General features: G+C 42.5%; 3 protein-coding genes across 3 annotated transcripts; 1 reads left to right on the top strand and 2 right to left on the bottom strand.

The window, feature by feature from the left end:
• Positions 1–23,358: 23,358 nt before the first annotated feature.
• On the bottom strand, positions 23,359–42,211 carry LOC139474826 (uncharacterized). Its single transcript, XM_071257969.1, has 6 exons — positions 41,870–42,211; positions 37,462–37,743; positions 33,041–33,430; positions 29,719–29,841; positions 24,580–24,663; positions 23,359–24,402 (listed from the first exon to the last, which is right to left on the bottom strand). Exons 1-5 carry the CDS (start codon positions 41,928–41,930, stop codon positions 24,593–24,595), a joined length of 927 nt encoding a protein of 308 aa, XP_071114070.1. The 5' UTR covers positions 41,931–42,211; the 3' UTR covers positions 23,359–24,402; positions 24,580–24,592.
• Positions 42,212–45,783: 3,572 nt separating this feature from the next.
• Positions 45,784–47,751, bottom strand: LOC139475701 (hornerin-like). Its single transcript, XM_071258889.1, has one exon. The coding sequence runs from the start codon at positions 47,749–47,751 to the stop codon at positions 45,784–45,786; it is 1,968 nt and encodes a 655-aa protein (XP_071114990.1).
• Positions 47,752–61,450: 13,699 nt separating this feature from the next.
• Positions 61,451–62,644, top strand: LOC139475700 (uncharacterized). The gene is made up of 2 exons (XM_071258888.1): positions 61,451–61,624; positions 61,658–62,644. The coding sequence occupies exons 1-2, from the start codon at positions 61,451–61,453 to the stop codon at positions 62,642–62,644; spliced, it is 1,161 nt and encodes a 386-aa protein (XP_071114989.1).
• Positions 62,645–65,728: the final 3,084 nt, after the last annotated feature.

The following is a 65,728-nucleotide window of genomic DNA, read 5'->3' as shown; positions in this document are numbered from 1 at the left end:
AATCACGCTTGTGTCTGGTTCTACTCCATACATAATGTTGGTGATTAGCTTGTCTCTCCAATGCCAGTCTTTTTCTGTCTAGGTAACGTGCATCCTTCCCACACCTCTATGCATCAACTTTGTCCAAAATCGTCTATAATGCCCCTTCCTTAGAAATGAATTTTGGACATGTACCTGCATTGTGCCATCCTCCCACATTTTGATAGTAGTGTAATACTGTTTGTTGGATATAGTAGAGACACACGTAACAATCTATACATGTTTTTAATCTGGATAATCTGACTACTGAAGGATGGTTGTAAGTAAATTATAGTAAGTAACATAATAAAAAAAACATCCTACTCTTTCAGTCTTTGTATCCTGGATGTATTCATGGGAAATAAACTTGGACACGACTGCTGCATAGCTTTGAAAGCAGGGTATGTGCTGTGTTCAGGCTTTGGCCAAGAAACAGGCAGATGCCTTGGTGAGTTTATCAGGACCTTCTTCATTTGGTATGAACTTTGAAAACGGAATGGCGTTGATGTCATCCTATGTTGATGTGTCATCCAGGTTATTACCTGATATCCTGGTTTTGTTTGCACACATCTGAAACGTGCTGGCTCTGATTGGCCTCAAAGAGTTGTACTGGGGTATAAAAGTCGACATTGTCACCAACAAGACAGTATCCATTGTGCATTTCCTCTCTGTGAGCATCAAGAGATTCTTGTTCAGAAGCAAGATGGAGGATTCTATCAGGAGTCACGCCATATTCAAGCATGTTCCCACTTGTGTGAGCTTCACTTTCCTGTAGCTCATGTCTTCCATCAAGCTCAACATTTATAGTCTCACATCAGCCTGAAGCTAATCTTTCAACCTTGTTGATTGTTGCATTGTAGCTTACTTTCACGTCTGGCATATCATGTTGAACAAGGACATCCTGGCCCACCTTGCAGGAGGAGGAGGAGGAGGATGATATGCAGGTGTTGCATGAGGCTCAGCTGCAGGTGATACAGGGAGATAAGCTTAGACCAGCTGTTACGAGGCCAGGAATGAGGAACTTAGCATCCTTAAATTTGTTTTTCTGGAGTTCTGGATTTGAGATAAGAACCTCCAAAAAAGACAAATTGGCCTCTCCAATTTCCATTCACTTTCTATTGTATACCATGTAAGATTAGGCATGGTAGACTTGTCATTCTTCCTTAAAATGGAATCTTCATTCTTGCCTTACGGAACAGCAATTTTAAAAAAGTATACATTGTCTTTGATGTCAAGTTCCACTGTCAATGTGTAGCAGATGTCAGATGTTTTGAGAGCCGACAGCAGTGGAAAAGCAGGACTATCTGATGAGTCTTTTACTGACACCAGCAGTGGACAAGCAGGACTATCTGATGAGTCTTTTACTGATACCAGTAGTGGACAAGCAGGACCATCAGATTGGAGGCATCACACCGTTCACCGTTACGGCTCAACTGTTGATCCCAACAGCTTCCCATATCTGGGTTGGGTAACCTCTGATGACTTACCGTCATTTCCAACTTATAAGAAGGTTCTCTCTTGTCGTCACGGCAAACCAACCCTTCTTTGCACAAGTGCAAGTTGGAGCGAGGCTACCCATTAGTTATGACAAAGTCATTACTAATATGAAGTTTAACTGCCACGACAGTGTCTTTCCCATATTGAGAGTCCATATGGTATAACAATAGTGAGATAGAGGTCTTACTAGGGGACGACATCCCTCGTTTGATGTCAATGAGTGAATACTCTGTACATCCCGCGATGTCAGATTACCGTAACAGGCATAATGTTATTGACTAGCTGTGATCTGGAACCTGCTCCATTGGTATGAAAGACAAAATGCAAATGATTATTTACTATTTATTGAGGTTAATTACCGTTACTAACTGAACACAAACTGTTTTTGTAATTATATCTTAATTAAAATTACATGTATGTATTGTCTTGTTAGTACTGTTGTACTTCGGATGAACCCAAACCTCTTAAATTACTGGTTATATGACTTTAGATCTTAAGTTGTTATGAATTGTAGCTAAAACACCATCACCGATACCATCACCATACATTCTATACATAATAGTAGTTATGGTCTTACAACCACATATTCAGAGTATATTACAAAGTCATTACTAATATGAAGTTAACTGCCACGACAGTATGTTTCCCATATTGAGACGACGTATGGTATAACATTTATAAAAATAGAGGTCCTACTAAGAGACGACATCCCTCGTGTGATGTCAATGAGTGAATACTCTGAGCATCGCCTGGTGTCAGATTACCATAACAGGCATAATGTTATTGACTAGCTGTGATCTGGAACCTGCTACATTGGTATGAATGACAAAACACAAAATAATTATTAACTATTTAATGCAGTTAAATACCTTTATCAATTAACACAATCTGTTTTTGTAATTATCTCTAACTAAAATACATGTATGTCTTGTCTTGTTAGTACTGTCGTACTCCGGATAACCCATACCTCTTAAATTAATGGTTATGACTTAAAATTATATTGTTATGACTCGTAGTAGTTAAAAACACCATCACCAATACCAACACCCAACTTTATATACATAGTAGTAATAATAGTTTTACGACTACCTGTTTGGAGTATATTACAACGGATTTAATCATTGCATGAATGATCCATACATATATATATGAAAACACATGGAACACAGCACATTCAGGAGTAAATTACTCGAAGCATGAAATATTAAAACTTTTGATTATATTAAAATTGGTGCATATATGAAATTATATGCGAAAAGAAAAAGACCTGCGTGAGGTAAATTCCCAGAAAATGAAAGAAAAATTGAAAAAATTTGTGGTATATATTGTTATATCCACCGAGTGGTGTACCGCCGTATACCACTCCGTTCCTGTTACAGGAACCAAATATGGGAAGTATTATAGTATTAGTATGCTTGATACCAATCTATTTATGTTGTACCGATATTATCTGAGATTATATATCATCATGCTCATTGTGCTCTTGTGTCTTCCTCTCGTATGCATCCGATCTGTTCGTGCTCCGGCAGTCTTTCTTCATCCCACTCGCCAAGATGCAGGTGTATTGGTTCTTCATATACATATCTCGCCTTATGTACATAGAGGTGTTGTGGTACGCAGTACCTTATCTACTCGCCGTTAGACAATCGGCACCAAATCTTTAGCAGTCATAACCATATTGTACACATGTACATGAAATGGTATAACGCAATATACCTATAGCTTATTCACTCGCCGTAAGATAAGCCGGGCTATGCCCTATGCCATGCAGAACTTAGTAATGCGGCTAATTATACCTACATATATATAGGTTTGCGTTGACCGGACGCTACGCTTCGAATCGGCTTATACTCATGGTATATTCCGATGTACCCAAGTGACAACAGCTGTATGAGAGATATTGTTATACAAAACGGAAATTATACGGCCGCCGTGTCAACCAATTACATGAACAGTAAGTGATATTTACAGAGTAATATATACATATTCACACACTTGTAATATCCAACGATATCAAGCACCATGATCACAATCTGTCTCATCAAGCCGTTAGCACTCATGTGTCCCTGTTCAGTGCCGAGTAGGATTCCATAGTGATTATGCGACGTTCACTTGGTTCAATCCGAGATTACCGTTTTCAATCCTCTTTACTGGTCCATGAATAGTCGCAGCAGTCTTATGGTATTGCACAGAGCCAGGAGACAAAAGTACTGTACTTCGGGATGCCAAGGACCTCGAGTACCTTGTAGCATCGGGGCAACCAGCTACCCCTCGCTCCGAGAGGGAGGCCATAGACCTCGCACTGTGACGCCCCTGTTCTTTCCAGAACCGAAGGTACGAGTGGTCTGTATTTTCTCTCCTTTTCCTTGGCCGCCGCTACCAAGGCCCCTTTGTTCGGGTCCCATACGACCGTCACATCAACTACTACAGTCTTCCCGTCTTTCACGCAGACTAGGTCGGGCTTGAAATAGGCATCCCCCAGACGTATTCTGGGTTCACACAATACTGCCCAACCTCGGAGCTTGGCAGCAGTTGATATGGCGGTGCATATTTTGTTGTGTCTTTTGATTCGGCACCGTTTGACAAAACCACAGTGTCCGCTGATGTGACCCAATGTTTCCGTATGAAATCCACACCGCCTGCACTTCACATCACCTGTCGCTCGTCCCCGATGCAGCGCCTCCCTAGTGGGGTAGGTGTTGGTGCGCAGCTTTACCGCCAGTGAGTACTCGGACTCTGAGAGGGTCTCACCTCGTAGCCATCAGTTGGCCGCTTTGTTGTCCCATAACAATCTTGCTCCCAGCCCTTGGGCCGCATGGGTGTACCAGGCCATCCTTTGCGTGTTACGACACCAGTTTCGGGCCTTTCGGCCCTTGAGGTTTGTAGCGCACTCCGGAAGCCCCCATTTGTCTACCAGCCGTTTAAGGTGCCCCTTGGCATTAATCTCTTCACTGATTGTACGCAACATCAGGACCCAGAGTTTATTAACCGACTTTTCGACCGCACAATGTTACAGTGAACCATGTACCGCAGACATGGTAGGCCCAAACCTCCGTCTCTACTACTGGTGTAGAGAAAAGCAGTTGCAACCGATGGGTGGAGATGGAGCCACTCTTTGACTTTCCCTCTCACTATGTTCTCCAAGTGATTGAGCGTCCCGCAAGCGGGCCCCACTGTCGCGAGAGAGTATTGGAGACGGGGAACCGCGTACTTGGTGAGGAGGCACACTTTTTGGCGGGGTTTTAACGGCGCGCCGGATATACCTTTGCACCATTCAATCAGCAAATGAGACCAGGTCTTCCCTGTAGTCCCTACCCACGGATCGATAAGAGCGCCGAGGTACTTGACTGATGTACCTGGATCAATCCATGGGATTTCGCCTTCATCAAGTACCGCCGCTACTTCCGTGTTCACCGTGTACGTCTGTTTCCCGTCTTTGGGTGTGATAGTAAAGCAGTATGACTTCCGCACGTTTAGCTTTAGACCAGTATCCCGGCAAAACATCTCTACCAGGCCCAGGTTGGTTTGAAGTCCTCTCATGTCACCACTTGCTAGACCCGTATCATCGGCGTACCCCATTGCCGTGATCGCCATCCCCGAATCAAGATGGTGTCCAGTTCCTCGCTCCTCTAGGAGACTGAATAGAGGGTCAATTGCCAGATTGAACAACAAAGGAGAGAGGGGATCTCCCTGCTTGACACCTCTTTTGATCTGAATCAGGGATGTTTGACCGTTGGGTGTCGTAAACTGAGTACTAGCGCTGGTGTAGAGTCTTTGACTATACTTTGCAGATGATTGTGCGCTCCATGTCGCACAAGCCCGTTCCTCACGTGTGAATGCGTCACAGTATCAAACACTTTAGACAGATCTAGAAGGGCCACGGACAATGCTTTCTTTTTCGCTTGTTCAATCATGGATAACAGTAATTGGATGTTCTCTACACAACCAGCTGCTTTAGTGAAACCGCGCTGTCTAGGATGCAGTGTGACTTTTTTCTGCAACCTGCTAGCGAGGACCTTTGTGTATAGCCTTACTACGACTGACGCAATGATGAGTGGATGCCAGTTGCCTATGTTATTCGGCTCACCCCCTTTCGGTAGTGGTATGCTCCTATTCCACTTGTGTTCGTTGGGGATGGTTCAGGACAACAAAAAGCAGTTGCATAATGTCGCCATTACCCCTTCCCCCCGTTCATTTGAGCTTCTTCAGAGCATCCAGACGTATACTGTCCGGTCCTGCTGCAGTATCAGCTTTCATCTTCCACATTGCGGAGAGCATTTCCCTCGGCTCCATCGGCTTCAATATGTCAAAGTTGTCAATCAACTTTCTGGGAACAGGGTAATCAGTAATGTCTACCTCGATGGAGCTACCCTTGAATCTCTCTTTGTAAGCAGCTTCTATCTCCCCAATGGTTACCAGACATGCAGTATCCAGCTTCCCATCGAGGATTTCCGCTACCAACCTTGATCGATCAAACACCCAGAGCTGTACCCTTCTATACTCCTTCTACTATATATACCTAAGAAAGGCTAAAAGTTAAAATTAAAAAAAAAACATGAACAATACTAAAAACAAAATAGCCTGAGAGCAGTTGAGGCAGAATGGCTGCTCCCATGACTATAACAGAACCAGTTTAATGTGCGACACAAGTGCTGGCAAGGAACACTTTAATATGAGAATGAGAATGCAAATACAAGAACCCGATGTAAGATACAAACTGAGTTTAAAACTTGATATGAAAACCTTGGTTACCTTAATATATGCCGAAGCAAAGAGTGTATGACATCTCAAGGGTCAGTGAGTTTAAGGTTTATGAGTGAGTGTAGACTAAACCATTCAAAACAATGCCGATACATTGAGCATGGACCCAATGAAGAGCAGATGCCTTGGGAGACAGTAGTGAGTAATGTCTGAGAAATGGAGGTACCTTTTGGTAGGCACCTGAACAGCTGTATGGTGAGGTGAAATGGGGTTTAACGTCGCGTAGAATATTATTGCACTTGTATAGCGACGTGTGTGTGTGTGTGTGTATGTGAATGTGTGCGTGCGTGCGTGCGTGCGTGTGGCTGCTTGTACTAGTCCTGACTGATGCTGATTAAATAGTGCTAGCACACCGAGATACCATGCTGCAGTTTAACATGAATACCCCACTCAGACACAGTATACTGACTCTGAGCCGACCAGTCCTTGTTTTAGCCCTTTAATGCCGAGCGCCAGACAGGGTAAGAACAAGTACCATCTTTTAACGTCTTTTGGTATGACGCGGCGAGGGATCGAACCCCGGACCTTCCGCTTTCCGGGCGGACGCTCTACCATTAGACCACGGAGGCGGTCCAACAGCTGTATGACTTCACCTCAGTTTGAATATGTGCAAAACAAATAATTACTTTAATAGAGGAGTATGATGAGAACATTCTTCTTTTCAAAAATATTAATGTAACAAAACTATAGACATGATTCCTGCAGAAGTTGAAATTATTGAACAACCTCAGAAATTTTCAGCTCTTTCTTTTCATTGATTAGCTTTCCACTTGACAATCTCAATCCTGATTTTGTGAGACTGAATCTGGATTTTAGAGATGCTTAGGTTGAGTAGAATGTGATAAATGACATCATGCTCATCTTGTGCGTCCCATCTACGGGTTATTGTCATGGTCCGCCTATATCAAATTCCGACACCTGTTTATGAGCCTCAGTCTGTCTGCATCCATTCAGAACAAGGACAGAGACCTCGCTGAATCTTCATTCTCCAAACAAATTACCGTATTCGACGTAATAAGCGCCCACGGCGATACTTCCTGATATATTGGCCGTTGAACAATCCCAATTAGCACCCCTTCCGATTGATCAATGTACACAAGACTTATCTATTTGCGCATAATATGCACTCATGTGTTATATGCACCCTTAATTATGGGCAATTAAATCCTGGGGAAAAATATGTCGTACATATATATTTTAGGCTGTCAGCATAAACCACGAAATTTATCTTTCCACTCCACTTTCCAATGATAATCCGATTCCTAATTTTGAGAGCGTCCTGGGCGCTTATTACGTCAAATACGGTAACCAAAATATAAATCACCTCAACCTTTGTTTTTGGCTACTCAAATTTTACACCGTAACAAGGACGGAAATGACATCACTGTTTACCCGCCCAGTATGTGATCTAGGTGCGACGGCAGGTGCAATCTTAGTGACTGCGTGTCCAGTGTCTGCATGTCCAGTGTCTGCGTGTCCAGTGGCTGCGTGTCCAGTGACTGCATGTCAGTGGCTGCATGTCAGTGACTGCATGTCCAGTGTCAGGAGTCGTTGTGTGAAACCAGGAGACAAAGCCTCAGCAATAAAATTATGAATAATAAATAAATCTGTCTTCAAATTAAAAAAACTCTTACCACCTGTAGTTATGTAACTCAGCAACACAATGCATTTTGATGTCAGGGATGTGCATGTCTGACTTCCAGGTGTTGTTCACATTGATTGGTTGATAGCTATTCTTATTAAGGGCATCCATTGAATTTACCTGATTGTGTTACCATCTGTTGATGTTACCTGATTGTGTTACCATCTGTTGATGTTACCTGATTGTGTTACCAGCTGTTGATGTTACCTGATTGTGTTACCAGCTGTTGATGTAACCTGATTGTGTTAACAGCTGTTGATGTTACCAGCTGTCAATGTTACCTGATTGTGTAACCAGCTGTTCATATTACCTGATTGTTAACAGCTGTTGATGTTACCAGCTGTTGATGTAACTTGATTGTGTTAGAAGCTGTTGATGTAACCTGATTGTGTTAGCAGCTGTTGATGTAACCTGATTGTGTTACCAGCTGTTGATGTTACCAGCTGTCAATGTTACCTGATTGTGTTACCAGCTGTTCATATTACCTGATTGTTAACAGCTGTTGATGTTACCAGATTGTGTTACCAGCTGTTGATGTTACCTGATTGTGTTACCAGCTGTTGATGTTACCCGATTGTGTTAACAGCTGTTGATGTTACCTGATTGTGTTACCAACTGTTGATGTTACCTGATTGTGTTACCAACTAGTGATGTTACCTGATTGTGTTACCAACTGTTGATGTTACCTGATTGTGTTGACAGCTGTTGATGTTACCTGATTGTGTTGACAGCTGTTTGATGTTACCTGATTGTGTAACTGGCTGTTGATGTTACCTGATTGTGTTAACAGCAGTTGATGTTACCTGATTGTGTTAACAGCTGTTGATGTTACCTGATTGTGTAACTGGCTGTTGATGTTACCTGATTGTGTAACTGGCTGTTGATGTTACCTGATTGTGTTAACAGCAGTTGATGTTACCTGATTCTGTTACCAGCTGTTGATGTTACCTTGAGCAATTGTAGTTATGCTTGATTGTTATTTTATATACCATTGAACTGCCGCATCATTGTGCTACTGGAAATACTGTATTTACCTTTCATTGTTTGCGATGTAACTTGGGTACGAATCCTGGTTCGCCCCAATTATGTTTCTAGGTTTGTCAGCACCATACCCATGCTTGTGGGTTCCACCGAACGTTTTGAGACTTGCACATCTTCGGGGTTTCCTCCCATATTAAGCTGAAACACTGTGATATAACTGTACTGATGAAAGCGGCATTGAACCCAACTCACCCACTATGTAACTCCTGAATGTACATGCTTTTCCTGAGTGCCAGTGAACATGTTCTCATTCTGTATGGGTTGGCAATGTTGCCAGTCCACCCTGTATTGTATAAATGCCGGGAAATAAGTTTGTAGTGGACCAACAATCACCATGTTAATAAAACCAATTAAGATCATTCATCTTGTGTTTTTGTTGGGAGGGGGAGAGTGGAGTGGAGGGGGGGGGGGGAGAGTGGAGGGCTACTCCTGGGAGTACAAAGGTTCACAGGTGCCGACACCGTATCTCTCGTTCATGCCAAACATCTGGATCAATGTACGATGGAATTACCATAGTGCTGGCTGAAGGAACCTCCTGAAGGAGAATGCAGAGAACAAACATGTTTCTTTTGTAACCATTGGATAGTCCCTGATTTTTGGATTCCAGGTGAGAATTGGGCCCAAGCCACCAATGCTGGTTGTAAGAATCAACTGAATGGATCGGGAGGTCAGGCTCTGTGGGGGGTGGTCAGTTAGCCGAGTGGTAAAGCGTTCGTTCATGATGCCGAAGACCTGGGTTCGATTCCTGATGGGTACAATTTGTGAAGCCCATATCTGGTGTCCCCCGTCGTGATATTGCTGTAATATTGCTAAAAACGGCGTAAAGCCATACTCGCTCACTCATTCAGGCTCTGTGACTAAGATGATTGTGTGTCATCGTACCCTGATTGTCAGGGATATTTCTCATAATAGCAATCACTGGGTCATCTGGTCCAGACTCAATTATTACAGACTACCATGGTGTGGCTGGAATATTGTGGAGTGATGCTTTGAACAACACACAAACCAACCCACAAACCACATCTAACACATGTATAACACTACACTACTTTTTTCAGTGTAATATGCTGCTCTGTGTTTTGATTGCTTCTTCCACAACCTGTTACTCTGCATTTCTGGTGTCTCCACGCATACAGCTAAACTTGACATAAATATTCACTCACTCACTCAGATTTTGGGGGGTTATTTGTAAGGAGCCTTACACCCCACACCCCAAGAATATCCGAGGTCGGTCCCTAATGCACTGGAAAAAGCCTGACAAATTTCCAAGACTTGTACATGTTAAGTGTTTGTACCCTAACTAAAATCCTTCAAATTCTCGGGTGTACCCCGGAGAGGGAAGGTTTGTGGTTCATATCCCAGGCCGCTTCTTACCAAACAGACCCCCTCCATGGTCTAGTGGTAGAGCGTCCGCCCGGATGCGTCATACCAAAAGACGTTAAAAGATAGTACTTGTTGTTATCCTGTCTGGCGCTCAGCATAAAGGGGCTAAAATAAGGACTGGTCGGCTCAGTCATTATACTGTGTCTGAGTGGGGTATCCATGTTAAACTGCGGCATGGTATCTCAGTGAGCTGGCACTATTAATCGGCATCAGTCGGGACTATTACAAACAGACACACACACATGCATGCACGTCGCTATATAAGTGCAGTAATCATTGAGTAGTCTAGTTGTTAAAGTGTTGGCTTGTCACGCTGAAGTGCCAGGTTCGATTCCCCACATGGGTACAATGTGTGAAGCCTATTTTGCGGTGTTCCCTGCCGTGATATTGCAGGAATATTGCTAAAAGTGGTGTAAAACCATTCTCTCACTCACTCATACCAAGGGACAGTTAAAGGGGGTACTTACTGTTATCCTGTGTGGTGCTAAACTTTAAGGGGATATGAAAAGGACTGATTGGCTCTAGGTAAAGTCCCTCTAATTTTGGTGTAGAAAACAGTGAAGCAAGTTCCAGCAACATTGGGAGGGTTTGCCAGTAGAATAGTGTGTATAAAACAATGGAATTTGATTAAGCAGGTACATATTGTCCACTAATGGGCAGTCAGGATTTTGGCCAGCTTGGCATGTTTTGTTTCAATTATTGTGACTTTGATAATTATTTTGTTAAAAATCTTCAAAACGTCTTATCTGAAAAAAATTCTAAAATCTTACTCTCAAGTAAATGAAGTGTTCAAGGCCTACATTTGGCTCTGGTACCGCGGACAACATTAAGAGTTGGTTTCCAGAAACACAAGTGAGTGGCAACATTGCAACAGATAGTCTATTTATGTCTCGCTTTTCACATATATACAACATGTACAACAAAGATAGAAGATACGCAAGCCACTCATGTGAGACCATTCCATAGATAGCACAAGCTCAAGCCACTCATGTGAGACCATTCCATAGATAGCACAATCTCAAGCCACTCATGTGAGACCATCCCTCAGCACAAGCTCAAGCCACTTACGTGAGACCATCCCTCAGCACAAGCTCAAGCCACTCATGTGAGACCATTCCATAGATAGCACAATCTCAAGCCACTCATGTGAGACCATCCCTCAGCACAAGCTCAAGCCACTTAGTTGAGACCACCCCTCAGCACAAGCTCAAGCCACTTATGTGAGACCATCCCTCAGCACAAGCTCAAGCCACTCATGTGAGACCATTCCATAGATAGCAAACGCACAAGCCACTCACGTGAGACCTTCCTATAGATAGCACACGCACAAGCCACTCACGTGAGACCTTCCTATAGATAGCACACGCACAAGCTACTCATGTGAGACCATCCCATAGATATTACAAGCTCAGACCACTCATGTCAGACCATCCCATAGATAGCAAAAGCTCAAGCCACTCATGTGAGACCATCCCATAGATAGCACAAGCTCAAGCCACTCATGTGAGACCATCCGATAGATAGCACAAGCTCAGGCCACTCATGTGAGACCATCCCATAGATAGCACAAGCTCAATCCACTCATGTGAGACCATCCCATATATATTACAAGCTCAGACCACTCATGTGAGACCATTCCATAGATAGCACAAGCTCAGACCACTCATGTGAGACCATTCCATAGATAGCACAATCTCAAGCCACTCATGTGAGACCATCCCTCAGCACAAGCTCAAGCCACTTAGTTGAGACCACCCCTCAGCACAAGCTCAAGCCACTTATGTGAGACCATCCCTCAGCACAAGCTCAAGCCACTCATGTGAGACCATTCCATAGATAGCACAAGCTCAAGCCACTCATGTGAGACCATCCCATAGATATTACAAGCTCAGACCACTCATGTGAGACCATCCCATAGATAGCAAACGCACAAGCCACTCACGTGAGACCTTCCTATAGATAGCACACGCACAAGCTACTCATGTGAGACCATCCCATAGATAGCACAAGCTCAAGCCACTCATGTGAGACCATCCCATAGATAGCACAAGCTCAAGCCACTCATGTGAGACCATCCCATAGATATTACAAGCTCAGACCACTCATGTGAGACCATCCCATAGATAGCAAAAGCTCAAGCCACTCATGTGAGACCATCCCATAGATAGCACAAGCTCAAGCCACTCATGTGAGACCATCCCATAGATAGCACAAGCTCAATCCACTCATGTGAGACCATCCCATATATATTACAAGCTCAGACCACTCATGTGAGACCATCCCATAGATAGCACAAGCTCAGACCACTCATGTGAGACCATTCCATAGATAGCACAAGCTCAGACCACTCATGTGAGACCATCCCATTGATAGCACAAGCTCAGGCCACTCATGTGAGACCATCCCATTGATAGCACAAGCTCAGGCCACTCATGTGAGACCATCCCATTGATAGCACAAGCTCAGACCACTCATGTGAGACCATCCCATTGATAGCACAAGCTCAGACCACTCATGTGAGACCATTCCATAGATAGCACAAGCTCAGACCACTCATGTGAGACCATCCCATTGATAGCACAAGCTCAGACCACTCATGTGAGACCATTCCATAGATAGCACAAGCTCAGACCACTCATGTGAGACCATCCCATTGATAGCACAAGCTCAGACCACTCATGTGAGACCATCCCATTGATAGCACAAGCTCAGACCACTCATGTGAGACCATCCCATTGATAGCACAAGCTCAGACCACTCATGTGAGACCATTCCATAGATAGCACAAGCTCAGACCACTCATGTGAGACCATCCCATTGATAGCACAAGCTCAGACCACTCATGTGAGACCATTCCATAGATAGCACAAGCTCAGACCACTCATGTGAGACCATCCCATTGATAGCACAAGCTCAGACCACTCATGTGAGACCATCCCATAGATAGCACAAGCTCAGACCACTCATGTCAGACCATCCCATTGATAGCACAAGCTCAATCCACTCATGTGAGACCATCCCATATATATTACAAGCTCAGACCACTCATGTGAGACCATTCCATAGATAGCACAAGCTCAGACCACTCATGTGAGACCATTCCATAGATAGCACAATCTCAAGCCACTCATGTGAGACCATCCCTCAGCACAAGCTCAAGCCACTTAGTTGAGACCACCCCTCAGCACAAGCTCAAGCCACTTATGTGAGACCATCCCTCAGCACAAGCTCAAGCCACTCATGTGAGACCATTCCATAGATAGCAAACGCACAAGCCACTCACGTGAGACCTTCCTATAGATAGCACACGCACAAGCTACTCATGTGAGACCATCCCATAGATAGCACAAGCTCAAGCCACTCATGTGAGACCATCCCATAGATAGCACAAGCTCAAGCCACTCATGTGAGACCATCCCATAGATATTACAAGCTCAGACCACTCATGTGAGACCATCCCATAGATAGCAAAAGCTCAAGCCACTCATGTGAGACCATCCCATAGATAGCACAAGCTCAAGCCACTCATGTGAGACCATCCGATAGATAGCACAAGCTCAATCCACTCATGTGAGACCATCCCATATATATTACAAGCTCAGACCACTCATGTGAGACCATCCCATAGATAGCACAAGCTCAGACCACTCATGTGAGACCATTCCATAGATAGCACAAGCTCAGACCACTCATGTGAGACCATCCCATTGATAGCACAAGCTCAGGCCACTCATGTGAGACCATCCCATTGATAGCACAAGCTCAGGCCACTCATGTGAGACCATCCCATTGATAGCACAAGCTCAGACCACTCATGTGAGACCATCCCATTGATAGCACAAGCTCAGACCACTCATGTGAGACCATTCCATAGATAGCACAAGCTCAGACCACTCATGTGAGACCATCCCATTGATAGCACAAGCTCAGACCACTCATGTGAGACCATTCCATAGATAGCACAAGCTCAGACCACTCATGTGAGACCATCCCATTGATAGCACAAGCTCAGGCCACTCATGTGAGACCATCCCATCGATAGCACAAGCTCAGACCACTCATGTGAGACCATCCCATTGATAGCACAAGCTCAGACCACTCATGTGAGACCATTCCATAGATAGCACAAGCTCAGACCACTCATGTGAGACCATCCCATTGATAGCACAAGCTCAGACCACTCATGTGAGACCATTCCATAGATAGCACAAGCTCAGACCACTCATGTGAGACCATCCCATTGATAGCACAAGCTCAGACCACTCATGTCAGACCATCCCATAGATAGCACAAGCTCAGACCACTCATGTCAGACCATCCCATTGATAGCACAAGCTCAGACCACTCATGTGAGACCATTCCATAGATAGCACAAGCTCAGTCCACTCACGTGAGACCATCCCATAGATAGCACAAGCTCAGACCACGCATGTGAGACCATCCTATTGATAGCACAAGCTCAATCCACTCATGTGATACCATCCCATAGATATTACAAGCTCAGGCCACTCATGTGAGACCATCCCATTGATAGCACAAGCTCAAGCCACTCATGTCAGACCATCCCATAGATATTACAAGCTCAGACCACTCATGTCAGACCATCCCATAGATAGCACAAGCTCAGACCACTCATGTCCGACCATCCCATAGGTAACACACGCACAAGCCACTCACGTGAGACCATTCCATAGATAGCACATGCTCAGACCACTCATGTGAGACAATCCCATAGATAGCACAAGCTCAGACCACTCATGTGAGACCATTCCATAGATAGCACAAGCTCAGACCACGCATGTGAGACCATCCTATTGATGGCACAAGCTCAGACCACGCATGTGAGACCATCCTATTGATGGCACAAGCTCAGACCACGCATGTGAGACCATCCTATTGATGGCACAAGCTCAGACCACGCATGTGAGACCATCCTATTGATGGCACAAGCTCAGACCACGCATGTGAGACCATCCTATTGATGGCACAAGCTCAAGCCACACGTGCAGGAGTAATGAGAGTCGGTCCGAGAGATTAAACATGTCAACATATTTTACAGATAGTATTTTTATGCTTGGCTCATAAAAATTCAAAAGTACATGATATCCTCTCTTGTGTAAAATATATTTGCTGGCTGAAGATAGAATAATAAAATCATAAACTGTTGCACTACGATGTTGTGAAAAGGGTGCAGTAAACATGGTACATGTGGCACAGTAATAAAATACATGATTTTATCTCTCGATAGAATCTGGGCAGAGAAGACACCATCTTCTGTTGGCTGGGACAGTTTAGTATCTGATGTGTATGATAAGGCCAATAAATTGTCATGGATCAAGGTCAATTGAATAAAACTGCTCAGTAAAGATAATATTATTTATCTTCTCACTGAACTTGTGGGAGAACTTTAGACAAGACTGGTGGGAGATCACAAAGCTGTACCCCTGACTTAATCCGACTTGTGAAAGAACTTAAATCTGTACTCCTGACTTAATTCTTAAACACACAAACATAATTCACACAAACACACACAACCAACACAAGACTTGACATTAAACGTCAACGCCAGAACAAAAACCAGTCACGATTCTGCCCAAACCCGATTCCACGGGGCGTAAAAGACAAAGTAGTGGTGTAACTTGGATCGAATGGATCACTGAAAATCAGTGGCGAAACCACGAAATCCGTCGTTTTGCTGACCAAGCACCGAGAATACATGATAATGAAATACATTTCACGAATACTTGACAATAAGTTTGACATCACAATAATGCAAATACATCATACACTACAGACTATATTATCATTAATACATAGCCGCAAAATATTGCACCCAAAATGTATTAAGATTGAGAATGGACGGAAATGTGATCCACTGTGCATTTCAATGGAGGCAAACGAGCATCGAAGCATGCACTCAGAAGTATATCATCCAAGCCATCTATGAGTATAAAGACCACACGTTCTTTGCTACTGGTACAGTGGTTGCCCGTCGACTCACACCTCCACACATGTCCTTTCCATACGTCTCAGTTGGTGCAAGAATAGGTAGTATTGGTTGAAGGAGCTATTGATTGTTTTGTTTGTTGTTTAACGCCGCACTCAGCAATATTCCAGCTATGTGACGGCGGTCTGTAAATAACCGAGTCTGGAGGACAATCCTGTGATTAATATCATGAAAATCGATCCACACAATTGGGATACGATGACATGCATCAACCAAGTCAGCGTGCCTGACCACCCGATCCCATCAGTCGCCTCTCACGACAAGCACACGCCTTTTACGGCAAGCATGGGTTGCTGAAGACCTATTTCACCCTTGATCTTCACGGGTCTTGACTGAAAGACTTAGACGCCACTATAGCCATTATGAATGAATGATTCGATCTTGTCAGACCATCATCAACTGACACTGACCGGTTACAGCTGTTTTGTGCTGTCTTACATAAGGAAAACGTCTTCTCGAACCACTGCTCATAAACTCAATGAAGTGGAAGTTCAAACAGCCTTCCCTTGAAAAACCTGTGCCGATTTTATATGGCACTGAGAATCATGTCTGTACCGTCCAGCAGTACAGAACCATCAACAAATCAACATTGGCATTGAGATTATGTCCCACGTCCCTGGCTCGTTTACAGAAACTGTGGAATGCCTTGTTTTCATCATGAGTCTTGACATGCTTCACAAGAGGATCATCAAACAAATACAATTGTGTAAAAGTGCACATAACAGTTCTATCATGAAGTGTACGTTAATCAAACCACACCCTCCCATTTGGGCCAGTCAGCCTTTGCATAGTCAAATCAATGTGGACTGCGGATTGGGCTGTTCCTCTAATTGTGGTCGGCTACCTATGTAGGTTAGTATAGGAAGGTGATCGCTTCCCCAAGTGTAATCATGGACTTGCCATTGGCAATGTGAGGCGAGGTTGTTGGTGGCAAGTGTGAGATCAATTGAACTCCACGTGTTGTGGACTTGATCATAACGTGTGTGACTGCCTTTGTTCAGAGTTATGAGATTGTCGTCTTCAACCAATTTCTCTACCATTTTGCCATATTTGCACGAATTGTTCCGACTGTAGGCATTAAAGACACCTAGGATAATCCAATTGTTGCCAACTATTTGAGCTAGTCTCGTTAGCTCTTCTGTATTTGTTCCGTGGGTAACCCCGTGGTATACGTTACCTATGCGTAATTCATTGCCATTTGCCAGTTTTAGGGAGATTACTTGGGTTTCGAGGTTTCCTACATTTATTTCGATATTGTTGGAGGTACATCTGTCGCGGAGAAGGGTGATACGTTACCCTTCCTTATTACCAGGCATAAGTCTTTTCTATACCGGGTTTACCCAGGTAGTGGGAATTCTGGGCCAGTCCCGAGTGGTCATGTTTGTCCTCACTGGTCATGTTTGTCCTTACTGGAAATGTTTGTCCTCACTGGTCAGGTCATGTTTGTCCTCACTGGAAATGTTTGTCCTCACTGGGCATGTTTGTCCTCACTGGTCAGGTGATGTGTGTCCTCACTGTGATGTTTGTCCTCACAGGTGATGTTTGTCCTCACTGGGCATGTTTGTCCTTACTGGTGATGTTTGTCTTTACTGGTTAGGTCATGTTTGTTCTCACTGGAAATGTTTGTCCTCACTGGGCATGTTTGTCCTCACTGTCATGTTTGTCCTCACTCTCACGTTTGTCCTCACTGTCATGTTTGTCCTTACTGGTCATGTTTGTCCTTACTGGTCATGTTTGTCCTTACTGGCCATGTTTGTCCTCACTGGTCATGTTTGTCCTTACTGGTCATGTTTGTCTTTACTGGTGATGTTTGTCCTTACTGGTGATGTTTGTCCTTACTGGAGATGTTTGTCCTCACTGGTCATGTTTGTCCTCACTGGTCATGTTTGTCCTTACTGGCCATGTTTGTCCTCACTGGTCATGTTTGTCCTTACTGGTCATGTTTGTCTTTACTGGTGATGTTTGTCCTTACTGGTCATGTTTGTCTTTACTGGAGATGTTTGTCCTCACTGGTCATGTTTGTCCTCACTGGTCATGTTTGTCCTCACTGGTCATGTTTGTCCTTACTGGTGATGTTTGTCTTTACTGGTTAGGTCATGTTTGTCCTCACTGGAAATGTTTGTCCTCATTGGGCATGTTTGTCCTCACTGTCATGTTTGTCCTCACTCTCACGTTTGTCCTCACTGTCATGTTTGTCTTTACTGGAGATGTTTGTCCTTACTGGTCATGTTTGTCCTCACTGGGCATGTTTGTCTTTACTGGAGATGTTTGTCCTTACTGGCCATGTTTGTCCTCACTGGTCATGTTTGTCTTTACTGGAGATGTTTGTCCTTACTGGTCATGTTTGTTCTCACTGGGCATGTTTGTCTTTACTAGTCAGGTCATGTTTGTCCTCACTGGTCATGTTTGTCCTTACTGGTGATGTTTGTCTTTACTGGCCATGTTTGTCCTCACTGGTCATGTTTGTCCTCACTGGGAATGTTTGTCCTCACTGTCATGTTTGTCCTCACTGGGAATGTTTGTCCTCACTGGCCATGTTTGTCCTCACTGTCATGTTTGTCCTCACTGTCATGTTTGTCCTCACTGGTGATGTTTGTCTTTACTGGTCAGGTCATGTTTGTCCTCACTGGGCATGTTTGTCCTTACTGGCCATGTTTGTCCTCACTGTCATGTTTGTCCTCACTGGTGATGTTTGTCTTTACTGATCAGGTCATGTTTGTCCTCACTGTCATGTTTGTCCTCACTGGGAATGTTTGTCCTCACTGGCCATGTTTGTCCTCACTGGGCATGTTTGTCCCTACTGGCCATGTTTGTCCTTACTGGCCATGTTTGTCCTCACTGGGAATGTTTGTCCTCACTGGGCATGTTTGTCCTCACTGGGCATGTTTGTCCTTACTGGCCATGTTTGTCCTCACTGTCATGTTTGTCCTCACTGTCATGTTTGTCCTCACTGGTCATGTTTGTCCTCACTGTCATGTTTGTCCTCACTGTCATGTTTGTCCTCACTGGTCATGTTTGTCCTCACTGGCCATGTTTGTCCTCACTGTCATGTTTGTCCTCACTGTCATGTTTGTCCTCACTGGTCATGTTTGTCCTTACTGGAAATGTTTGTCCTCACTGGTGATGTTTGTCCTCACTGGGCATGTTTGTCCTTACTGGCCATGTTTGTCCTCACTGTCATGTTTGTCCTCACTGTCATGTTTGTCTTTACTGGAGATGTTTGTCCTTACTGGTCATGTTTGTCCTCACTGTCATGTTTGTCCTCACTGTCATGTTTGTCCTTACTGTCAGGTTTGTCCTTACTGGTCATGTTTGTCCTCACTGGTCATGTTTGTCCTCACTGGTCATGTTTGTCCTCACTGTCATGTTTGTCCTCACTGTCATGTTTGTCCTCACTGGTCATGTTTGTCCTTACTGTCATGTTTGTCCTCACTGGTGATGTTTGTCCTCACTGGGCATGTTTGTCCTCACTGGGCATGTTTGTCCTTACTGGCCATGTTTGTCCTCACTGTCATGTTTGTCTTTACTGGAGATGTTTGTCTTTACTGGTCATGTTTGTCCTTACTGGCCATGTTTGTCCTCACTGGTCATGTTTGTCCTCACTGGGAATGTTTGTCCTCACTGGCCATGTTTGTCCTCACTGTCATGTTTGTCCTCACTGTCATGTTTGTCCTCACTGTCATGTTTGTCCTCACTGGCCATGTTTGTCCTTACTGTCATGTTTGTCCTCACTGGTGATGTTTGTCCTCACTGGGCATGTTTGTCCTTACTGGCCATGTTTGTCCTCACTGTCATGTTTGTCCTCACTGTCATGTTTGTCTTTACTGGAGATGTTTGTCTTTACTGGTCATGTTTGTCCTTACTGGCCATGTTTGTCCTCACTGGTCATGTTTGTCCTCACTGGGAATGTTTGTCCTCACTGTCATGTTTGTCCTCACTGTCATGTTTGTCCTCACTGTCATGTTTGTCCTCACTGGCCATGTTTGTCCTCACTGGTCATGTTTGACCTTACTGGTCATGTTTGTCCTCACTGGTCATGTTTGTCCTTACTGGCCATGTTTGTCCTCACTGGTCATGTTTGTCCTCACTGGTCATGTTTGTCCTTACTGGCCATGTTTGTCCTCACTGGTCATGTTTGTCCTTACTGTCATGTTTGTTCTCACTGTCATGTTTGTCCTCACTTGTCATGTTTGTCCTCACTTGGCATGTTTGTCCTTACTGGCCATGTTTGTCCTCACTGTCATGTTTGTCTTTACTGGAGATGTTTGTCTTTACTGGTCATGTTTGTCCTTACTGGTGATGTTTGTCTTTACTAGTCAGGTCATGTTTGTCCTCACTGGTCATGTTTGTCCTTACTGTGCATGTTTGTTCTTACTGGTCATGTTTGTCCTTACTGGAACTGTTTGTCCTTACTGGTGATGTTTGTCCTTACTGGTCATGTTTGTCCTCACTGGTCATGTTTGTCTTTACTGTGCATGTTTGTCCTTACTGGGCATGTTTGTCCTTACTGTCATGTTTGTCCTTACTGGAACTGTTTGTCCTTACTGGCCATGTTTGTCCTCACTGGTCATGTTTGTCCTTACTGTCATGTTTGTCCTCACTGTCATGTTTGTCCTCACTGGCCATGTTTGTCCTCACTGGTGATGTTTGTCCTTACTAGTCAGGTCATGTTTGTTCTCACTGGTCATGTCATCTTTGTCCTAACTGTGCATGTTTGTTCTTACTGGTCATGTTTGTCCTTAATGGAATTGTTTGTCCTTACTGGAAATGTTTGTCCTTACTGGGCATGTTGATCACTTCATATCTAATTTTCTGTTCTTCTTTGATGACTTGGTTGCAAACTGAACAGACAACATCATTGAATACTGTTTGTTACTGTAAATTCAGTCTTTATTTATTTATTCAGTATCACTTTGTGATTAGGTGGGAACAAGTATAAATGCTTCATCAGTTGGTCAGACTGTGACCGTACTGTGTACCACTGATGACGCACCAAACAAGTCTTCCAAAACTTCAACACTTAGCAGCTACAGGGAAGGGATTCGAGGAGAGAAAGGCAAGTTGGAACACTAATGTGTTTATAACAGTATTATTATTACCGTATTTGACATAAAAAGCGCCCAGGGTGCTCTCAAAATTAGAAATAGGGGGCTCTTATTAGAATATTATGTTGGTGAAAAAATAAGTTGAAAGATAAATTTTGTGGTTTATAGTGACAGCCTGAAATGTTTACGTACGACAGATATATTTTTCCAGAATTTAATTGCCCATAATTAAGGGTGCAAATAACACACGAGTGTGTATTATACGCGAACAAAAAAGTCTTGTGTACATTGATCAATCGGAAGGGGTGGTAATTGGGATTGTTCACTTGCCAATACATCAGTAAATATCGCCGTGGACGCTTATTACGTCAAATACGGTAAGTGTCTGCTATTGAGTAAAAATAAAACTTTTCAAGGATTTTAAGATTAAGAAAAATACAATAAAAAAATTGAATACACTGAGTAGAAGAGACAAGCAATTAGCACCATTTTGTTTTAAGCTGTAGAAGTTTTGTCAGAGAGACTAGAGCCAGAGAGGCTATATTTAAGTAAGACTATAAGCAGACTACAACAAATATACATATATTGCATCAATTCTTGTAGCATTTTGAGAGACTATAGCATATACAGGATGAAACAATACCATTCTTCACATGAAATAAAAACATCTGTTTGAAACACACAGATGGAAACGAATATGGGCACAATGAAAAATACAGGGAAATAAACTTTACTGTCAGTACATTTGAAACAGACCCATACACATTCAACACATGTCAGACTCAAATGGTGAGATGTGTTTGTGTGCAATGTTTCCAACACACATTTGATAGACAAGGCCCTCAACAGAGAATCTAGGCAGGAAAAACAACATCTCGTGTTGGCTCCGGCAGTTTCATATATGGTCAATGATAAGGCCAATAAATTATGTCATGAGGTGGTGAGAGGTCAAGGTTGGTTGAATAAAACTTCTCAATAAAATGTTTTGGTACATTAAAGTGGAAGTATAAATGTTATCACTCACCCTGGTATCCAGCTTCTTACTGGAATTGGATAACTCCCATATGAACATAGATGGGACATTACTCAACAAAAAAAGAAAAGAAAAAAAACCACCACAGATAAAATCTCTCAATCGGCAAGAAGACAGAATAAAACTGTGCACTGATTTCATAATTTCAAGATTTGTTATAAATGTATCATTAAATGTGTATCACCATTTAAAATTTAATTTAAATCATAGCCTTTTTTAAAACAATACATATTTTGTCTTAATGTAATGTTTAAGGGACACACAAACATATTATAAAAACAGTCAATATCACACTTTATGTCAATATTTATCACCATATGGTTTAGTTTTATGAAAGGCACTAAAATGGACAGTTAATATTGTCATAAACCAATTGGAAAAGATCTTAGCGCTTTGCCTTTTATATCTCTCATGAAATGGCACGAAAGTTACTTGTACAATGTTCGTAGGGTTTAAATTGTTTTGTGGAAAGTCTCCGTGCAGAGACAAATACAACATATAACACTAACAGTCCGACAACATTCCAGTTATATATTAAAATGATTGGAGAGGTAGTACACGCAGAAGCAACACAAGCATAGAGTCGTTTTACTGACCAAGCACCGAGTATGAAGATATATTACATGAACACACCACCATCAACACAATAGCCTACCTGTTAACGAGTACTTTGCAATACGTTTGATGTCACAATAATGCCAATCATATACACTGCAGAGTATAACATCTTTAATACATAGCCAGCACCATCGACTTAAAGAACAAGACTCAATGAGCATGAGCCCTACTATTGAAAGACCTACAATCCATCCTGGTTATAATGCTGGTTTTTTTTCTCAGAACAGATTTCTGCACAAAATCCCCAGGCTATAATGCCACCCTGGTTATGATCACAATGCTAATGTTTTTCAGAACAAAGGTTCCAATACACCCAATCAATTGCCCAAACTGTAAATTCCAGCTTAATGATCTGATGGACTGTATTGACAATACAGTGGCCCCAATTGTTTGTTTTTTGTTTAACGCCACATTCAGCAATGTTCCAGCTATATGATGGCGGTCTGTTAAAAAGCGAACCTGGACTAGAAAATCCGGTGATTGACATCATGAGCATCAATCCACGCTCAGTACAATGTGGCATCAACCAAGTCGGCGAGCCTGATCACCTAATCCAGGTTGTTGCCTCTTACGACAAGCATAGTTTTCAGTCACCAACAAATTTATCGGATCAGTTACTTTTGCCTTAGTATATGAAGAGATGGGGTTCGAGACTGCAGGGGTCTTAGGGTGTGAGAGAGGTGGGTGCTGCTTCAAAATATCACACCTCAAATGTTGTTTCCCTTTTAAACTGCTCTACGTCTCACAGGGTGAAGGAAAGCAAAGTAATTGTTCAGTAAAGCATGTATCTGGTATAAAAGAAATATATATTCCGGCATAGAAGGATTCCAACCAATCTTCTGTAATTGTTCAGTAAAGCATGTATCTGGTATAAAAGAAATATATATTCCGGCACAGAAGGATTCCAACCAATCTTCTGTAATTGTTCAGTAAAGCATGTATCTGGTATAAAAGAAATATATATTCCGGCACAGAAGGATTCCAACCAATCTTCTGTAATTGTTTAGTAAAGCATGTATCTGGTATAAAAGAAATATATATTCTGGTATAGAAGGATTCCAACCAATCTTCTGTAATTGTTCAATAAAGCATGTATCTGGTATAAAAGAAATATATATTCCGGCATAGAAGGATTCCAACCAATCTTCTGTAATTGTTCAATAAAGCATGTATCTGGTATAAAAGAATTATATATTTGGTGTAGACGGATTCCAACCAATCTTCTGTAATTGTTCAGTAAAGTATTTATCTGGTGTATTAGAAGGATTCCAACCATTCTTCTGTAATTGTTCAGTAAAGCATTTATCTGGTGTATAAGAAGGATTCCAACCAATCTTCTTTTGCCGTGTCATCGGTCCTGAAACATGACGAGCGCATGAATACACCAACAAAACATGTAATGTCAACTGATTATCATCACTGATTCCAAACTTTATGTTTAGTGTCAGCACTGGTTTTATAATATTAATATAAACAGCATTAAACTCGTCATGCTTTCCATACATGGCTTGGTCTTGTGGATGATGTCACTTACAGTAGTCCTTGAGTTAGGCAGCACTGGACATCACAACGGCAGTAACCATGGCAACTAGACTGGTCAATGTCAGCTGAGGATGACCTGAAGAGACACAAAACCAAAGAAACATATGACATAGTATGACATGAACACGAATATGATGTTCTATTTATTACATAGAGACGAATTTCAGTGTTTACCTATCAGAACAGCAAGTCACAACAGCAGCGGAACCACAATTTGTCAAATGACGTCAACAATCTTCAGCTATGATGTCGTTTCTAGTGTGACGTCATTCTGACCTCACGTCACAATAAGATTTGATTGATGTCCGGGGGATGGAAACAATACACTGTTGTCTCGTGACGTGATATGACCATAGTGAGTGAGTGACTGAGTGAGTGAGTGAGTGAGTTGGGTTTAACCCTGCTTATAACAGTATTCCAGTTATATCGCGGCGTGTCAGCTTAATGTGGGAGGAAAGCTCGAAGTGATACAGGTCTCAGACATTTACCACTTCGGTGAAACCCACGAGCACGGGTATGGTGCCGACAAACCTAGAAACATAACAGGGTTTAACCGTGATTCGAACCAATGATCATAGGTTTCTGGCGTCCCAAAGGGATGCAACTCTGCACAGCAAATCGGGGCGCCTTAGACGACTGGGCCACCCGTGCCACTTGATATGACCATAGGGCACATACAGAATACTACTCATTCTCGTTAGATACCATTTTTACGAAACAAGTCGACTTTCTTAAAAATGGTATCTAAAAAGAATGAGTGTTCTATTGTAATTATTACCCACTTTAGATATATATTTAAGTGTAAATACATAACAACTTTTGTTCATTGACCAAACTGAAACTGGTTGCAAAACTGGTTGCGCATGAATATTGATATATGCCCAAATATGGGGATTGTTTACAGCTTTGAACGAAGGGCAAGGTCACCACCGGAATAAGAAAAACAACGGTGATCTACTCACAGCGTTTTACGCTAGAGATCAGGAATGTTTTTGTTCACATTTGGGATATTTTGGGCCACATGATCAGAAATCAGGCACTTGTCTACAGAGTTTTCCTGAGGTCTGTGTGTGTCCGACATCAGGTAGCACACCCTTAATATACATACACCCTGAGGTCTGTGTGTGTCCGACATGAGGTAGCACACCCTTAATATACATACACCCTGAGGTCTGTGTGTGTCCGACATGAGGTAGCACACCCTTAATATACATACACCCTGAGGTCTGTGTGTGTCTGACATCAGGTAGCACAACCTTAATATACATACACCCTAAGGTCTGTGTGTGTCCGACATCAGGTAGCACACCCCTAATATACATAGACCCTAAGGTCTGTGTGTGTCCGACATCAGGTAGCACAACCTTAATATACATACACCCTATGGTCTGTATAGACTGTCTGACATCAGGTAGCACACCCTTAATATACATACACCCTATGGTCTGTGTAGACTGTCTGACATCAGGTAGCACACCCTTAATATACATACACCCTATGGTCTGTGTGTGTCTGACATCAGGTAGCACACCCTTAATATACATACACCCTATGGTCTGTATAGACTGTCTGACATCAGGTAGCACACCCTTAATATACATACACCCTATGGTCTGTGTAGACTGTCTGACATCAGGTAGCACACCCTTAATATACATACACCCTATGGTCTGTGTGTGTCTGACATCAGGTAGCACACCCTTAATATACATACACCCTATAGTCTGTGTGTGTCTGACATCAGGTAGCACACCCTTAATATACATACACCCTATGGTCTGTATAGACTGTCTGACATCAGGTAGCACACCCTTAATATACATACACCCTATGGTCTGTGTAGACTGTCTGACATCAGGTAGCACACCCTTAATATACATACACCCTATGGTCTGTGTGTGTCTGACATCAGGTAGCACACCCTTAATATACATACACCCTATGGTCTGTGTAGACTGTCTGACATCAGGTAGCACAACCTTAATATACATACACCCTAAGGTCTGTGTAGACTGTCTGACATCAGGTAGCACACCCTTAATATACATACACCCTATGGTCTGTGTAGACTGTCTGACATCAGGTAGCACAACCTTAATATACATACACCCTAAGGTCTGTGTAGACTGTCTGACATCAGGTAGCACACCCTTGATATACATACACCCTATGGTCTGTGTGTGTCTGACATCAGGTAGCACACCCTTAATATACATACACCCTATGGTCTGTGTAGACTGTCTGACATCAGGTAGCACACCCTTAATATACATACACCCTATGGTCTGTGTAGACTGTCTGACATCAGGTAGCACACCCTTAATATACATACACCCTATGGTCTGTGTAGACTGTCTGACATCAGGTAGCACAACCTTAATATACATACACCCTAAGGTCTGTGTAGACTGTCTGACATCAGGTAGCACACCCTTAATATACATACACCCTATGGTCTGTGTAGACTGTCTGACATCAGGTAGCACACCCTTAATATACATACACCCTAAGGTCTGTGTAGACTGTCTGACATCAGGTAGCACACCCTTAATATACATACACCCTAAGGTCTGTGTAGACTGTCTGACATCAGGTAGCACACCCTTAATATACATACACCCAGGGGTCCGGAAAATTTAAAATCCCAATCGGACATTTACATTTATGCCACGCCCCCTTCAAACAGCGTGTTTTAGTACGACTTTTTACACACAAATTACAAGTTGTTACGTATTCATAATATGATGAATTATGAATTGTTTCAATTTAAATTGTTTAATTTACCGGACAATTAATAACAAATAATATCATTTTAGATATATATGGAAAACATACGTTTGTTTCTGTTATAATAACGATCTGTCAACGTTGTGAACGGTCTAATTAATATTCATGAGTCTGCTCAAGTGTACGCGTTGTAACATTTGGATCGAGACTATTATCCCATATTTGGTTATCACGTGACCTCACGGGAAAAGTGTTTTTTTTAAACTAAAGATTATTTAAAAACAAGACAGATAATATCATCATAAATCCTAAACTATCGTTGATAGCAGTAGTTATTTGAATACTTTTTCATCTGTACTTAATTATTGACCATAAAAAAATTTGATATCGATCGTCCGAGAAAGCAAAATGGCGGTCAATCAAGATTCAATATACGACTAGCTACTGAAAACAATAAAATCTGCAAATCCTCGTTGTATGTCAACCAAGTGAAAGTCGTTAGCCACGACTTACAAAATGATCATTCAGACTTTGAGGGTTTGGCAGATCCGCTCGACTGATCTGCATCGGTCGACTGGCTGTCGTCACGCTTTCGCTTCTTGACTGAGGTTACGTATCGTAGCATTGTGAGGATAATGAGGTACATCGATGATGCAAGGTATTTATGTACAGTTGTAAACACATTTTACTCAAATCAACAAGATGTTCTCAGTAATAAATCCTCGATTAATCAGTGTCAACTCAGTTTATTGCCTATTACAGTGATTGACCGATTGGACTATCATTCTAGGTACGATGTATTTACAGCAATCAAAACAAACAAAGCTTGTCAGTGTAGATAATCTTCTTTGTTTTACAACTGCAGACAGAAATTGCTCAGTCCTAACTGTTGATCATGTCCGGTTAAACTTTAAGAATGTCCGGACAGAAAAATTTAAATGTCCGGTAAGCAATATTTTAGACCGGACATTTGAGATTCCCAATCGGACATGTCCGGCGCATATGACGGTTTCCGGACCCCTGCATACACCCTATGGTCTGTGTAGACTGTCTGACATCAGGTAGCACAACCTTAATATACATACACCCTAAGGTCTGTGTAGACTGTCTGACATCAGGTAGCACACCCTTAATATACATACACCCTATGGTCTGTATAGACTGTCTGACATCAGGTAGCACACCCTTAATATACATACACCCTATGGTCTGTGTGTGTCTGACATCAGGTAGCACACCCTTAATATACATACACCCTATGGTCGGTGTAGACTGTCTGACATCAGGTAGCACACCCTTAATATACATACACCCTAAGGTCTGTGTAGACTGTCTGACATCAGGTAGCACACCCTTAATATACATACACCCTATGGTCGGTGTAGACTGTCTGACATCAGGTAGCACACCCTTAATATACATACACCCTATGGTCTGTGTAGACTGTCTGACATCAGGTAGCACACCCTTAATATACATACACCCTAAGGTATGTGTAGACTGTCTGACATCGGGTAGCACACCCTTAATATACATACACCCTATGGTCTGTGCAGACTGTCTGACATCAGGTAGCACACCCTTAATATACATACACCCTATGGTCTGTGTAGACTGTCTGACATCAGGTAGCACACCCTTAATATACATACACCCTATGGTCGGTGTAGACTGTCTGACATCAGGTAGCACACCCTTAATATACATACACCCTATGGTCTGTGTAGACTGTCTGACATCAGGTAGCACACCCTTAATATACATACACCTTATGGTCGGTGTAGACTGTCTGACATCAGGTAGCACACCCTTAATATACATACACCCTATGGTCTGTGTAGACTGTCTGACATCAGGTAGCACACCCTTAATATACATACACCCTATGGTCGGTGTAGACTGTCTGACATCAGGTAGCACACCCTTAATATACATACACCCTATGGTCGGTGTAGACTGTCTGACATCAGGTAGCACACCCTTAATATACATACACCCTATGGTCTGCGTAGACTGTCTGACATGAGATGGCAGCACCCTAAGATGCATGTGTAAAAATACACCAAGTTTTGATATATCTGGAAAATGTAGTTCAAGGAGTATTAGCTCCATTCTAAAGTCTACACTCATAATGTTCAAGAGTATCGACTCCTCTGTATGTGATATTGACATGGAACAAACATGTCGGTGCTGCCACGCAGATACTCAGGTTGAACTTTAAGCAATAGTTCAGCACTATCACGGCAGGGGGACACCAGAAATGGGCTTCATACATTGTACCCATGTCAGGAATCGAACCTGGGTCTTCGGTGTGACAAACACTTAACCAGTACGTTACCTGTCCGCCCCTACTTCGGTTGAGGCAAAGCATGACTATAGAAGCAGGAACGTGTGTTGGACATACCGGTGTAGGTTGGAGCGGCTTTGTTGGTTGGAGCGGCTGTGTTGGTTGGGGTGACTTTGTTGGTTGGGGCAGGTGCGCTTGGATGTGGCGCTCCATTGCAAGACACGGTTGTGGCTGATGTGCCTACAACATATACAAAAGTACATTCGACATTCATAACATATCATATGATCCTTATGTTATTCATTGCTTCATAAGTTGTTAAAATAATAAAGCTACGAAACCCTTCCCAAAAGCAGAGTCGATTGTACGAGTATTAAATAGTGATGATACCAGGTGTTTGTGAAAAGGAGAGTGCATCCTCCCCCATTGGTGTTGCAAACACATGCAAAGGCAAGTCAATTGTTCACCTGACAAAACACGGGACATATGGTACAAGTCACAATATGGAATTGCATCGGACATCTCTTTTGTAACTGGTGCTTCAAATTATGAAATGTCCTCCACATGTCTCCCATAAATCATTCTGAAAGCTCTACTGAGGCCTTGAATGCTGTAACCTTGATCAAACAACTTCTGAGCAAGACTCATATGATGCTCTTTGAAATCTTGGCAAAGAAGGCAAATCAGGCATATGCACCACTGGCTTCAATATGTTAGAAATAATAATAATGGAATGTTTAGCTTCATATGTCTTTATTGCCTTGATATTCAACTACTTAACATGGCTCAAGTTTGAGGCCATGCATACAAAGAGGTTATCACGCGAGTGTATTTGGGGATGGTAAATATCCTGCATTAGGAATAAACATTGTATTTAGCAAGCCTTGGCGAGCTAAATACATAGTGTTTATTCCTAATGCAGGATATTTACCATCCCCAAACACACTCGCATGATAACCTCTTTATCATAAAATGTCATTCTTTAATTCTGTGCTTTAAAATCACAAACAAACATTACCTAAACATTGTGAGTTTTCCTGGAATGTGTGCATTAATAGTTATTATGTCACAGAGTAAGTGATGTGTCAGTCGGACAGTGACAGTAGCCAATATAGTTCCAACCGAAATCTGTTTCTTATACAGTGGCGAAGCAACATATACGCAAAACAACAGTTGTTTTTTATTGCCTTTCGCGGCAATCCATCGGTCTGTCCGCTAGAGTAACTGCCCTTTGTCAAAGAGAAGCTACTCTAACCCTAGTCTATGAGATGTTACGGCCACAGTCAGACGTTGTTGACAGTCGGTCTGTCCTGTCATAACGTTAAGAAGTGTAGTCAGATGTACACACAGCGACAAAACGAAACAAGGTAATAATTCAAACATATTTCGGCCAAATCAAACTATTTTGATTTGTGGAGAAGGTTTCAAGCCGCAGAGGTCTACAAGCACAGAGTTGCCAAAACTTATAAAATGCCTTAGCTACGTCACAGTTAGACACTGATTTTCTGTATATTAGACTTCTCTTTTGATAATGATAGCAATTATCCCTGTAGTTTATCCAGATTCCCGATGGTTAATTCTCGATCGCCGAATGACGGGTGCGACGCCATGTTTGTTTATAAACAGTGAAAGTAGTCCTACTTGACCTTTGATATTTGCATCTCTATCCGCATATGACCCCAACAGATATCGTTTTTATCCGTTGGCTTTATCCTGCCGAGAAACCTACCCATTATATGATAAATTAGCCTACACAATCATTTACAACTACTGTCCTTCCCATTCACTGTGCATTCTGTTTCTGGCGGAGTACTTCCCAGCATATTGGAATACTTAATTCCCCAAATAAAAAGGATTGTTTTTAGATTTTGTTGGAATTTGTTCCCCTGTACTTTTTCTAATGTCTTATACACAAAGATCATTGATGTCTGAGAATATCCTTCCCTGGACTTCTCATTGACCTTGGCAATTCTTTTGGTTCATGTCATGAATTGGTCAAAGGTCAAGGTCATGAGAAAGAAACAATTAACATATAAGGTTTATGGTTACACTTTCTCAAAAAGTAACAAATACATTTATCATCAAACTTGGATACACCTTCCCTATGGAGCCCTGATTGGAAACGCTTTGGTCAAAATAAGTCAAAGGTCAAAGTACAGCTTTTTGTCACATCATTGTCAGATTCTGATGTTATCTCTATAGCCATGTTTCTCCATATTTCAGGAAGAGACAGAGTGCCATTGTTCCCGCGGCACACATAAATAGGAAACGGCACGCTTGAATTTTATATTCAGTGCTTACTGGGCAGTCATTGTCATTAAAGGTACTTAATTTTTTTTCCTGTCTTGACAAAATTAAATCCCATTTCCTCCATCGTTTCAGGCGTTTGAGTATAGGTAAAATTACATTTGAATGTAAACGCATCTTTCCTTATTTTGATGGAATAACATGACTTAAATAGGCCTTTCATTTCAAATGAAGTGCTTACTCGTGGAGATTCTTGTGAAAAACCTTACAGAGGATTGCTTTTTGTCTAAAAAGAAAAACCTACTGCTGCAACTTCTAATAAAGTTTTGGGCAGCCAATTATCACCGAGTGCGAGTGCATTGAAACTGAAAAACTGAAAAAATGTAATGCAGTCACCATTGACATGGTTGTGATTAAGTGCGTATTTTATGAAAGATATTTTGTGATAATCTCTCTGTACTATGCAAAATATCAATATTTATAAGCATAATTTTTTTCTGCATCCATTCTCTACATTTGTGCTTACCAGACGTACAAATGTGCATCTCATAAAACCCTGCATGTTCATTGTCAGTTACAGTTGCACCCTTACAATCCTGACATTTGGTAATTGTGGGATCTAAAGAATTTTTAATGAACAAGGTTTGGAAGTAGTCAGTAAGTGAGTGAGAATGGTTTTACACAGCTTATATCACAGCGGGACACAAGAAACAGGCTTCACACATGTGGGGAATCGAACCCGGGCCTTCGGTGTGACAAGCAAATGCCTTAACCGCTAGGCTACCCTACCGCCCCATCTGAGAGTGGTCGATATCTTTAGGCCTTAGAAGCATTGAGGAAATGTCAGTGAAGGGACTGCACTGTTTTCACAAGTATTTGCAGACACCTCTGGCTCTAATACTTACTTTACCGTCCGAACACGCCAAGTTTTGCGAGACTACCACGGCGCTCTTTGACAATCCCGGTGAAGAGGAAGGTAGTATGACACCCAATGACGTAGACGTAAAAACATAACCATGAACTTGGATTATTCATCGTGCATAATTCATTCCGAAGTAACTCATATGTCTAAAAGCTCCTTCATTGGAAACCTCCCTCTGCTTATCGACAATAAAAGTATTAACGGAGGAACTGGTGCAGAAATGTCTACATCCAGTAACATGGGCTGCCCTCCGTGACACAACCCTCTTACCCTTCACTCTCATCCACAAGTAGTTGCCGTCTTTGCCCTCCTTCCCCCCGGCATTGTACACCAACTGCACCTGCTTCACATTCTTCAATTCCCAAGCAGAAAATGGATTTGTACCAGAATATCTAAGTCCCACAACAGTGTTTACTTCTCCAGCTCTGGGATGGACGATGGAACCTGCAGTCATGGTATATTTGTCGGTGTCGTTGGCGCGGGGCAGGATCAGGGCCTCAATGACCTGCATTGTCATTCCTGCTCCCCGGATCTCACAGGTGCAGGTCTTGTTTGGGTAGTCTACGCTATAGTTCCCTGGGTAGTTTGGAGACTTCAGATACAGGTAACTGTCCACCCCGGATGCAACTCCGCCCACACTGCAGATGTCAAGTGGGGTCTCTGGAAAACAAACCACACTGAGTGAGTGAGTGGATTACACAACTCAATATGAAGATGCCATTTAGTGGTTCTTTGAAAATCTTAGAAAACATTTTGTGAATGACCTCAATATTTTGTTGAGTATAATGTTAATACCGTATTCGACGTAATAAGCGCCCCGCTCTAATAAGCGCCCACAGCGATATTTGCTAATAATATTGGCCAGTGAATAATCCCAATTAGCACCCCTTCCGATTGATCAATATTCATAAGACTTATATATTCGGGTATAATACACACTCGTGTGTAATATGCACAGTCACTTAATTATGGGCAATTAAATTCTGGAAAAATATATCCGTCGTACATAAACATTTTAGGCTGTTAGCATAAACCACGAAATTTATCTTTTAACTCTGTTTTCTTTTTCACTAAAATAATATTCTAATAAGAGCCCCCTATTTCTAATTTTGAGAGCACCCTGGGCGCTTATTACGTCGAATACGGTAATAGTTTTTTTTCTATATCCAAGGTCATGCTTCCGTAAGATATATTCTGGTCTATAGATTATTAGCTGAGTGAGATATTACATATTTTATTAGTACTAAGAAAGACTAATAATCTCTTTATCATTATAGGAGTACACTCCCTGAATGACTGACCCATTTAGCATTTATAAATAATGTCCAGCCATATGTTTGCTAACAGAAGCACTCACTAACCAAGATGAACTTTTGTGTGACATTAAGCAAAGTCTTTTGAGCAAGCTGGCTTCGCATATTCGTATAGAATTTGTTACAAGTAGTTCCTGCTAGGTGATCTCACCTGCATATTTATCGGATCATGATGCCAAGTTCATCAGTGACCTGGCTGAGTGAGTGACCTGTGACCTGACTAAGTGTGTGACCTGGGACCTGACTAAGTGTGTGACCTGGGACCTGACTGAGCGTGTGACCTGGGACCTGACTAAGTGTGTGACCTGGGACCTGACTGAACGTGTGACCTGGGACCTGACTAAGTGTGTGACCTGGGACCTGACTGAACGTGTGACCTGGGACCTGACTGAGTGAGTGACCTGTGACCTGACTGAGTGTGTGACCTGGGACCTGACTGAGCGGGTAACCTGGGACCTGACCGAGCATGTGACCTGGGACCTGATTGAGCGTGTGACCTGGGACCTGATTGAGCGTGTGACCTGACTGAGCGTGCGACCTGGGACCTGACTGAGTGTGTGACCTGGGACCTGACTGAGCTTGTGACCTGGGACCTGGCTGAGTGTGTGACCTGGGACCTGACTGAGCGTGTGACCTGGGACCTGATTGAGCGTGTGACCCACGGGCCTGACTGAGCGTGTGACCTGGGACCTGATTGAGCGTGTGACCTGACTGAACGTGCAACCTGGGACCTGACTGAGCGTGTGACCTGACTAAGCGTGTGACCTGGGACCTGGCTGAGTGTGTGACCTGGGACCTGACTGAGCGTGTGACCTGGGACCTGAATGAGCGTGTGACCTGGGACCTGACTAAGTGTGTGACCTGGGACCTGACTGAATGTGTGACCTGGGACCTGACTGAGTGAATGACCTGTGACCTGACTGAGTGTGTGACCTGGGACCTGACTGAGCGGGTAACCTGGGACCTGACTGAACGTGTGACCTGGGACCTGACTGAGTGGGTAACCTGGGACCTGACTGAACGTGTGAACTGACTGAGTAACCTGGGACCTGGCAGAGAATATGACCTGTGACCTGACTGAGTGAGTGACCTATGACCTGGCTGAGCATCACATGACTGAGCACATGACCTATGACCTAACTGCAGTGTGACTTAAGTGTGTGACCTGACTGCATCATGTGACCTAGGTGTGTGACCCGATTGTGACCTGAGTAAGTCAGTGACCTGTGTGCTTGTGTGACCTGATGTGACCTGGCAAAGTGTGTGACCTCACTGAATGTGTAACCTGTGACCTGACTGAGCGTGTGACCTGGGACCTGACTAAGCGTGTGACCTGGGGCCTGACTGAGTGTGTGACCTGGGACCTGACTGAGTGTGTGATCTGGGACCTGACTGAGGGTGTGACCTGGGACCTGACCGAGCATGTGACCTGGGACCTGATTGAGCGTGTGACCTGGGACCTGATTGATCGTGTGACCTGACTGAGCGTGCGACCTGGAACCTGGCTGAGTGTGTGACCTGGGACCTGATTGAGCATGTGACCTGGGACCTGGCTGAGTGTGTGACCTGGGACCTGACTGAGCGTGTGACCTGGGACCTGGCTGAGTGTGTGACCTGGGACCTGATTGAGCGTGCGACCTGGGACCTGACTGAGCGTGTGACCTGGGACCTGAGCGTGCGACCTGGGACCTGAGTGAGCGTGTGACCTGGGACCTGACTGAGCGTGTGACCTGGGGCCTGACTGAGTGTGTGACCTGGGACCTGACTGAGCGTGTGACCTGGGACCTGACTGAGCGTGTGACCTGGGACCTGGCTGAGTGTGTGACCTGGGACCTGATTGAGCGTGTGACCTGGGACCTGATTGAGCGTGTGACCTGACTGAGCGTGCGACCTGAGACCTGACTGAGCGTGTGACCTGGGACCTGGCTGAGCGTGTGACCTGGGACCTGATTGAGCGTGTGACCTGGGACCTGATTGAGCGTGTGACCTGACTGAGCGTGTGACCTGGGACCTGGCTGAGTGTGTGACCTGGGACCTGACTGAGCGTGTGACCTGGGACCTGACTGAGCGTGTGACCTGGAACCTGACTGAGCATCACATGACTCAGCACATGACCTATGACCTGACTGCATTGTGACCTGTGTGACTTAAGTGTGTGACCTGACTGCATCATGTGACCTAGGTGTGTGACCTAAGTAAGTCAGTTTGCTTGTGTGACCTGGGACCTGACTGAGCGTGTGACCTGGGACCTGACTGAGTGTTTACCTGGGACCTGACTGAGCGTGTGACCTGGGACCTGACTGAGCGTGTGACCTGGGACCTGGCTGAATGTGTGACCTGGGACCTGATTGAGCGTGTGACCTGGGGCCTGACTGAGCGTGTTACCTGGGACCTGATTGAGCGTGTGACCTGACTGAGCGTGCGACCTGGGACCTGATTGAGCGTGTGACCTGACTGAGCGTGTGACCTGGGACCTGGCTGAGTGTGTGACCTGGGACCTGACTGAGCGTGTGACCTGGGACCTGACTGGGCGTGTGACCTTGGACCTGACTAAGCGTGTGACCTGGAACCTGACTGAGCATCACATGACTCAGCACATGACCTATGACCTGACTGCATTGTGACCTGTGTGACTTAAGTGTGTGACCTGACTGCATCATGTGACCTAGGTGTGTGACCTAAGTAAGTCAGTTTGCTTGTGTGACCTGGGACCTGACTGAGCGTGTGACCTGGGACCTGACTGAGTGTGTGACCTGGGACCTGACTAAGTGTGTGACCTGGGACCTGACTAAGTGTGTGACCTGGGGCCTGACTGAGTGTGTGACCTGGGACCTGACTGAGCATGTGACCTGGGACCTGACTGAGCGTGTGACCTGGGACCTGACTGAGCGTGTGACCTGGGACCTGACTGAGCATGTGACCTGGGACCTGACTGAGTGTGTGACCTGGGACCTGATTGAGCGTGTGACCTGGGACCTGGCTGAGTGTGTGACCTGGGACCTGATTGAGCGTGTGACCTGGGACCTGAGCGTGCGACCTGGGACCTGACTGAGCCTGGGACCTGACTGAGCGTGTGACCTGGGGCCTGACTGAGTGTGTGACCTGGGACCTGGATGAGCGTGTGACCTGGGACCTGACTGAGCATTTAACCTGGGACCTGACTGAGCATGTGACCTGGGACCTGACTGAGCGTGTGACCTGGGACCTGGCTGTGTGTACACTAGCTTGTACTGTCCACCCCTAATCTGCCTCAGACGACTTGATTCACAGGCTGCCTTGAGACAACTGAACTATTGCTAACTGAGGCATATATACACACTCACTCACTCACACAATCTGACACTCAAACGGATAAAGTAATATCCAGACAATACATACCAGAAATACACTCATAAAGTAACGTAGGTTGATAGAAGTTCGTCTTGTTACAACTGTCTTCTACCCAGCTTTTCCTCACTGTCTTGTTACACCCTCTGACACCGGTGCAGTCACTGTCAGTACTGATGTAGTATCGGGTAGAGCAGCTGCCAGGCTTACAGTCATCTGTCATCTCTTGCACATTTGTATCGATGAAATACATCATCTCATGTTCCGGGCAGGTGATACTGAATGTAGTATTGGCATCAGAGGTACACGGCTTCACGTCCTTCACGTCGTCACCTGGAATGAAGTAGAAGTATGGCCAGAAGACACACATAGTACCTAGCGTTAAAGGGAAACAACACTCCAATTTGGAAAGTTTTTAAATATTGATCGGCATTGTCTTCTTGGATTCAAAATTTATGATTCGCTTATTATGGACTATAGTTTCAATTGGTTTGACTTGTGTTCGGTGCTATTCTCGCTGCGATGTGTGAAGCGACACCTGTTGGAGGATCAAAGCATGAGAAGCTGTATATCATAACAAAGGTATACAGTAAAGAGCTGCAGCCAAACTGACATGTGTTTTGTTCTGGATTAATATATGGACAACTTGAAAGGGGGTCAACATTGAACAATAAAAACCTACAGAGAATTCAGGTAATTGATGAGGTGATAACACTCTCTATTGATAAAAAATGTGAAATTCAGATAAATTACCACTAAATATGATGATTTACCATTTACATTGTATTTTCTGTTCTTCTAGGCAATGTTTTATACGCAGAAGTAAAGACTAACGAGTGTATTTTCTCGTGAACTAACCTGGATAGTATATATAGCTGTATACACCTATTCTACCAATCTGCCAGTGATTCGGCTAAAAAGATACACAACAAAAATAACTTCAAAGAATATTGATGCCATGATGGAATGAATAGTATCTGAAACTATTATTTCATCAGATATAAAATATTCCAACATAGACTTATTTTAGTTCCAGCTTTTACTATGTATATGTAGAATAATAATAACCATAAGTGTAGCACTTTGGAACAACTGATTGTCAGATATGTTTTAGGTAGGGAACAATTTGATCACTTGCCGTTGAGGCTTCCTGTGTTCTTGCTACAGCAAATGAATGAAAACAAAATGCAAATATCGTAATTACAGCCGACAAAAGTTATCTGTGTAATATCAGGCATCACCTTGTTTGAGGAATGTATCTGCAGATATCCACATAAAGGAACAATTTATGCCGGTACTATCACGGCAACCATTTATCGTAAGTATTGAATATAATTATTATTCTTATCATTTTATAGTTATCGGATCTCCTTACTGATATAAATTTAGCAAGTGAGTCTGGCCGTTCTGTTGTAATTTCAATTTCAAATAACCATGACCACCTGATAACTCCCAGTGCAGTTTATGGTAGCTGAACAGACTTAATACAAATCCTACACAGATTGTGTAAAGAATAATTAATTGATTACATACCATTAACCCAAACTATTTATCTATTTGTTTTAGTCAAGGTGTAGAAAATTTTGACCTCTTGACCATATCTAGATAGATGTCAGAAACTAACTAAATTGATATGTTGATTATATTTATCTTATCATGCTTATTGTAACCTATTAAGAATTTACAATCATAAACAAATCAGAATTTTGCAACTGTTGGTGTATTTGATGTATATTGTAATGGACTCAAATACATTCCAATAAAATATTAGACCTCTAGATCTACCAGTGCTGTTGTGATTGTGAATAGTAGTTATTCTAATTGTCAATGTTGACTGATTCGATAGCATGAGGTGTAATATTTCCACTGAACTATTACATAAAAGGCGTCTAAATATTTAAATTGAAGTACAGTTTGATCTGCAATTTTGTAAACAATATTTCTACCAAAATAATATTTACTTTTCTGTACCAAAATATTCATATCATGAAATGAACAAAAACCCAACTAGTTAATGGCAAGTAAATGTTCAATCTACATATGATCTTTAAGTAATGTAAACAGACAGATCACTCTTTAACAGTCTGTAACATTTTGCTTTTGTTGACAATCTTTAGAACTTTAGTTAACTTTAATCAAGTTAAGTGGTGTGATCATTTTGATAATTCAATCAAGATGAGAAATTAAACAAGTATTAATACATAGAGGAAATTTGTTTTCCTTCTCAAATAATGGTGATAGCATGAAATTTATCTCATATTGTGATCTGACAAAGTTAATACAAAAATAATACATCTTATTCATATTATATTTACTTTGTGCGCTTCATGACCTTATTCAGAAAACCATAGTGTCAATGAGGCAGACTGACTGTAGGGCTGACAAAACGGGATATTTCACCTGATTTTAATCATCACATTTCACTATGTATGTTTACAGCATTGTCAATCTAAACAAAGTATTTCATGATTAAATACATACCGTATTCGACGTAATAAGCGCCCTGCTCTAATAAGCGCCCACGGCGATATTTACTAATATATTTGCTGGTGAACTATCCCAATTAGCACCCCTTCCGATTGATCAATGTACAAAAGGCTTATTTATTCGTGTATAATACACAATTAAATTCTGGAAAAATATATCTGTCGTATATAAACATTTCAGGATGTCAGCATAAACCACAAAATTTATTTTTCAAGGCTGTTTTTTTTTCACCAAAATAACATTCTATTAAAAGCCCCCCATTTCTAATTTTGAGAGCGCCTTGGGCGCTTATTACGTCGAATATGGTAATACAAATATCAGTACCAGTTACATTCAAACAAGGGTGAATTTCTGTGTGACATTAATCTAGGGAACTGTAGTACCCTGTCATTACCCGCATCTGTTGTGTTTACACAGAATATACAGTTTGAGTTTTAGACATATCAGATGAATTGATACCTTCAAGATTGTTCTTAACTAGCAAATAATATTAATCACTGTGATTAATTTTCCTAAAACATCTATTTCAGAAGAATATTGTTTTCTGAATAAACAATACTCTGTCTACTCTGTTGATTTCCTTTCTTCACAGGGAAGATGTATGCTGAAACTGAAACCATCTCGGTGATGGATATCTGGAGGAGCCTTCTGCTGATAGTGACACATTGTGCTTCCTGTCACATTTCACTTAAACAGGACAATGAGGTGCAAAGCCATATTCACTCACTCACTCACCAGCCACATGGGCAATATTTATCAGACTCATGACGTTTGAATAAAAGTATTCTACAAAAACACATTGTACCATTTGTTTACAAGCAAGAAAATTATTTTCTCCTGGAATTTAATTAGGTGCTTTTGACTGACAAAGACACCTGGGCCAAGCTGAAGGACATGTTCAGTTTTGAAAAGTCTGAATAACTGAAGTGAACAATAAACAGGCTTTCATTGTGAGAAAGAAAGGCATGAAAATTTTGGTTTGTTTCTTTGTTAAATATGAGGAATCCAGATAATTTTAGATTGCTGCATCGCAGGCACTCACTAATATGCGACTATAACATTAATCAGAATTATTTGATTAAACCAACACACATTTTATTTGCCTGTTCTAGATATAAGAATTGATTTTAATTATTTGGTTTACAGGTTGTCCAAATTAGAATAAAAGTGATTCCATTAACATACTGTCAGGTTTTGGAAACAGGGAAAAAATAACATAGGGGATTATATTTCAGATAGTTTTTTCCCCGACCTACTTTGACATTTTATTACTGACTGAACAGACTGGGGGACATTAGTAATTCTCCAAGATGACATTTTATTCCATTTTGGGAGTAAAACTAAACAACATGGACATGGTGGATATATTTTAAGCATGCTAAAATTTTGTGAGATATCATGACTTAATAAATGAAAGCATATTACAATGACATAATTTCAATACTTCCTGCGAAACTAACATTTTCTCATCATGAAACTTGATTATCTACATGTATGATATGGTATAAATAATCAGTTTTGGATAATTAAAAAACAATGTAATATTTTACTAACAATTTTATTAACAATGTAATACTTTCTTGTAGCCAGCTTTCAAGAGCGTGTATGTAGACTATAAATATATATTTGTATATTTTCTTTTGAAACTTTATGAAAAGAATAGTTTGGTATTTCTGTTTGGTATATAATCATATACATTTATCTGCATGAACTTGCTTACACAAAGTACGTGATGTGGACTTTCACCTTTGAGGAAGCCTTGGCGGCCGAGTGGCTCAGATTGCTGACTTTGTGTGCTGGCGATTAGGTGCCTCACTCTGGCAGAGTGGGTTCGAATGCCGGATCAGAAACTGTTATCCCAAATGTAACATTTGTTAGTGAAGATTATGTTATCTTCAGCCGGCCTAGCCCAGTAAAGATCAGTAAAGGTTTGCGTTTAGTTCTAACACTGTATGGTCGTAGTTGAACTCACCTTGCACCATGAGATGTAGACTGTACAGGAAGCACACAACAGCCAGCCTTGTCGTAGCCATGGTGAGAGATTGGGGACTTGAGGATGCGAGTGAATGCAGTCTTGGGGTATCCCGGTACTCGCTACGTATTGACAGTATTGCACAATATCTCTTACAGCCTTCACTTTCCGTCCGCGTTCACAATGTCACTGACTCATCAAGACCAACAGCTGTCATTTCATTTGCATCTTCATAAATCAATAATGGTTATAGCACCAAAAACACACTATGGTGCAATGCACCAGAGACCGCATACCGAATGCACTATAAGGCGTGGTCGTGTTACAGTAGAACGATTCATCGGTCGCTCTATAGCGCGGTAATTGAGCGTATGGTAGAGCTCTGGAATCGTCCGGTAAACTGAGGAGGGGCAGGTATGCTGACGATTGGTTGGTTGAAAAACGCTGGTCGGCAATATTGATCCAGCGTACACCAGCAAAATAATTAGGCCTAAGTAATTGTGAATAAAACAATAGAAAAACAGGAAGCTCGCGAGTGTAAAAGAGGAATCATTTAGTGAACTAGGAATTGTAACGCATCAAGTTCTGATGTTCTTCAAATCCTGATAGCAAGGAATTGGCACTACTCTAACGCACCTGTATTCATAATGTGCGGTAAGCAGTGTAAAGTGACAGGCGAAAATAACACTATGTCTGTTTCCTAGCCCCCATCTGCTTGAACAGAAATCTCGACTTAAATATGGCGATCTTCATCAACACAGATACTTTCGTGAGCAAAGCCATATTATTTGTTAAAAATAAATAAACTGATTGTCCCCCACTTTAACCTTCCTGAAATGGGCCTCTCTTTACCGAACGTGCTTTGTTGAAATACTATTTAGAGGCGGACCATACGGCATATAAAGAGAGATGGGGGCGAGTATTTTGGGTAAACATTTTTTCTTCATTTTTAGAGGCTGAGATTTTTTTTATAAAGGTGAGCTGAGATTTGTTTACGCCGCATTTCAAATTCAACATATATGGATAGTGGACAGTGTTATCACTGTTGCTGTGAATCAAAAGAGTGATTGATTAAGAATTTAATCCCGACAAAACGGAATCAATTGAATTTTCAAGAAAATGTAACGTCACTGTCTGGTTTTCTTTGCAAAACAAGGACGATAATTGTTCTTCTGGGTCGGATTCCAGCCCCGCGATGATGGTCCCTAACAGACTGGTCTCCTCCTCAAACCAGGGATGCGTCCTACAGTCTCCGTAGCAGTGGCATTGCGATGACGTAGGCTGGACAGTCGAATGTAGCGATCCTGTGCAGGGGTGGTAACTCTTGGTCGGCCGGTTCTCGAACTGTCTGCAGTGGAATTGAACTGTTTGTATCGGTCATAAATGGTGCTGTGGAGTTCCATCTTTGAATACGTCCTATGGCGATGTTCCGATCGACAGCGCGGAGTCTCGTTATTTAAGATCTTGAAAAATGTTGACAATTTAAGGACATATTTTTGGCTTATGCTTGCCTTTTTATAACCACTAACACGAGTTACGAATGCCATAACTTGCACGAGCATTTTGCATTACTGTTTTCCTCCATGACATTTTTGAACAAGTGTGAAAACAACGTCGTTTAAGACATTGCAAATCGACAATGGTTGCGTTTTCACGCACCCTTTGTCGAATATCAGGCCACCAACATTTTCCAATAACATATATCCAATTTATATACCAGATTTTTTTGTGTCGTAATGAACTACATACCACCTGTGCGTGTTTTTAAGAGTGTAAGTATAATGATAACGAAATACATAAATAAGCATGAAAATATTTTTAAAACATTTCTAAGAATAGATTATTACATAGTGTTTGTTAATGTTATTCAGCAACAGTCATAAGAGGGAGACACGCCTTGTCCTAGACTGGTTTATCTGGCCTAGAGCGCTTCAGCTGCTCGCCTGCAGCCGCTCGAAGGCGAAGAGAAGGGTACCAGTTCAGCTCTATCAGACCAATTTCCCCATACAGCATTTTGCAGTGGTGAAACGTTGACCCATTTCCATGAAGCGGGTTTGTCTGTCGAGAGGGGAGGGGACAGGCCTACAGCATATCGCTAAGCTGGAAACGTTGACCAAGTTTCCGTGTAGCGAGATATTAGCACTTTTGAACAGTGTGAATAATTGTTTGTTTGTTGTTTAACAATATTCAAGCTGTATGGGTTGCTGAATAATTGACGTGTCAGGCTACAGGAGTAAACATATTACCATAAGGGAGTATGGTTCATGGATAAAAATATTAAATGCAATAAAAACGATATGGGTTTCAATATCTGCATGTCTCCACTGATCTTATTCATTATAAAGTAATAGCAACCTATGCTTGTTGTAAAAGGCGACTAACGGGATCGGGTGGTCAGGCTCGCTGACTTGGTTGAAGCATGTCATCGATCCAAATTCCATGGATCGATGATCATGATATCAATCACTGGATTGTCTGGTCCAGACTCGAATATTTACAGACCGCCGTCATATAACTGTAATATTGCTGACTGCGGCCTAAAACAACAAACCAACCAACCATTATAAAATAATATTACAACAAGGTAGCTATTACTTTGAAAAGAATATATATGACAAAATATGAAGAATTTGACCACTGTAGATATATCAATGTCAACAGTATCATGAATACCACTATGATTGTGTCAACTTAATACCTCCTGTTCCTTGAAAACAATAACAAATGTTTCAGGAAGTCATTGTTGTGAAACCATTTTACTGGTTTTGTTATCATAATCTGTTTGTTCTCTTTAATATTACATAAATATTTAAACTGAAATGTGCACTATTCTTATTCATGATGCTGAAGGTGCCACATGTAAATTACAATATAGATACTTGCATCAAAAGGTAGGTATGCTACAAAAAATTCTTTGCGCCGTGTTAATTCTCTGATCAAAGTTATCTTGTGTAATAATTGTGACTCTACACTTTCCACAAGTGCAATATGGGTCCGAGCTAACACATGTACACATAGCCGACGTTTGGTGTCGCAGGTTATTGTGACTTGATGTGTTTTCTGTTGTAAAAATTACAACTCTATTTCCACCATTAATGTTTGAAGGCTGACACCGTAATCGATGTGAATCGACGGCCTGGGACGGGATATGGCCGAGGAAGAGCAACCGCGTTCTGTATATTTGACTGCAGTAAATATTATGCTGCTAACTACACCAAGCAACCGATGCACATGTGGACATAAGGCTCTTCAAGCATTTCCCATGCCGGCGTCCAGAGACATAATTTCTAGGCCTCGAGAACTAGCGCCCGCCAACTTTGTGCCTGCTATGGCACAATGGTGTGAATATGTTGGGAAAAAACCCGTGGAATGAGACATGGTTGATATCCCCTTGCTATATGTCTTCCCTCGGAATAATATTGAATAAGTCCATAAGTTTAATTAAAATATTCCACCAACCGATATTGATGTGGGTGCACCATCTTGCTTGCTGGTAGTGAAAGGACGATGTTACCAAGGATACGCTAGTTCACATGGGAGGTAATTTGAATAGCGTTATGACGTCAACCTATTATGACGTAACGCAAAATGTGTACTTAATCGCAGGTTCTAACGTTCATAGACATCATTTTGCCAAGCGATGCGTCGAATGTCCTCCACATGTCTACCTTTTACAACGTTTTGAAAACTTTGAATTCCTGCAGCAGGCAATCGTCCCTTACACCGTGTCTGCTTATGTGGTGTTCTCGTCAATGCCAGTGACGTGACCGTCAGTAAGCGGTTGCGCAGATGTAACATGCGCAGATGGCGGACTTCCTGTGGTGTGGTCACATGGTCTACCGCTTCGTAGGCTGTCCCTTGTGTGTCCAGTCTGGTGACCTGTCCCTTGTGTGTCCAGTCTGGTGACCTGTCCCTTATGAGTCCAGTCTGGTGACCTGTCCCTTGTGTGTCCAGTCTGGTGGCCTGTCCCTTGTGTGTCCAGTCTGGTGACCTGTCCCTTGTGTGTCCAGTCTGGTGACCTGTCCCTTGTGTGTCCAGTCTGGTGGCCTGTCCCTTGTGAGTCCAGCCTGGTGGCCTGTCCCTTGTGTGTCCAGTCTGGTGACATGTCCCTTGTGTGTCCAGTCTGGTGGCCTGTCCCTTGTGTGTCCAGTCTGGTGGCCTGTCCCTTGTGTGTCCAGTCTGGTTGCCTGTCCCTTGCCTGTCCAGCCTGGTGGCCTGTCCCTTGTGTTCCCAGTCTGGTGACCTGTCCCTTGTGTGTCCAGTCTGGTGACCTGTCCCTTGTGTTCCCAGTCTGGTGACCTGTCCCATGTGTTCCCAGTCTGGTGACCTCTGTCCCATGTGTTCCCAGTCTGGTGACCTCTGTCCCATGTGTTCCCAGTCTGGTGACCTCTGTCCCATGTGTTCCCAGTCTGGTGACCTCTGTCCCATGTGTTCCCAGTCTGGTGACCTCTGTCCCATGTGTTCCCAGTCTGGTGACCTCTGTCCCATGTGTTCCCAGTCTGGTGACCTCTGTCCCATGTGTTCCCAGTCTGGTGACCTGTCCCTTGTGTTCCCAGTCTGGTGACCTCTGTCCCATGTGTTCCCAGTCTGGTGACCTGTCCCATGTGTTCCCAGTCTGGTGACCTCTGTCCCATGTGTTCCCAGTCTGGTGACCTCTGTCCCTTGTGTTCCCAGTCTGGTGACCTCTGTCCCATGTGTTCCCAGTCTGGTGACCTCTGTCCCTTGTGTTCCCAGTCTGGTGACCTGTCCCTTGTGTTCCCAGTCTGGTGACCTCTGTCCCATGTGTTCCCAGTCTGGTGACCTCTGTCCCATGTGTTCCCAGTCTGGTGACCTGTCCCTTGTGTTCCCAGTCTGGTGGCCTCTGTCCCATGTGTTCCCAGTCTGGTGACCTCTGTCCCATGTGTTCCCAGTCTGGTGACCTCTGTCCCTTGTGTTCCCAGTCTGGTGACCTCTGTCCCATGTGTTCCCAGTCTGGTGACCTCTGTCCCATGTGTTCCCAGTCTGGTGACCTGTCCCTTGTGTTCCCAGTCTGGTGACCTCTGTCCCATGTGTTCCCAGTCTGGTGACCTCTGTCCCATGTGTTCCCAGTCTGGTGACCTCTGTCCCTTGTGTTCCCAGTCTGGTGACCTCTGTCCCATGTGTTCCCAGTCTGGTGACCTCTGTCCCATGTGTTCCCAGTCTGGTGACCTCTGTCCCTTGTGTTCCCAGTCTGGTGACCTCTGTCCCATGTGTTCCCAGTCTGGTGACCTCTGTCCCTTGTGTTCCCAGTCTGGTGACCTCTGTCCCATGTGTTCCCAGTCTGGTGACCTCTGTCCCTTGTGTTCCCAGTCTGGTGACCTCTGTCCCATGTGTTCCCAGTCTGGTGACCTCTGTCCCATGTGTTCCCAGTCTGGTGACCTCTGTCCCATGTGTTCCCAGTCTGGTGACCTCTGTCCCATGTGTTCCCAGTCTGGTGACCTGTCCCTTGTGTTCCCAGTCTGGTGACCTCTGTCCCATGTGTTCCCAGTCTGGTGACCTCTGTCCCATGTGTTCCCAGTCTGGTGACCTGTCCCTTGTGTTCCCAGTCTGGTGACCTCTGTCCCATGTGTTCCCAGTCTGGTGACCTCTGTCCCATGTGTTCCCAGTCTGGTGACCTGTCCCTTGTGTTCCCAGTCTGGTGGCCTCTGTCCCATGTGTTCCCAGTCTGGTGACCTCTGTCCCATGTGTTCCCAGTCTGGTGACCTCTGTCCCTTGTGTTCCCAGTCTGGTGACCTCTGTCCCATGTGTTCCCAGTCTGGTGACCTCTGTCCCATGTGTTCCCAGTCTGGTGACCTCTGTCCCTTGTGTTCCCAGTCTGGTGACCTCTGTCCCATGTGTTCCCAGTCTGGTGACCTCTGTCCCATGTGTTCCCAGTCTGGTGACCTGTCCCTTGTGTTCCCAGTCTGGTGACCTCTGTCCCATGTGTTCCCAGTCTGGTGACCTCTGTCCCTTGTGTTCCCAGTCTGGTGACCTCTGTCCCATGTGTTCCCAGTCTGGTGGCATCGCTGAAGTAGTCTGGCAATAGTCAATCGGCTGCAACCGACCGTTCTTGCAATAACGACCCGCGTCCTCTCTCTCTCTCTCTCGGTTCTTCTAATAACCCATTTCTGGTGTCTCCCGCCGTGATATTGCTAAAAGCGGCGTAAAACCATACTCACTCACTCACTCTTCTAATAACCTTAAAATGTGTATAGATGCTGTTATGAGCTGTGTTGCTTTAAGATCCAACTTCTCGGTGTTTATACCCGCTATGCATTTTCATCTCGTATATAATCAACAAACCTGATTTATACAATATTCACACTGTCAACTTTCTAACATTTGATATTGGGTGTGTTTCGAGAATCGTTTTCAACCTGATGTCACTTTCCTTCAGCTAAGGTATCAAGACTTATTTACAATCTTATAATGTGTACTTTCCTTTGATAGGCAGATTAATCTGATATCTGTTTACGTGTGCCTGAGTGGTGTGGCAATCGCGGTTGTTTATATTGATGTGTTTTAGCTTGGTTTTTAGCCTCTGTTGGCAATGGCACACATGCACGCAGACACAGGTCCATTATAAGTCAACGTGTCTGTTCCTTTGTTTAGGTTTGTTCACTCCTTGACACCCTCTTTCAAAGTCTTCAGTCCTCCTCGGCGCAGAGGCGAGTGTGGCTAATATTTGTTCAGTGTAGGAGCATGTCAGCAGCTTTGTAGTGGGCTGTTTATGGGCAGTTTACCTCAAGTTTGTCTTTGAGCGTGTCTGTTGCGCAGTGTAGTATGTGTGGTAGACTGAGCTTCTTGTTCCCTTTCCGAGTAGAGCGTGGGTGCAGAATATTTGCCAGTTTCGCTGTTGTGTTGGTTTGTGGTTTTGATTCTGTTATAGATGCATTGAATTATTCACACAACGGTAAGTATTATTGTAGTTATGTTTATCTTGTTCTGAGCATTGAGAAAATGAGTACTTGACGTTAATGTCTAGATTGTCCTTGTGGGATGCTGGAACTGTTGTTGTGTCAGATGTGTAAATACAGGCGACAACACCCGTTTCCACATACGAAATTTCTGTACAAGTCATATCTCCAAAAAGTTATGTACTATCAAATATTCACCATAAATCAACAGAGAACATACGTTGACAACTGCCTTTTCTAAAAGCAGAGTCCATTGTACAATTATGACTATATCATAAGCATGTGTTTATGAATCACTTTTAAATAATGATGATACCAGGTGTTCGCGAAAAGGCGACACAGGACAAATCATACATCATTTGTGTCACTTATTGGTCAACTCCGGAAATGTCCTCCATATGTAAACCATAGGAAACATTGCTTTCTGAGGCCTTGCGTGAAAACGTCATCAAACAACTTTTGAGCGAGAGTTGTATGAAAGAGTATGCCCGATTGTGCATCAAAAGTTAGGTAAAGTAGACACCAAAGGCTGGAGCTGCTGGAATATTGCCCGACATTATAAGTTGACTCTTAGAAAGTTGAAATCACCCCTCTTGTCATACAGACGAGGCGGTATCCTATATGTCTAGTTCGGGTGGGTGAATAAGTGAGGGGGTGGGCTATCTGACCATTATTGAACGATATCAGATCATCGTTATACCTGAAGCTTGGGTTAAACCGCTCGGCCAAATTCCACTGTTTTCACTTTGCTAATCCGAGCAGAAATTCTCATTCATGTTAGTAGTATAGTCTAAGTGAGCAGGAACCTTTTTTGGTTGAGGGAGGTTGAGGGAAAATAGGGAAGGTGATTGGCTGATCCAAGTCACGTGATCGGATAGGATGACTCATGCATCAACAGCGCGTCGGGAAATGCTTATAAGGCAGAAAAGAATTCATAAGAAAACAAAAGTAAAGGGTTATGAATAGAGCTATGTGTATAGCGTGCTGCCCTAAATAGACGCGCTTGACAACTCACGTGGCCTCGTCGTTTCAAATAACCCGCGCTCGCTAGAGCGTGCGACCTGGTTTGATGAATACAGGGTGTGTGTTGAAAGTACATCATACCGCAATAGGGACGGGTTGTGTCAACATGATATACGCCGGGTAATGTAGGGAGAGAAAAAAGTACGTCTAGCTGGATCAAATCCATCTTATACGGTCTACAAGACAACCTGTATGGAAAAGACATAGAAGAAATAGATAAGACTACACAATCAGCAAGCTAGCAGTGTCGCTTAATTACATTTAGCGCGCAAGAAAGAGGTGGTCATGTCACCCTGCATTGACTATAACGCTGAAGGCAGCCGGATTTCGAATCACACGCGCTGCGTACTATTGTGAACCATCTGTAAAGAATTATTCAGCCCTGTCCCGACTTGTATAGTTGATGTTTCAATGCTAGCTTTCTACCATTAAACGCGATGACAAATAAGTCCTACGATTTGAGTTTTAACCGTGTAACATGATGTGCACAGTTTTACTTCAGAACGTGCTATTTTGAAAATAGATAGAAAGCTGATAAGTACATGTACCAGTGTGACGACACGAAACTAGGTTTGTTTGGAAAGTGATGGAAGCAATCTATAGGACATTTTCATGTTTACAATACTCACCCTTAATTCGAAGAGAGAGAGTTTATCATGGAAAATTGTTTGACGAGGAAAATGTTTTATTGGAAATATATGTCGAAGCAGGTTTAATCATAGCTAATGTATAGCAGAGAGACTAAGCGACCGACCGCCCTCCCATAACAATGTCAACATACCCCGGCCTTACAATTAATGTTAACATACCAGCCTCGCCTGAAGCCTCCCATTAATAAATTGTGTGACCAGTGTCCCGTATTTATGATATGTTATGGAAAATGTGTTGTACATTTGTTATTTTAAAAGGGAGTTATTTCAGAGAGGATATATTTGGGTATTCCCCTCATTAAACCTTTCTTTCGTTGGTGTCTATTAAACGTATCCGGTATTAAATACATTTGAATGATGTAGGAAAGTATGTGCGTGTAGATGTTGTACCTATATCCGAACACGAATGTATGACACCTTTCAGTAGATCAATTACGGTTCTAACCACGACACGCAACATGACTATGAGCGTGGTTAGCCGTTCATATTTATAAACACATCGTAAATGACAGATTTCTGATGAATGAACTCGCACGCACACATGTCTATAGGGTTATGTTCGCCCGAACTGTAAACAGTGACACATTGATAACAGGAAGGGTGTGTGGAATGCACTCGTCCTTGTAAGGGTAAAATACGCGTTTAAACTCACCATTTAAATGATGACATTACTTTTTAGATGTATTGGTATCAGTGAGTGAGTGAATTTAGTTTAACGCCACACTCGGCATTATTCCAGCTCTAGGACGGTGGTCTGTCAATAAACGAGCTTGGACCAGACAATCCAGTGATCAACAGCATGAGCAGCGATCTGTGCAACTAGGAACCGATGGCACGTGTCATCCGAGTCGGCGAGACTGACCAACCGATCCCCGCCGTCAGTCACCGATAAGCATGGGTTACTGAAGGTCGATTCTATAACCCGGACCTTCACGGGTGTAGTATGACGAGGACTATATACTAATATGATTGCTTTTTTAACATACTCACAAGTGTGCTGTGAAGAAAAGAGTGTCTTCCAATATTCCCTGCACGTGTAAGACAGTATGAACTCTACAGTAGTGTAGCCCGACAAACAGTTTTACTCTCGCCAGCAAACGGATTGGACGTGAACAACATGAAGAAAGCATCAGAGATTAGACTTGACCCTAGAGATATATTTAGGAAGACTACGTTGAGAAAATCACAACAGAGAAAGAAACCACAAGCAGCCAAGAAGTCGACGCTGAAGACAAAGAAGAGACAGGTAACACCTAAAATGAAAACGATGACAACCAAACAGGGATCGAAGACAACACCCCAACCCGTGAAAATACAACATGTGTTGGAGGTGAAGGCTGTGGTGGAACGGGCACTTGCTGCCTTGAAGCGTCAACAGAGTCAAGGGTATAGAAGAAAGCCTCATACCCTCTAATCGCACACCGTATTGGATCACCATGGGGGTTGCCACCTGTCCGGACTGTGAAAAAATGTTTTCAAGGAGAGATGTCATGTTACGACACAGGAGAAATAAACATAGCATACCGCCACCGTTACAAGCCCACTCGCCATTACAAGCACACCCGCTAACGCCGCCGCCGCCGCCATCGCAAGTCCACTCGTGGCTGCCTCATTTACCATGTATATCTGATCTTCGAGAACAATTCAAGTTCCTGATTCCCTCAAATGCGCTCGTTGTGGGACCCAGTGGTTGTGGAAAGTCTGTGTTTACCTCTCATGTACTCCGGCATGGCCTGATCCAACCCCAACCTACCCGCATCGCTTGGTGTTATACTCAATGGCAGCCATTATATACCTCAGCTGACCTTTGTAAAAGGAATTCCCTACGATATCTTGGACGAGGATTACTTTGATGCTCGTCAACAGAACGTGTTGGTCCTGGATGATTTCCTGGCCGAACCAAAGCACGACAAGCGTATTTCGCGGCTGTTTACTCAAACCTCACATCACAAGAATGTATTGATCTTTCTTTTGATACAAAATCTGTTTCCGAGAGGTAAGGAATCGAGAGGCATTGCTTTGAACGCGCATTATGTCACCCTGTTTCATTCCCCCATAGTTAAACAGAAAATCAAACTCTTCGCTCGTAGAATTTCCCCCGAACATATGGATCACTTTATGGCTATGTATGAAAAGGTTGCTGAAACACCCTATGGACAACTCATCATCGATCTAAAACCTACCACCAAAGATAAGGATCGACTGCATGTTAACCTCATAAATGAGGAAAACAGGAGAACAACAGCACAGTCTGAACCTGATCTGCGTAGGGAGAAGTTGACTACAACAGAATCTCTGGATAGTCCTCTGACACAAGAAGAGTGATTGCCACAACATCAGCTCACTCCAATTGAAACCGATTCAGACACGAGTAGTGAGACATCATTGACTATGGCGACGGCTTGCGCAGATTGCGGGGTGCTGATAGATAACATGCACGATCTACAGCGACATATCAAACACTGGTGTCCGGCCAATAGCCTTCAACCTAAGAGAAAGCGTGCCAGACTCGAGAGTGATGACGATGACAGTGACTTTGACGAACTAGCCTCTTCCCAGAAAGGCAGTGGTCTTGCCGTCAAACCTCCACGTGGGAAGTCAACATTCACTAATATGGAAGCCGAGGAGTGGCAAAATGTAGGCTTACAACGCATCTGGAAGCAGGTGTACGATACGTTTCATGACAAGATGAAACTGCAGAAAAAACAGTACAAGCGACAGGGACGAACGCAAGAATGGATTGAGAGAAGATTGAAACTGAGGTGGGAGGATCTAGTGCGTAGTACTTTCAACTATGCGATGGAATATACCACGTACTTTAAAGAGGCACCTCTGTTTCATAACATGCTATACAACCTGGGAGACATGAATCCTTCCACGGAACAATCCGTTCTCAAAAATAAAATCAAACTCCTCCTTAAACCCAAGATGAAAGATATCCTGCCTTTGATGGATATGCCGGAAATAGAAAGTGAGACTGAATCTGATAGCGTTGCAGAGGATAACGACGGTGATGACGAGGAGGATGATGATGATCGTGAGCAGAATGATTGGGCATATGTCAGTCTAACAGTCAGAAGAGAATGCCGAGTCAACGCCACGCGTCTAGTTTGATTCATATTTTGAAAACACCTCGTAAACTGAGGCGTTTGAACGATAAGAAACGCCGAATTTCCCTCTACGTGAGAGGAATTGTGAAACTGGGACCTCCTGGACGGAAATCGTTACAAGCAATGGATAAAGCATAGGCTATAGACAACCATTCAACCTTAAAACAGCGTAGGAAAGGAAACATTCAACAGTGCGAAATGTGTTTCAAGACATGGACTCGCTGTTTAAACAATAGGGCCTTCGAGCAGCAGTAGCATGTGTATATGAGTGACCAAATAATGTTCCAGAGTGAATACTATTGTCCATTCGTATATCACGGCTTTGTATGGAACCGATTGACTCGAATCAATAAATGATACGAATGAATTGTTTGTTTTTTCTCAGTTTTTGCATATTAGTATAAAGTCTTTGTCATACTACACCCGTGAAGGTCCGGGTTATAGAATCGACCTTCAGTAACCCATGCTTATCGGCGACTGACGGCGGGGATCGGTTGGTCAGTCTCGCCGACTCGGATGACACGTGCCATCGGTTCCTAGTTGCACAGATCGCTGCTCATGCTGTTGATCACTGGATTGTCTGGTCCAAGCTCGTTTATTGACAGACCACCGTCCTAGAGCTGGAATAATGCCGAGTGTGGCGTAAAACTAAATTCACTCACTCACTGATACCAATACATCTAAAAAGGTAATGTCATCATTTAAATGGTGAGTTTAAACGCGTATTTTACCCTTACAAGGACGAGTGCATTCCACACACCCTTCCTGTTATCAATGTGTCACTGTTTACAGTTCGGGCGAACATAACCCTATAGACATGTGTGCGTGCGAGTTCATTCATCAGAAATCTGTCATTTACGATGTGTTTATAAATATGAACTACCGGATACGTTTAATAGACACCACCGCCTTCTGCGGACTGAGACTATACTACTCATGTTCATAAAGAAACATATCAGCAAGAAGGGAGCACATGGGGATGCCTACTTCTTGTCTTAATGTCTTTCCCCAGAACTTTACACAGATGTCATCAATGAGGAAGTCATTGTTTTCTGTTCACTACAGATGACATTTGCTTTCAGTTGACAAACAAAGATAGATATGCAACTATAACTATGGCCACCCTCAGTTACAAATGCCCCATAGATCAAGAAATGAAGATTTTCTGTAACTTTGGTATGTGGGATATAGAGCTGTGCGCCTTTGAAAAATCAAATGTTTTAACAGAATTGAACTAGGCTTTTTTTCTGAGATTGTAAAAATTCTGGCAGTTTTTGAGAATCCACATGGTATTAATTTCACTTGCCCCATACTTTCTGTTAGTGAACATAAAGAAAGTCCTTCTTTGATTGTATTAAGGATTATTGTTAATCTTTGAGACAAGGATTTGGTGGTACATTTGCTGGACCCAGCAATATATCTCTCTTTGTGCATGTTTAATGGAGCTTGGGAATCCAGTACAAAGGAGGTATGGGCATGTCTTCAGGTTTTAGAGTCACGTCAACTGTTGATAGTTCTGGTGCTTGGTTTTGGTAAATGTCTTCCCCAGTTAAGATACTGGCGTTATATGTGGCACGATTTGATATGTCTTTGATGTTTGGTACATGTCTTGATCAATCTTAAAAATGTAATGTAGAAATTGTATATCAAATGACATAGTCATTTTTATCATATAATGGGTAGGTTTCTCGGCAGGATAAAGCCGACGGATAAAAACGATATCCGTTGGGGTCATATGCGGATAGAGATGCAAATATCAAAGGTCAAAGTAGGACTACTTTCACTGTTTATACACAAACATGGCGTTGCCCTCGTCATTCGGCGATCGAGTCAGAATTAACCATCGGGAATCTGGATAAACTACAGGGATAATTGCTATCATTATCAAAAGAACAGTCTAATATACTGAAAATCCGTGTCTAACTGTGACGTAGATAAGGCATTTTATAAGTTTTGGCAACTTTGGAGATATAAATTTCGAAACAATTTTGCGAGGGCACGAGGCCTAGCCAAGCGGGATCAGTAGCCATATCTGCGGCTTGAAACCTTCTCAACAAATTAAAATAGTTGGATTTGGCCGAAATATAGTTGAATTGTTACCTTGTTTCGTGTTGACGCTGTGTGTACATCTGACTACACTTCTTAACGTTATGACAGGACAGACCGACTGTCAACGACGTCTGACCGTGGCCGTGACGTCTCATAGACTAGGGTTAGAGTAGCTTCCCTTTGATATAGGGCAGTTACTCTAGCGGACAGACCGATGGATTGCCGCAAAAGGCAATTAAAAACAATTGTTGTTTTGCGTATATGTTGCCACTGGATACAAAACAGATTTCAGTTGGAACTATATTGGCTACTGTCACTGTCCGACTGACACATCACTTACCCTATGACGTAATAAAAATTAATGCGCGCATTCCAGGAAAACTCGCAATGTTTCGGTAATGTTTGCGAGAGAGGGAAAGCGATTTTGAAGCACAGAATTAAAGAATGACATTATATGATAAAGAGGTTATCACGCTTGTGTGTTTGGGGATGGTAAATATCCTGTATTAGGTATAAACACTATGTATTTAGCTCGCCAAGGCTCGCTAAATACAATGTTTATTCCTAATGCAGGATATTTACCATCCCCAAACACACTCGCGTAATAACCTCTATTTATCGTCCATGCTTGTCACATTTCCAAACCTACCTGGTCTTTGGCCGAACACACGACGGCTAGGTGGCTACTGTGGATCGGGTGGTCAGGCTGGTTGATTCTTGAACTCGTACCCCAACGACATTGATAGTTGCTCATTATATCAACCACTTGTTTTGTCTGGCCCAGATAGGATTGTTTACAGCCCAGCGTGATGCAGCTGGATTATTGAGGTGCGGCGTAATATAACTATCAAAATAACAAAGCATTAATTGATCATATAAATAAGTATTTATTTAGTTCCTTGGAGTTATCTATCTGTTGTTTCTTTCTTTTACTTTGTAAACCAAACACGAACTGGATAGCATACTCCGATCACTTACGAGTTTATTGCAACACTTTGAATTTAAATGCGTCATAACGCCTTATCACACACGTCCGTGCGCTCAGACAGCTGTAAATGAAGGGTCGGTCCACACACCTTAAACTGAATTACCTGTGTGTAATGCTTCATGTAAAATGGAATGTGCCCATGCAAGAAGCCCATGTACTCTTATAAATATTATCGAGATGTACGAGCATGTAGCAAGCTTTGTAAGCTTACTGTAAGTTGTTTTTAAATGTAAACGCTAAAAAAAAGAAACATTTTCTCAAAAAGACTTTTGGTTGGCGACTTCCATGACGGAAACAGTCCCTTCTGTGGCTGGGATACGGCCGATGCAAAGTAAGACTGTAACACACTCACTTAAATAAAGCGACAAAACCCAATAGAGTCCATTGTGAGATTTCCCATAATAAGGGCCAAGTGACTTTGAGGCGAGTGACAGAACACTGTCGACACGTGTTTGAAGTTAATATTAACAACCAATGCCAAGTCATTTTGAATTTATTGTTGTACTGTTATACATGAATCACAATGTGTATTAATTGTCGAAGAATTAATGCCGCTCAAACGAACTATTATGAAATGCGACTTCGCCTCTGTTATAAGAGTAAACTGTTTTTTGTCCTTTTAGCTTCTTATTTAAAACTTGACGATTGGGAATACTCGTAAAAACAATAACTACTGTGGCTGAGGTGAAAACGAGACTCGTCAGAGAATAGAACTTGTCCCAACTGCATGGCCGTCCAGAGTAGACGCTGTCTGCATCACTATAGACGTGCTTGACGGTGGTTTCCTGTCAAAATGAGACGTCTGGCGGGTCTTCTGATCTGGCGACAATCCCTGCACATCTGAGGCGACGACGTACGGTTAGTGAAGTTATTCGTCTAAGGCCAGGGATGCTGTTGCTGGCTAGAATCGATTTCGTAGGTGTGTTGTTCGAATCCAGTTGTCTTGTCTATCATTGGTTACGCGTGGCCTGCCACGTGGACATGAACACCAAATGGTGTTTCTATGGACGTTAGATTGTCTTGCAACATCACGTTGACTCGATCCTGCTTCAAGCATACCAATGGCTCGCAGTCGCTCATATTCAGACAGGCGTGGCATATTGTAATGTTGAATAATTGCGTAAGTTTGTTGTTTTTCTGAATGGTTGTTGTCAGCACGATGCAAAACAATGCATATGGAATTCCGTTAACGCACATGTTTTTATACCCATTCGTTGGAAGTGAAATGCATGGGGCTTGCATAAAAGTAAACTTTTGCTTTTCTGTAGCAGTTGCGTTTTTGTGACTTGATTCCATACATGTACTACAATATTGAAAACCAAACTTTACCTGTTTGAAAAATACACTAAAATATTGGTATCACAGGAACATTTGTTGTTGAGTATATTATATGAATACCCTTCACTTATTTCACTCTGTCTGTCTTAATGAATTTTCCACGTTAATGGCAATATGACTCAAGGTAATATGGTATAAGGCTTCTTACGTTTAACATTGTTTTCCTATTTGCTAATTGATTTGTCTAAAGTCCACGAGTAACATATCTGTAATATTGTGGAATATGTTATGCATACCTATAAATATGCTCAGTTCAAATGTTAAACATGATAAACATTTCCAAAGTTCTTTAATAAAATACCTGTCATTTTACAAGGCGTATCCTACTTTTTACAGAAAATTGTAAATAAACAAATCAGTATTAAAACTGCCAAGATGCAGCAGACAGCGTCAGCCGCGCAGACAACAGACGTTACGGCGTTTGTCAATGGCCAATATTTATTTCCAGATGCTATGAACGTAAACCCTGAAACAATCATATCTACAACAACAGATAAAAAAACAATATACACGACGTGTTAAAAGAGATATACACATACAAATAAGATAAGACACAATAGGTGCCATTGATGTAAATGTACTGGCTATGGTGGTCGGTATTTGGTACTTTCAAGTAAACACATACTTGTTATGAGCAAGTAAATACATGTACATTTCAAAAGTAGTTTTGTCTCGATACAAAACCAAATGCACACACTACATATACAAAGTTAACAATAGGCCCAAAGGGCCTGTATCGCTCACCTGGGTATTTACACAATCATGACAAAAATATACATATACAAAAATTGTACATGTGTAGTAGGTGTTAATTCTGCAGCTTGTAAATATGTATGTATTTTTAGTGTAGATAAGGTATCATGTCTTTTCTATTTCAGCTTGTTGATTCAACAGAGGGTTGTGTCATTTCCTGGTTTCTATCTATCATTAGTTGTGTCCTTATCAGTATTTGCTACTGATAACTTTCTACTGGGTCAAAGGTCAATGGTCCAGTCTATTTTACTTCCAAGGGTGTTTTATTCTATTGTTTGCTCGTCATTAGGTTTACCTGTTGTTACCCAATTAGTATACCTTTCAATTCAAATCCCTTTCTCACCTGCCATTGCTAATCTTATGCTGCACACACCCACCTGCACTGCACAGCAATGGATTGAGTATCAAGTTATCAAGGTTAGTAATCATAATTAATCTGTATCAATCTAAACATTATAATTTCAATCATTAGTATAAATCAAGTAATAAATAATAAAATAGGTTTTAAATAACTTGTAAACATAAACAAACGATAGGTTGAGTGAATGAGGTGAGTGTGATGAGATTAGGGTCTGATTCATGAGTATTGCTTATCTTTACATATATTTTATATTTCAATGCATTGGTTATTTGGTATTTTGTGTATTTTTGGTATTTGATGCATATTTGCTATTATTTAGTAAATCTGGTGTATTTCTAGACTTTGTACATATCTCTCTAGATGTATGCATGTATTTATTGATAGTTGTATGAATGAATGACTGAAGTTGTATTTCAGTGATGCATGTATATGCCGTGATTATATATGTTATTTACAATATTATAATTAATATTGTATCTGTATTTAGTTTCATGTGACTGTCGAATGAGACGACTGGCAGAAGGCATGTTACACTCTCGTGTCACACACAGGGTATGTTTTGTATATAGTTTATCTATATAATATGTTCATGTTGTGCATTCATTATGCATAATATGATTAGATGATGATTTAATGATTTCCTCAGTTATGCGTTTAATAATGTGTAATGATATTGTCTTTTGTATATGAAGGTACATCTGCACTGATAAGTTATCGAGGCAGAAATATATTTGTGTATCTGCTGTAACGATGTAATGAGTTATGAAGAAGCAGATCGATACTTTACATTTAATGTGTTATTGTACATTTATTCTGAAACACGTGATATATTGTGATTTTAAATTGTTTCAGGAGTGTCTTCTATATGCCTTGCTGAATAAACTGAATTTTCTCACAACCCCGTGGACTGTAATCTCTTGCAACTAAGGATTACACATAAGGTCTACAACATTGGAGCCCCCAGTGAGGATTCAGCGGTGTTCCAGCGTCTCAGCAGTGACCAACATAGACTTGATGATGTGCTGCTAGGTATATTTTTGTGATGTGCTTCATAGAGACAAACTGATATATCAATTTGATAGCAGTTTCTATAATTGATTTGATTTTCATTTATCAATTACTGGATAAGTGATTGACTTGTGATACAGTGATTCGGTTTTCCATCCACTATGACTGAGTCCATATCTACTTCCATCAGATGAATTGAAGATATCTCCAAGAATAGTATACTTTGTATAACTAGACTTTCACCATAAAGGCATTCAGATCATGTCGCCATAAAGGCACAGACTAACCACACTGTGTTGTTTACTTCCAGTGTTGTGTTCATTTCTATCATTACTTCTGCATTTATATTCTGTATAAGATTTATGTTTTGATATTTACATTTGTGTGACATATTCATATGCATACATTTATCCTTGTTTAAACACCAGCAATTATGAATATTTAATTGTGCTCTGTTTATAGTGTTTTTTACATTTAGTTTTGATGCGCTAATTAGTTGTTTTTTAGTCAGTTGAAGAATTTGATTTGTCTGAGTGTGTATAAATTTGATTAAATTTACTTCTAAACTTTGCTTCATCAAAACTTAGTAAAAACTTAGTATCAAGCTTACTTAATTTAGTATATTATTCAATTCAGTAATTGCACATTGCACTTTATTGCTGCTGCGCTATACTAATTAATTTAATAATATCCCAAATCCCCTCGTCGACATTTAGTTAGGCTTTTGTGCTTTTGGTTCTTGTATTCTGTGTTTTGTTTATATTTTGCATCAGGTCATAAGGTGTTCTGTTTATTTTTTGTCGTGTTTCTCGCATTTCCCTGGTCGTATGTTGTGTGCTCGTGTTGACGCGTTGTTGTCACGCAGTGTTGCATCGGCTTGACGTGATATTTTCGGGCAGAGCTGTCGAAATTTGATGGTGCATTCCGTGTTTTTACATTGAATACCATATAAAACTTGGGTGTTTGTGTTATTCTTTTGCAATCTTCTCTGAATTTAATTGTGTTTATTACCTAATCTCAATTGGTTTAGTGATGTGCACTTCAGGTAGTTTAGTTTAGTTTACTTAGTTTAGATGTAAGTACTTACTTAGTTTAGTTTGAGTACTCAATTAAGGTTTCATTCTTAGTTTAGTACTTAGTCATTAGTTGCCACGTGGTATTAGTGTATGTTTCACTCACTTACAAGCATGTAAGCTTGCCACATATTCCCTCGCACACAAACAGTTAGTTTGTGCTGTTAGTCTATTACCCTTTACTTCTACCACAAACTCCGTTGTTTGTGCTGTTCACCATTCAACATATTTTTGTGTTTGTTTGTGCATTTCTACTTTGTGCTACATTTTCACACAGGAGTTTGTCTTCGTAATTTCACTGGTAAATCTACAAAATGGAACTCAGCAAAGAGGAAATGGAAAAGATGATTGTTGCCTTTGAGAAGGCAGGATTGAAACCTAAAGCTGATACAGCGGAGGATTTCAAAGACTGGATCACTTCTGTCTCAGAACAGGAAGTTATAATTAAACAGGAAGTTGATCTTGGAGCTAGTGCTTCAGTGAATGATGTTGCTCCGACTAGTAGTACTACACAACAGAAGACTGTCAGTACTCACGCATATCACAGCTTCCCTAAACTTACAGTGTTTAGTGGGGAGCCAGGCAAGGATAGTGAATATGACCTTTGGCGATATGAGGTCGACTGCTTGATTGAGGCCAAAACACACAGCAATGAGGTGATTCTACAAGCCATACGGAAATCCCTCAAGGGTGAAGCTGCTCTTTCAGCAATGAAGCTTGGTCACAAAGCTTCAATAACAGACATCCTATCCAAGTTGAAGAGTGCTTTTGGGACACTTCGGAGAATTTCTGTACTCATGTCCGAGTTTTACAGTGCCACTCAAAAGGATGGTGAAGATGTTACTGGTTGGAGCTGTCGGCTTGAGAGATTACTCTACCAGCTGGTTTGTCAGAAGTCTATATCCCATGCCGAGCAAGATGAGATGTTGAGGTCAAGGTTGTGGGATGGCTTGAATCCTACTCTTAAGGGACTAGCAGGCTACAAATATGAGTCTCTCAAGAGTTTTGATGACCTTCGTCTATGCCTAAGAGAGTTGGAGTTCGACTTGCATCGTGGGACTGTTCCTCAACATAAAGGGAAGCAAGCCATAGTGAAGCAAGCGTCTTCTGAGAAGACAACAGAGCCTGACCACTATTCTGAACTTAAAGATATGTTGAAGCAAATGAAGTCGGAGATTACTGGCATAAAGGATCATCAAACTCAAATGACGACACAGATCAATCAGCTTCAGTCAGGGCAACCAGATGTTAGGGCTAGAGGTCGTGGTAGATCAGGATATCGAGGTGCTTATGGTTCCACACAGGACACATCAGCGTCAGTGAATCAGTCTGAGAGTGCTTCTGGATCAGATATTCCTCCATCTCAAGAGAGTACACAGCAACGACCATTCCCTGTTTGTTGGAATTGTGGTTATCCTGGTCATCTTTCATATGGTTGTCGTGTCCGACAGGATCATCGCCGGAGACCTTTAAACTCCAACAGGCCTATGGGCAGGGGGCACTCCTAGGTCAAGATCTACGCCCCAGAGGACGACATGTCATGGGAAAGCTTGTGGGTCATTCTAATGAGGTCAAGCTACAAGTTGAGGGTGTCACAACCAGAGCTTTACTTGACACTGGAGCGACAGTGTCTCTTGTGTCTCAGTCTTTTTATGATTCCTTCTTGAATCATTTACCAATTGAGCCTTTGGGTTGCATGTTGAATATCGAACATGCTGGTGGTGATTCTTTGCCTTACATAGGTTTTGTTGAGGTTGGAGTCAGTTCCGATGGTTGTGGTCTTGGTGATTGTGTCACTTCTTGTTTGCTTCTTGTTGTACCTGATACTAAGTACAACCATAAGGTACCTATTTTACTTGGCACAAATGTACTTTCACATTTGTTGGGTGAGTGTAAGTCTGCTTATGGTGTTCGTTTTCTTCAATGTGCAGACTTGTTTACTCCTTGGTATTTGACATTTCGGAGTATGGTTGTTCAAGATAAGGAACTATCGAGGAATGGAGGAGTACTTGGCTACTTGAAGTCATCAGAGACAAGCAGAGTGATGATTCCACCCAACTCTCATGTCACTATTAAGGGACAACTATGCCATAGCGTACCATACCGTCAAGTATGTGCCCTTATACAAGCTACTCAAGACTCAGTGTTACCCAGGGATCTTGATGTTGCACCTACTCTATTGACCTATGATCACACCATGCCATATGACATTGATGTACTTGTGTCCAATGTTACCACTCGAACAGCTGTTGTACGTCCTAAGGATCTATTATGTGAGCTTCAGCCCGTCTCCATAGAAGGAATGACACCAACTATGCCTTCAGATCCTGATACTTTGCTTGCCCAGATAGAGTTTGACCGTGATGGACTTACAGAAGATGAGATAGATCAAGGACTTGGAGTTATTCAGCGCTACAGTAATATATTCTCCAAAAGTGAAGATGATCTTGGTCACTCATCACGTGTCCGACATAGGATAGACCTCGTAGACGACACGCCTTTCAAACAACGACATCGTCGTATTCCTCCTGGAATGTTTGAAGATGTAAAGCAACACTTGAATGACCTATTGTCTGCTGGAGTGATAAGGCCCTCACACAGCCCTTGGGCATCAAACATTGTTCTGGTTAAGCGCAAGGATGGTCGTTTACGACTTTGTGTTGATTACCGCCAGTTAAATCAGAGGACAATAAAGGACAGTTATGCATTACCCCGTATAGAAGAGCTTCTTGACAGCCTTGGTGGGATGAAATTTTACTCAGTGCTGGACATGAAGAGTGGATACTACCAGGTGGAGCTTGAGGAAGAACACAAACAGCGCACAGCATTTACTGTAGGCCCACTTGGGTTCTACGAGTATAACCGAATGCCTTTCGGTCTGTCCAATGCTCCCGCCACCTATCAGCGCCTCATGGAGAAGTGTTTGGAAGGCCTGCATCTCCGTATTTGTCTCATCTACCTGGATGACTTAATTATATTCTCCAAGACCTATGAGGAGCATGTAGAACGCCTCAGACTAGTCTTCCAGCGTCTCCAGGAGTGTGGCCTCAAACTTGCTACTAAGAAATGCAAGTTTTTCAAACGGAAGGTCAGGTATGTGGGATATATAGTGTCAGCTGAGGGAATTGAAGCAGACCCAGACAAGATCGACAAGATCAAGAACTGGCCTGTTCCCAAGAACGCTGAGGATGTTCGTCGTTTCCTGGGTTTCGCAGGGTATTACAGGAAATTTGTACAGAACTTTTCCAGGATTGCACGTCCTTTGTCGGTCTTGATGCCCTCCACACCACAGAGGAAGAGCAAGTCACGGAAGCATGTACCTCCAATTGACTGGCAGTGGGAAGAAGCACAGCAGGATTCTTTTGACAAGTTGAAGTCCTGTCTGTCAAGTCCTCCAGTTCTAGGATATCCAGACTTTTCTAAGCCCTTCGAGCTCCACACAGATGCCAGTGCTCAGGGATTAGGAGCTGTTATATACCAGGAGCAAGATGAGGTATCTAGAGTTATAGCCTACGCCAGTAGAGGACTCACACGCTCAGAACGGAACTATTCAGCTCACAAATTGGAATTTTTGTGCCTCAAGTGGAGTGTGACCGAAAAGTTCCATGACTACTTATATGGAAACGAGTTTTTAGTCTTTACAGACAACAACCCACTTACGTATGTCTTAACTACTGCAAAGTTAGATGCCACAGGACACAGGTGGTTGGCTGCTTTATCCATGTACAACTTCACCATCAAGTACAGACCTGGAAAGTCTAATGCGGATGCAGATTCCTTGTCAAGATTGCCAGTTTGTGAAGAAGTCAGAAGTGAAGTTGTTCACGCCATCTGTGGGAAAGTGCAGGTGTCCAGCTTGGTCGAGACCATCTGTTTGTCTGTCGATAGCATGTCCCAGGATGATGTTTCTGTTGTTGAGGAACAATGTCGAACCAATGCCAAGGAATGGAGTAAGACTCAGCGTAGAGACCCAGACTTGTTAGACATTATTGATTCTCTTGAATCAGGACAGAGATTGGACCGCAAGATGTACAGAGATAATCCTGTTATGACTGGTCTGCTCAAGAACTACAATCATTACAAGCTTATTGAGGGTGTTCTCCTCAAAGTTACTGTGACAGCAGATGGTACTCAGGGACAGCTAGTTTTGCCTTCAAGATGTAGACTTGCTGCACTCCGTAGTTTGCATGATGACTCGGGACATCCTGGCAGAGACCGCACTTTATCTCTTTTAAGAGAGAGATTCTATTGGCCAGGCATGGCACAGGATGTTCAGAAACACCTAGAGTCTTGTGACAGATGCTTAAAGAGGAAGGCGACCACTGACAAAGCACCACTAGTTAACATCGTGACCACACAGCCCCTAGAGCTGATATGCATGGACTTTTTGACTATCGAGGCATCCAAAGGAGGTCACCAGTATGTGTTAGTGGTCACCGACCACTTTACCAGGTATGCGCAGGCCTATTCATGTCGGAATACCTCAGCAAGAACAACAGCTGAACTATTCTTCAACCATTTTGTTGTACATTATGGTCTTCCACAGAGAATACATTCCGACAAGGGTGCCAACTTTGTTGGAAACCTCATGA

The sequence above is a fragment of the Haliotis cracherodii genome, unplaced genomic scaffold (genome assembly GCF_022045235.1).
Source record: "Haliotis cracherodii isolate W230 unplaced genomic scaffold, xgHalCrac1.p SCAF_3, whole genome shotgun sequence".
NCBI lineage: Eukaryota > Metazoa > Mollusca > Gastropoda > Lepetellida > Haliotidae > Haliotis > Haliotis cracherodii.
The sequence above is the reverse complement of the archived record's forward strand: the minus strand, read 5'-3'. Positions and strand labels throughout refer to the sequence as shown.

Bases quoted from the DNA above. Each gene is read 5' to 3' on its own strand.
- LOC139474826 (XM_071257969.1), bottom strand. From the start codon at position 41,930: ATGGCTACGACAAGGCTGGCTGTTGTGTGCTTCCTGTACAGTCTACAT. The intron at 33,431-37,461 runs GTATGTATTGTC...TTTGTTTTCCAG, and splicing joins ACTTTATGAGTGTATTTCTG to AGACCCCACTTGACATCTGC. The intron at 24,664-29,718 runs GTATGTCCAACA...GTGTCTCTTCAG, and splicing joins AGCCGCTCCAACCTACACCG to GTCATCCTCAGCTGACATTG.
- LOC139475701 (XM_071258889.1), bottom strand. From the start codon at position 47,751: ATGGGACAGAGGTCACCAGACTGGGAACACATGGGACAGAGGTCACCA.
- LOC139475700 (XM_071258888.1), top strand. From the start codon at position 61,451: ATGGAACTCAGCAAAGAGGAAATGGAAAAGATGATTGTTGCCTTTGAG. The intron at 61,625-61,657 runs GTTGCTCCGACT...ACACAACAGAAG, and splicing joins CTAGTGCTTCAGTGAATGAT to ACTGTCAGTACTCACGCATA.